The sequence below is a fragment of the Podarcis erhardii genome, assembly GCF_964252035.2.
Source record: "Podarcis erhardii genome assembly, chromosome: 6".
In the NCBI taxonomy this organism is placed as follows: domain Eukaryota; kingdom Metazoa; phylum Chordata; class Lepidosauria; order Squamata; family Lacertidae; genus Podarcis; species Podarcis erhardii.
In genome coordinates this window covers 53,839,244-53,900,191 of record NC_138510.1, presented here as the reverse complement: position 1 = coordinate 53,900,191, position 60,948 = coordinate 53,839,244, and the positions used below count along the sequence as shown (strand labels likewise).

Genomic DNA, 60,948 nt, shown 5'->3' with positions numbered 1-60,948 from the left:
AAGATTCCAATTACATCATGTATATAACCTCTTTCCTGCAGTAGCCATTGGTTCCAAAGGTCTTAAGTGGCGGTTGAGCAGCCTATTAAGTCATTATGGACAGGAAGAAAGTATTTGTATCTTCACCCAAACACAGGGTCTAGATCAAGTAATCAGTTCTCATAAAAGTTTAGCGAACATTTAGAAAATGGACACTCCAACAACATATGTCTAATATGCAAGAGGAACTCTGCAAGGTGCACACTAGTCTTCCTCCTCCTGCGAAGTTTGTGTAAAGTATGCAAACAGAAAAAAGGTTACAATTTTTGCACATTTTTATTCTGTGCTTTTGGGATCATACTCTTCTATCTCTTGAGTGGTTTACATTCCACTTGCAGCATATGGGCTTATGTAAAAAAAATATTCTTATGCAGCCAATAGACATGGCAGAAATCATGGGTGGTATTCAATGATAGTTGCACACATCAAAGGCTTGTACACATGACTTCCACCCATCTGTGGAGGGAAGAGTTTGTTTGGTAGCAACCACAGAGAGTGAGTAATGTGGTCATTTTTTTTAATGGCACACAGGTGTGGGGTCAATTAAGCAAAATGCTGGTTTTTATTGCAAGCTGCATCATGGTCTTTATTCAAAAAGACAGGTGTCCAAGGGAAGTTGGAAATATCCCAGGCCACTTTTTGTGCTGTCCCATGCCCATTCTAATTCAATCTGTGCAATTTGCAAAAATACATGGGTCCAAAGTTAGCTGTGAGATGGGGGAGGATGAGTTCCCCAAGTCTGCAGTCAGGATAGAATGAAAATGTGTTCTGGAACCGCTTTCGAAAACAGCTCAAGTCTTCAACCTGGATGCTAATGTCATGTTGGATTGCTAGTAGCTCCACAGTTCTCTCAACCACATACTCATTCTGGAGCTGAGACAAGGAGCATGTTGAGTACACGACGTCTCCCCCTGGCTTGGCAGCAAGTATCCCAGCCCTGGGAAAGGAACAGAAAGAACTTTTTATTTATTTAAAGATTCACATCTCAAGGCACATCAGCTTCACAAGACAACGTACAGAATAATTACACAACAATGCTTTAAAAAGCTCCAGCTGAAAACAACCATCATACTTTGGGATAGACTTAGGAGAATCTAACTTAGGAGCAGGAGATTACTGGATAATTACATTAAAGTAAGGGTTCCAATTTGGCTAGAACTCCAGGTTTTTAAAGAAATATTTTCCTAGTCACCAAATCACCTCCAGAAGAGTAGGCAAGGAAGCATTACTGAAGTTGGATCCTCTGAATTGTATTTAATTAACCTACTCAGAGCAGACCCACTGAAATTAATGGGCCTAAGACAATAATAGCAATGAATTTCAATGAGTCTACTCCAAGTAAAACTTAGTTAAAAGCAACCCTTTGTCTTTTAAGCCACAAGAGCCTTACACATTTGTATGTGGGCAGGATGGCAGGCAGACGAGCACTTTTGTAGAGTTTTGTGGACTCATTTGCAATGCTGTGAATGATTTAATAAAGCCCACAATGTGAAACCCTGGTGCAGCTCAAAAGTTAACATGTATCACATAAGATCAGGATCACTTACACAAGCAGCTCCACCTGGAGCATTGGCAACATCTGACGCTCCCCCTTTCTCATTTGATTGAACATATTGTTGTCCTCTTCTACGACTGAGTGACGGTCATTTGTGCATGGTACATCCACAAGCACCTGCATGGGATAGAGGGCCAATATTCCAATTAAACTTGGTGGACTTTTACCTGTTTGTGCCCTCCCGCACAGCTTGTCCCACATCACACAGCTTCTCATCAGACTCATTAAGGCACTACTGGATGATATCTTGGAGGCCATCTCCTGCCATTCACAACTGCAACTGTTCTTAAGCCTCTTGCGTGTAATACTCATACAGCCGCTGTGGTGTAGTGGTTAGAGTGCTAGACTAAAACCTAAGGAAACCCAGGTTCAAATCCACACTCAATCATGAAACTGCCTGGGCAAGTTTAGGCTCTGGTCATCATCTTGCTGTCTACCCTCACAGGGTTGTGAGGAGAAACCATATACACCACCTTGAACTCCTTAGAGCAGGCATGGCCCAACTTGGCCCTCCAACTGCTTTGGGACTACAACTCCCATCATCCCTAGCTAACAGGACCAGTGGTCAGGGATGATGGGAATTGTAGTCCCAAAAAACAGCTGGAGGGCCAAGTTTGCCCATGCCTGTCTTAGAGGAAAGATGGGAAGTAAAAATAGGTAGATGACGTTCAAAGTATCCCGGAACTACACATTCTGATAACTAAAATTATTATTTTCCTACATCAAGGAAAAGGCTTGGGAATTATTATTTTTAATAGCTGGGTGCTTACAATAGAAATGGACTTCAGCTGGACTCTCTGAACCAAAGTTACATACATTACCAGTAAAGGAATTATCAGATGTGGCAGAAAGCACAGGTCTTGGCTATAGACACACCAGATAATGTTCAATAAAGTATTAACTCTGAGTCCATTGATTTCAGGGGGTCCACTCTGAATATGACTAAGTTCAGTATCATCCACTGTCACAATTCCCCCCACCCCCGGCTAAAGGTGCAAATATATTCTAAAGGAGCAATCTGTGCTCTGTACAAGAGAGGGGGGAAAGATGATACATTCAATAGCTGCAGACACCTGCTGGGGCTCTTCTAATGGGCTACTCCCAGTAATGTTATCTATAGCAATGCTTACCCTATCGTAAGTATTCGTCTCCAGGTCACCCCACTTCCTTCCATCCCATGATGTAATCCTCACTATCTTGCTGAGCTCTTCCGGAAGGTAGCTATGGAGAATTTGATGCAGCCGACGAGTGCGGGAAACAGAGAGGTCATTGGCGGCCAGCTGTCCTAATGAAAGAACAACAACAGCATACACCAAGGGCAGACAGACTCCCAGAGGCTCCAAATCAACAAGCCAAAATTTGCACATGACTGAGAAACGATGAATATGTTGCCAACCTCCTTAAAAGAAGACCCAATCAGTTTTGGCAGTGTGTGAATGTGTGTATATGTACACACACACACACACACACACACACACACATTCCCCCCCACAAAAGTATTTTTTTTATTGTCAGGATTAACAACTTGCCATACTCCGCCACCACATAAACATCTAGGATGCTGGGAGAATGAGTGTCGCCCCATGTTGACATATAATAGGAAATTATCTTTTATATGTTTAATGCAGACATAGTGCTGGGTGGGCATGTGAACGTGTGTGCCTTGAATATGTGTGTGCTCTCTGTGTGCGTGCACAAGAGTGTGGGTCACACCCACTCTTGGCATGTGGGGCCTGGAGAGTTGGCCAAGGGTGAATGTGGCGCTCTGGCCACCCCTGCTCTACAGAGAGAGAAGGAGTTGTTGGAGCTGGAAGAGGCCAGAGAAAATGTCCTACCTTCCCTGAGATGGCCTTTTGGAGAGTAACCTGTGTAATCAAAATTGCACTGCACCACAAGCAGAAGCAAACATGATGCATCACACCAGACTATCTAATCCTTTCAACTCTTTCCGGATATAGTAAAAACAGTTTTCACTAACTGGTCCTGTCTACACCATTTGAGCACCACCGGCAGCAGAAGAATTCTACTTACGACAACATCCAGTCTGTAGAAGGGCCAGCATCTTTCCCCCTGGTGCTGCGCAAAGGTCAAGGACCAGGTTGCCAGGCTGCACATTGAGAGCCAAGACGGGCAAGACAGATGCAGCATCCAGAAGATAATAGCCCAGAACTCCTAACATGTCTGGTCTATGAAAAAAGGGAACAGATGAAGTTTAGTGTGGCAGGAACAGGAAATCTGAGCCTCAATTAATTCCTACTTAAAATGCACTGGCAGTATGGAAGGGATGCAGCTCAACTGTGGAGCATAAGTTCTGCATGCAAATAGTTCCAGCTTGAATCTCTAGGTAGAGCTGGGAAAGACAAATGATGGAGAGCTGTTGCCAGTCAGTGTAGGCAATACTGAGATACATGGACCAACGTCTAACTCAGTTTAAGGCATATAACATTCATGCTCATGCACCCGTGCATGGTGGGGTTCTGCCAGTAAGAGAAGAAGAAGAGTTTGGATTTGATATCCCGCTTTATCACTACCTGAAGGAGTCTCAAAGCGGCTAACATTCTCCTTTCCCTTCCTCCCCCACAACAAACACTCTGTGAGGTGAGTGGGGCTGAGAGACTTCAGAGAAGTGTGACTAGCCCAAGGTCACCCAGCAGCTGCATGTGGAGGAGCGGAGACGCGAACCCAGTTCCCCAGATTACGAGTCCACCGCTCTTAACCACTACACCACACTGGCACAATATAATACCAGGGGCTTTGACACCATCTAGCTTCCCTTCCATCTATTCCATATTTTCGTGGGAGAGAAGACTGTCCCTACACTCAGCTTTACTAAGTGAAAAAAGTTAAGAAGCAAGAACTAAGCACCTTAACAACTGAGAGGCAAAAGATCCACTTGTTGTCATTGGCAGCAATCAGGTATTTTAGACGTTTGCAAGTAATGGGCAGTATTCAACTACTGCTGCCCATCAGAATAAGGAGTTTCACTTGTGTAACAGGACTCCCCATCCCCACCCCTCTGTATGTGTCCTGTGCTGACGCTTCCCCAAATCTACTCCGGCGGATTGTGAGAACCCCAGAACAGATTTTAGGGGGGTGGGGAGGAGAATATTTCAATGTACAAGAAGAAATCCATGTGCTAAGTTGGATTCTGCCCAATGCAGAATCTTTTTTTATCTTACAAATGCTGAAGAGCACCCCAACACCCACCTCCTCACCCAAAATGTGCTATGTACCTGGCTGGATGAAAAAGGCTGATATCTCCTTTCGGGAATGTGTAACATTTTATGTTGGGACTGATGGATATGAAAGGAGAATGAGGAGGTTGCGCTTGGGGCTCAGAGGATTCAGTCTGAGTTTCTGAGGATGAGTCAGGCTCATTGGCACCTTGCTCAACTGCAGAATCCAGGTCCTGCTCTACTTTTCCAGATTCCCAGATGAAATCCGCTGCCTGCATTTCTTCCAGTTCCTGGGTGACCTTCTGTGCATCACAGTAATTGTTGATAAGAGCTCCATATTTTTGCTCCGAGAGAAGACCGATGCGGATCGAGGGCCAGAGGCTGCCAAACTGCACACCATAGGTCATGTCGAAGACCCGCAGAGCCCGTCTGGTGCAAGGCACACGAGGAGTGGTGGATGCCTTTACATGGATGAAAATGTGCAACAGGTAAAATATTAGTGCTAATAATGTTTGGGCATTATATGCACCACACACCTCTTTACCATAATGTGGCCCTACAGTGCTTGGATGTATGACTGCATAGTGAAATCAAAGACGAGGACCAATGTCGCTGGCATTTCCTACCCATCCTGACATCAGGGACTGACCCATACAACGTCCTCCACCCACATCCCCGTGAGATAGCACCAGCAGGGAACAGCTCCCTTCTTATGGGCACACACACTCTATGTGTGTTCTACCATCAGGAGGTCCATATTCTGCACCTTACTCATACAAACTAAGCTATTTGTTCAGGTGAAATGCCATATTTTGCAACAGCCTCGAAGCTGTTTGTCACAACAGAAGAAGGAAAACTACAACTCAAGGAACAATGCAGGCTGGGGGCCAATGGCAGCTGGAGTGCAACATCCCTATCTAGAGCAGGGTTTCCCAAACTTGGGTTTTGGACTACAATCCCCATCATCCTAGACCACTGGCCCTGCTAGCTAGGGATGATGGGAGTTGTAGTCCAAAACCAGCTGCAGTGCCAAGTTTGGGAAACCCTGCTCTAGAGAATGGGCTCCTACCAAGAAGCCTTCTCTAAAAGGGCCAGGCAAACACGCTAACTTAATTTCACGTAACGGAGGCCACGGCAAGCGAGGCGGGAGAGAGAGGCCGGATTGCAGAGCCGGGACAAAGTGCCGAGGACTGGACGGAGATCGGGGTGGGTAATAAAAACACGGGGGGCGGAGGAGGCAACGCAGCGGGGACCCGCTGAAGGGCACGGGGCGGGGTGTCCTTTGGGGCTTCACTGGGCTGGGCATGGGAGGGCGCCGCAGGAGCTGTGGGTCGGGGTCCGCGTCCCTCGCGCCTCACCCATTTCTTCTTCTGCGCGTGTCGGTGCCGGCGGGGAACGAAGGCGAAGGACGGGACCGTCGGCAAAGCCGCCTCTTTCCGCAGCAGCTGCAGCAGCAGCCCCTTCCCGCTTGCAGTACGTGCAGCCGCCATCGCTCGGCTCCAGCACCAATGAGGACAGCCCGCCGGCCGACGCAGAAGCTCCTCCTCCTCTTCTGCCAAGCGTCGGGGCGGAGCGGGCATCTTTTCCGGTGGACGCCGGGTTGCCGGAGCCTCGTGCATTTTGCGCCAGGCATGTACCGCGAAAGGTATCGGAGAATTCGCTCTTGCCGAGACGCGTGCCGCTGGAGGTTTCATTTCAAGCAGGTCGTTTCGGGCACAGGTTACCACGTCTTGCTACCTCTAGCACAGGCATGGGGAACCTGTGGTCCAGGCCTTCTGGGTGGGACCCCAACACGCACGGCCAGTGGCCTAGGTCTGCAGCAGGGGCAGCCGACGAAGTGCCTTTCACTGCAACTCCCAGCAGCCCAGGCACCATGGCCAAGGGCAGAGAATGATGGGAGTTGTAGTCCAAAACATCTGGTAGGCACCAGCCAGGTGTCCTTGGTCCAGCAAGTTTAGGGTGACAGAGCCTAGAGACGCAAGTTTTCCATTTCTGGCTGCATGGGTCTGCATCTGCTCTTCAATTATGTGAAAACCAAATGAGGAGCTCATTTTTTCTTCCCAATTTCAGCTTGCTAGCACTGTGCGGCTACACCGTGATGATGTGTGTGATGTGCATAGTGCCCATAATAGAGCAGTCGCAAAGATGGAATGTTGGCTCATCAGCAGAATTGATATTTTCAGTGCTGAATTGATATGTAAGGTAACCCAAGTTTGTTTATGACATTTAACAACTCTTCCTTAGTTTAAAGCAAACTCCTACTGTGTGATTTTAAAAGTCCCTGCAAGCCACCCTGGTGAGGTATGTCCTTGAGTAGCCAGGGCTGATGGATGTAGTCCATCTGGAGGGGGCCCAGATGGAAGACAGGTCCTAAAGTACAGACTGTCCTAAAGTACAGTGGTACCTCTGGTTATGAACTTAATTCGTTCCGGAGGTCTGTTCTTAAGCTGAAACCGTTCTTATCCCGAGGCTTGCTTTATTAATGGGGCCTCCCACTGGAGGCACAGGATTTCTGTTCGCATCCTGGGGCAAAGTTCGCAACCAGGAGCAGCTACGTCCGGGTTAGCAGAGCTCGTAACATGAAGCATTTGTAACCAGAGGTACCACTGTATATCTGCCATTAAAAGGTAATTCACTGGTCTCTCACATGAAACGATCACACCTTCAGGAATCTGTGTCCTCAAAGTGGAAATCTACTCTAGAGGTTTTCCGTAGGATATTGTTACCTCAAATTAGGACACCTATCCTTTTTAGCAGTTGTCTGACATTCAAAAATTAGTGGCTGAAGTTTCTCCCAGTTTGTGTCAAGATGTCTGCAGGTCAGGCAGACACTAGGTTGTTAAACTGGCTTCTGATCAGCTTCCCTCCCCTCACACACTCCTGCCATTCCAGAGGTCCGTGTGGCGTTGCCAAGGACTCTTCAGAGGTGCTCTTACTTCAGATACGGCTGAAACCTGACCAGATCGTAAGAAAAGGCCTGACACTGATGAGACTGTAGCTCTGATGTTAAGAAAGGAAAATGGGGGCCCATGTAGCTTGCCTGAACATGTTGCAAACTTGGTACCAGTCATCAGAATTGTTTGAAATAAAAGCAGCTAGTGTAGGAACTCAGCTGATTTGATTCTGCGTCCATCTTCTACAGTGGGGAGTTCTTTCCTTCCTAGGATTCGTTCAATGTAAGTTTGATGTTGGTATAGGAATGTCTCCAGCTGTACAGGCGAACACAGCTGCTAGGCAGCTGCAAATACGCTGGGATAGACACCACATAGGCATCATGTGTAGCATGGGAAAGATTACATACAAGCTTCCAGGTTACATGTGTGACGATGTAGACAGAATGCCATTTAAAAATATATCTCACTAATAAAGGTTCCGCACATATTATTATTATGTAAACATATCTTCACGATGTCTTCTAATCTGTAATCTCTTCTAAATTTTGGATTCTACCTCCCACGCTTACTATAAAATAGGAAGATGCATATTATTGAGAGAAAGCAATGGACATTGTGGAAAGAGGAGGTAGCCAGCAGCACACACAGGACTATATTGTTTAGGACCCTAAAACCACATACTGTCCCCACACACAACCTGCCTAACCACCTACATCCTTTCCAATATTTATTTCACCTATACATATATGTGTTCTGACATCCTCTTTGGTTTCTCCCTCACAGTTACTATTAAGGATATTAGTTGCTGTTTTCTGAAGATCTATATGCAATTAAAAGTTTTCAATGTCATGAAAAAATGGATTCTTTGCATTACTAAATTGCCTAATTTTTTATGTTTAACTTCAGAGCATGCTAAGATGTCTTGGCTGTCATAACAAGCAAACATTTTCACATTTGACAGGAAATATCTTTAATATCAGAAGTCTACAGAAACACTTTGTTAAGCAGCCACAAATCTTCTACATAACAGATGTATCCTGATGGCAACTCTTAAATTCTCCCAGAATTACCACAGAGCTAGTTGCATTCACTTTCATATCACACGTGCAGAGCTGCATGTTTACTCAAACTGAACACTCAGGTTTTCATCAGCTATGCATGAGGACGACACAGGCTTATATTAACATTTATTTCAATTTGCTGAAGAGTTTATGAGCCACCTGAAAAAACCAAAAGATGAACAAATTAAATTAACAGGAGTTTCTTTAGCAACACATACATTAGTCCTAATAGCCTTCTTTAGGCATTATACCCAAGAGAAATATGTGATGGGGGAAGCTGGAATGAGTGTACTAGCTCTGTCCCTTAACTTTTCCCATCTCCCACCAATTTGGGGAGGGTGAACTTTTGAAACAGGGAGCCTCCTGTGCTTGTCGAGACTCCACACACATTTCAGAACGATGGAAAACCAGTGTTCTAAAATGCACAGTGCAGAAGGCTCCACACTTCAGGAATTTATCTTTCAACTCCCACAGGCAATCAAATGAAATGGAGGGCAAAGCTAGCACATGTTTTATTCAGTATACAGTGGTGCCTCGCAAGACGAAAAGAATCCGTTCTGCGATTCTCTTCGTCTAGCGGTTTTTTCGTCTTGCGAAGCAAGCCCATTGACGGCTTAGCGGATTAACACTATTAGCGGCTTTTAGCGGCTTATCGGCTTAGCGGATCGGCTGATAAGCGGCTTAGAAAAAGGGGGGGGGACCCGCAGGAACTCACAAGACATTTTCGTCTTGCGAAGCAAGCCCATAGGGAAATTCATTTTGCGAAGCGCCTCCAAAACGGAAAACCCTTTCGTCTAGCGGGTTTTCCGTCTTGCGAGGTGTTCGTCTTGCGGGGCACCACTGTAACACCTGAGGAGGGCTACTGTTTTGCTCCCTCTGGGAACCAACTGCATTCTTGCACAATATATTCTTGCCTACTTACAATCAAGAAAGCTAGTTACAGAAAAATGTACTTTAGAAGCAACAAGCCAATATTTCACAAACCTCTGCATTGTTATTACGCAACACTCCTTTGTAATGTTTTATTTTGAAATTTTTAAGATACTATTTTAGGATGTTATAAAAATCTTGTAAGTTTATGTTTTCTTTTTTCTAGTTTTTCTTCTTTTGTCTTATAATTCTTTATATTTTAAATAAAGAATATTAAAAATATAATATCTTAGTTTACTCTTAGTAATGTTGCTTTGAATGTATACTTTATATTTGACCTTCTTCAGTAATGTTTTATTCTGGATTGTTTTATTTGATGTTTTAATGCGGTGTAAACCGCTTTTGAGATTTTTCCTTTAAAATATAAAGCTGTGTAGAAATGAAATCATTAATAATAACACTTCTAAAAAACTAATTTATAAAGCTGACAGTGTAATTCCACACCCACAAGATAAATGTCAAAATAGTACTTCAATTCAGTTATTCAATCTATATTGACGTTCAGTAAAGTGTCTGTGGCTCAACACTGGAGAAATAAGGTATTTGGCCACAAAATACTGTTCACACTTAGAAATTACTCTGAGACAAACTTACACAATGGTCTCTAGCATGCAAGAAGTCAAAGAGTTCCTCTGTACACTTCTCCTCTGTATGGGACTTGGATGACACTCGAGCATTACACTCCTCTAAACGTTCCCGAGCTTTCACACATTTCTCAATCTGTTCACAATGCTCCCTTAGAGTAGTTAAAGGATCCTGGACAAAAAGGAAGATATAAAATAGGCACAGTTAATGCAAATGGGTGATTGCTAAGAGAGAGGTTCAACTTTACCACCACAAGCTAGAATATAAAAGCTTGCTATAACTTGTCCTGAATAGATGATAACGACAAGCATACAAATGATGAGATCTAAAATGCCAGGCATTAACAGTCCTGTTGTCAAACTATTCTACCTCTACACTTCCAACTTTAGTGTTAGTCAGGTAAATTACAATCATTTTTCTAAGGTAGAACCAAGAGCCACAACAGGATTATAAACAAGGAGCATGTGAACCACGCCTAACTTAAATGAGGTGCAGAACCTGTATATGGATTCTAATCCAGATGGCTTTCATTCTTGCGCTAGACTGTGGGGGAAATGTTTTGGTTAAGTTACATACAAAACCAAGTTGTGGGTGTTTGAAAAATATCCTCCTAAACTGCAGTTATTTGACAGTAGGGAAAGCCTATGATGCAGTACTACACCACATCTCAATATATAAAAGGTTCAAAATAGATATGGAGAAGAAACAGCACTTGTATCACACTTGACAAACACAATTTGTGTATTGATTTATCATTTTGTGACTTATCAGTCCCTAGGTAAAAGTTATATACTGTTGGGAAAGCAAGCAAGCTACACCCAAGTTTGCCAGAATCAAGATGTACTCCTATGCCAGTAAGTATACATATGAAGAAACTGTTGTGGGACTCCAGAGATATTCAAAACTATTTAAGTTGTCACTATAAGTATCACTTATTAAACATTATGATCCTGAAGACAGACAGGATGTGAATGGCACTTGCTGTATGGCAAAATGTGATGCAAATAACCTTTCTACAACAAAGTAGCTATGTATTAAAACTTAACTAATGCACTTTCAGTTCTGAACCAAAGTACAGGCATACCTTGGAGACAGTGCAGGTTCAGTTCCAGACCACCACAATAAAGCAAATATTGTAATAAAGTGAGTCTCACAAAACCATTTGTTTCCCAAGTGTATATAAAAGTTATGTTTCCACTACACTGTAGCCTATTAAGCCATGCCCCCCCCCCCCTTGCAGGAGCAGGAGGGGGGAAACCTCAGTTCCAGCCCTAGCTAGCTCCACTCCTTTGGCCTGAAGAAGGTCATCAGGGGGCTTCCTTCCCCTGGAAGTGGTCAGGCTGCCTGCAGCTGCACCCAGGTCCTCAATAAGGAACAGTATCTGTGAGACGCAATAAAGCAAATCTCAATAAAACAAGGTATGCCTGTACTTCCCTACCCCCAGCCTTTTGTACCTTTCCCTGGTTTTCTAAATACAAATAGGACATTTTACGGACTAGGGTTTAAGAAGTCTGCTGCTCTCAAAGGATTAATTTCTCCCCATTGTCATTATAATAAAGTTTACCTACCACAAGCTCTTCTTCCTCCTCCTCCTCCTGGACAGAGATGCAAGAAAATAAGAACAGTCTCATAAGTGTCATGATATTTCTATAATAAGAGTATACTTAACCATATCAAAACCAATTCCACTTATTTGCATTTCCGCTATGTTGTACTGTACAACTTCTCTTTCATAACATATATATATGTCTGTTATAACAAAAATGTCTGTTATTCTTGGATATTTATTTAAAAGGGTCCCTTCAAACTGATATTCAAAACCAATGTATATGTACATTTTAACAGGCTGGACTTTAAACCTTTCACTAGGCATCTTTCTAACCTGTTAGGGACTTGGTGGCAAGAGGTATAGTGACCACAGTATTGATGTGGAAATAGGCCCCCAATTATGGCTTAACTAGAACTAGATCAAAACTCATGGGAAATGCTTCTGCTCTTCAGGCACTGGAGAGATCCTGACAAGGGTGGGTGTCAAGGAGCAGAATGGAAATAAGGCTAAGCCACAGAGGGTGTTATTTAAGAAAGCCTCTTAGATAGGGGTAGAACAAACTGAGAAACGGATGTGGTAAAGACTGATGGGAGAGTCAGAGGCAGCAGTATACTGAACATATTGTGAAGCAACATAATATGGGACAGGATAAATAAAGGACAGTCAGCCACAACAAGTATACAAATACAGTTATAGTGGAATTCAAGATATAAACTGTAGCAATGCTGAAAAGAACAGCAGCTGTATAATAGTTAATATTTGCAACCAGAATATTACATCAGGCACTGGGCAGAACACATATATTAAACAGCAAACCTCTGGCAGAGACCACTTATTAAAAAGAAGGGGTAGAAACCGCTGATCTCTTACTTGAAGAGCAGAACACATGTGTGTGCACATATACACACGGAAGTCAGGACTTAATGAAAACCTGTTAAGTTTTAATTTTCACTGTACTCCATTCTGGCCTTCGGAGAACAGATATTTGGCGCTATCTGTTATGATGGTGACAAATAAATATAAATGAGAACAAGCAAGATGGGAGGGGGGAAATGACTCGGAGAAGGGAAGGATCAAGGGGGGGGGAGGAATAATAAAAAGAGGGCCTCTGGCACGAGAGAGAGAGAGATTAAACTGCGAGTATCAGGAAGAAAGCAGGGGAGTGTCGACAGGAGACACAACGAAGACTGAATTCTGCCTCCAGTCATGGGTCAGCTCTGGAAAACCCAGAAAGCCGGTGGCGAGGGAGGCATCTCGCCCACGGCTGTTTCTACCTCACCCGCTACGGCACTCGGACCGTGTAAGGAAGAAGGCCCATTGACAGGGCAGGCCTATAAGCGTCTACTCGGAAGCAAGTCCCATAGCGTTCAGCAGAGCTTGCTCCCGCGTTCAGGGCTGCAGCCTAAGCCCTGAGCAGGTCTCCAACGGTCGCTCTGTGAGGAGAAGAAACGAAAAAGAAAAGAAACCCGGAGGGAAGAGAGGGAGGCCCAGAGGTGGGGAGGCTGGAAGGAGGGGGAGGGAAAGCACACCATCCCGCATCCCGGAGGCCAAAGCAAAGATGCTTCGCCTCGCCGGCTCCCGGGCTGCGCTCACCTCGGGGTCCCCGCTCCGGCCCTCCAGCGCCTTCTCATCCTGCCGCCCCATCGCCGCAAATCTCCCTCAAGCCTGGCTCCGCTTCCCCAGAAGGACGCCGAAGGGTCACCCGCAACCTCGGCGGAAATCCCGCCCACTCACAGCGCGCTTTCCGACGGCGACGACCTTCTTCAGATGGCTCCCTTTCTCGACGTACGCGGGCGGGGTGGTGGCGGCGTCGTCCTCCGGCGTACACATTGCTTTTCGTGACTCTACCAAGATGGCCGCCGCCAGTTCCGCTAAAATGGCGCCGAGGGGAGGAGGGAGGAGGAGGGGCGGCGGAAACAGTCGACCCGCTCAGTATGGCAGCATCATACGTCCGCATAACAATGAGTGACCTTCCCAAGATGGCGTAGCCCATCCCTGTTCTCGCTGAGTAGACCAGGAGCCTGAACAGTATGGAGGCCAAGTCTGCGGAAGAGATCTCTGATCGGAGCCCCCTCAGCCTGTTTGAGCTCAGCGCGGCGGCAGTCAGCTCCGCCATGGGACGCGTGGAGAGAGAGGTTTGGGGTAAGAAGGGGAAAGGGAGCCAGCTGGGACCGGCTCTGATCTCTCCCGGATTAGGATTTACGGGCAGTTACTGTGCTTGCGCTCTTAAATGTGAGGGTCTATCCTAAAGGACGCCAGGAATCGGGGCACCCTAAATAGGCCGCGGCACCTGAAACCCGTCCTTTCTCTAACTGAAATTCAGATTTCTCTTGATTTCTCCCCGCAAAAGCACTTCCAGGTCCGATACTTCAAGGAATCTTGCCTCTGCTTAACATCTACTACCTGGAGCGAATTGAGGAGACCGCTGTGAAAAAAGGTGAGCTACTTTGCTGGTCTGGAGGACAGGCGGGGATACAAGAGTGCTAGCAAACTGTTGTCTGCTATCCTAGTTTCTCTCTAGTGCATTTAAAAAGTTTATTTTGTTCACACTTCACCAAGTGTGCTTAATTCATTTTGTGGTTGAGACAAATCCTTGCTCTCCATATTCCCAAATGTCTGTTGCCCTGGTGTCATTAAACTGGGTCGAGTGGTTTTTTCCCATTCTTGACAAGGGTAAAATGTGTTGAACTGTATATCTTGTGAATACAAAAAATTCCTTCCAGTAGCACCTTAAAGACCAACTAAGTTAGTTCTAGGTATGAGCTTTCGTGTGCATGCACACTTCTTCAGGTATCTGAAGAAGTGTGCATGCACACGAAAGCTCATACCTAGAACTAACTTTTAGTTGGTCTTTAAGGTGCTACTGGAAGGAATTTTTTGTTTTGACTATGGCAGACCAACACGGCTACCTATCTGTATCTTGTGAATGTTTACTCTAAAGTCTGCTCTACTGATTTCGGGGAGGCTTGCTCCCAAGTAACATCAGAATCTTAGGTCTACTCAAAAGTAAACTTATTGAATTCACTGGAGCATACTTTCAGGTAAGTGAGGATTAGGATCACAGCATAAGGGCATAGGATTGCAGCTTCAGGCAATATACTTACTGAATTCAACAGCACAAATAAGCTACACCGATCAAAAGCAGATGGGTTTCAGAACATAGTTTTTAGCTATTATTTTTTATGGTATTTAAGAGCTTTATCAGAACCTTTTGAGCACCAGACAACATACAGTACTTTAGTTTAAGAACTCAAGAAGTACAGTAATGAAGGGATTAACTTTCCTACTATCCCAGGGTTGAGCATATACAGAGGGTCCCAGATTCAGATCTGGCAACTGGACATAGGGTTAGAAAATGCTGCTCTCTGAAACCAGAGCTATTTTTCTAGCTCAGTATAGCCTATAAAATGATTGGCACCAGCTTTCTGAAACCAGAGTTTCAGAGAGTTGGTGTCAGTCATTTTATAGGCTATACTGAGGTAGAAAAATGAAAGGCCTAAATCTATATATGGCAGCTTCCTATCCTATATTCCAACTAAAACCATGTCCAAATCCATGGTCACAGGTTGGCAGTGGGCTAGTCATTCTCTCAGCCTCACCATCTTCTCAGGCTAAAAATTTAGTCTGAGCTCCATAAGAAAAGAACAGATATCAAGTAATATAGTTTCATGCTGCTGCCAAATTTATTTCAGTTGGATTTGGGAAATTGTTGCAACAGGAGATGTTAGCAGATTGGGCTAGATCATGAGCTCCCTTACAATTTTGTAACCTTTGCTGAAGAAATCAAATATTCCTATTATAATTTAATAAATCCCACTTTTAAAGATACACCCTTTAAAGTATCCGAATAATGATTCTTAAGAAGTGCATAATGCACTTTAACATGAAGCCTGTCTTGATTCAAATCTCAATTTGACTGACGGCTTGCTGGATTGAGTAAATGTCATTTCAGCATAGGGTTCCTGTGTGCAAAATGGAATAACCTAACAGATAACTTCTATAATAAACGAAAAACCCTATGCAATAATTTCAAGTCTCGGTGTTTACATTTGAAGTCTAGTTTTGACACTGAATTTGCAGCTTCAGCTATTCTGAAGTCTGGTGCTTTCATCAGAGATGGAATACTTGCTTTAATAATGTTTCAAGTTATGTGTAATTAGTTATGAATTTTACCTGTATGCATATAATTCACAGTATAGATTTATATTTTAATAGTCGATTTTTAAAACTATGTGTTATGTTTCCTCAGGTCTCTCAACCCAACCTATATGGTGCAAGCTCTGGTTTGACATAATGAAAACAAGACCTTCTAGATTAGAGGTAGTTTATGGAGGCAAACTACAAAGCTGACATACCTGAGACGACCAGGTTTCCCACCTTCAAGGCTAAATGGGTTTTATATCTGCCAACTGTGATTATGCTTTAGATCAATCTTAACTGGTTTCAATTAGACGTACTCCAAAATATGTGTAAATGGGAATGCAATCTAAACCAGGGGTGGGGAACCTTTTCAGTCCAAGGACCGCATTCTGTTGTGGACAATCTTCCAGGGGCCACTTGCCACTGGCAATATTTTCACCAGAGCAAGAGAGTCAGAAAGAGGAGGGTTGGTACCTGGAGCACCTGCCAGCGGCAGCACCCAACTGGCAGCTATTCTTGGTGGTCATTCCCCAGGGGAAAGGCCAGCATGGCAGGGTGTGTTGGATGTGGTTGCTGGAAGGTATGGGGACGGGGAGGAGCTCCCTGGAAATGTCTGCTGGCTGCATGAAATTGAGTGGGATGGGGAGGTGCATCTGGGCCCAGGTCAGAAGATCCCAGCCCCTACTATAGATAGTTCCAGTTTGTGGAAAGCAGAGTAAACGAGAAGTTAGCCTCTCAAGTTGGGTTCACACTAAGGAATTAAAGAGAATGATTTGATGAACATATGCAATTTGTTTACTAAGATTATTAGGAGCCCAGGACCTCTGTTGCCTTCTAATTACTACAAAATTAATGTATGGTTTGGACTGTCAGACGCTCACACAATTTTGCAACCTAACTGCAGTGAGAATGTGATTTACAGGCACTCCTGTAAATCTAGCTTTTAGATTCCATTTTGTTTTTACTTTAAAATACTTAATAAGATTTCCTTTTTCCTGTAAATAATATGAGGTTCTCACTGAAGTAGTAAACCTGTACCTAGGCTACACTACTTCAGACTAGAATGAATGCCCCTCCATACAAAAACATCCTCACCCACAGATAATTAGATGTCAGGGAGAAGAATTTGCACATAGCTTTTTCTCAGACTTGAGTGTTTTCCATTTTCAGGGATTTCCCCCCTATGTATACCATCACATGACCCCCCCCCTTACCTTTAGTATGCACTTCAGCAGGAACTGTGATGTAAGACACTGTGGTGCAAGGAATTTATCACAGTTTGGTTCAATTTGATTGCAGAGCATCAAGTGTTGGAGGAAGAAGTTCATTGAAACTTTCTTCTCAAATGTGCTGCGTGGCATCCTGGATGTGTCTTTACACCAGCGCCTAAGTGACCCTTCCTTTTTGCCCCTGCTGCACACTTCGCGGCATGTTACCCAGCTTACCATCTACAACATGCTTGAGGGAGTGTCAGAACTGATGGCCAAACACAATCAGAGCGTCCTAGAAAACTTGGCTGTCTCCCTCACATCCCTGACATTCCGTCACCTCCTCTCCTCCAGTCTGTCTACTAGGCAACAGTTGAGTGTGTTCCTTCATCGCCTAATTCATCATGGGGCTGTGAACCACCTCTCTATGTATTCTTGGCCTGACCCTGACCCAGCACTTTTAGCCCTCATTCTGAAAATGAGTGCTGGGGTTTGGCACCCTGGAAAAACACTGCTGGACCAAGAAAACCTTTGCCATCTGTGCAGAGAGAAATGTGTTGACCAGAGCCAAAAGCTAGATGAAGAGCCTTGGGGTTCAACGCAGCTATTTCAGAGATCAGTCAGTGGCCAACATAATAATAGTGATCTGAGGAATGAGAAACTGTTATCTAGTGTGCCTCAAGAATCTCTTCCGGGCTTTCAAAATGCAGTAGAATTGGCCAGAGCTAGCAGCGAAACTCTAAAAGCCCCGGTGGGATGCAGATTGGGTTGCAATTCTAGGCAAAGCAAAATGCAGCAGAGCTCATGTTTAGAAAGTTATAGTGCTGAAGAGGGATCTATCACTTTTATCCCAGCAAAGACATTTCAAGATGTCCCTACTTTGAAAAAATATCAAAAGAGGCGTAAAGTTGTAACAGCAAAAAAGCGCAGCTGCCATCAGAGGAGCAGCAAAGTCCCTGCAGAGTCAGAAGACCTTTACGACTTTGTCTTTGCGATTGCGAGGGAAGAGGAGGAGAATACACCGTGTAGCGAAAGAAGGAATGCCAAGGAGGAAGAAAGCCTTGCTAGCTGTTCCCGTCTCTCAGAAGAGGCTGCCAGTAGTTCTGGTACGGTTTGCACAGAGGGAACCCGATCTGCTGGGATGCCTTGTCTGAAAACAACGGGTCATTTCCGAAGTGTGTCCACACTGGAAGTGTTCTCCATCTCTCTGACCAGGAATACGTGCCAGATGCTGGGGAACCTGCTGAGCTCTTGGGTGTCTTTAGAAAAGCTTGTTCTGTCTTTGAATGGTGAGTGAGAAACCAAACATTTGTCTTCCAGTGTTTTTAGCAAAGCAGAGGCAGCTTTCTTTCTTTCTTTTGAGAGCCACATCGACCCATATTTCAGGGTGTATCAAAATGAATTGTAAGCAAAGTGTAAAGGGGGGCATGGCGACTTCATTTCTCAAGGCTCCTTTCCTAAAGATTTCCCCATCATTTTTTCTATCCTGTTTTAAATAGTTTTGTATCATTCATTATTAAATTCAGATAATAATAAATAAATAAATAATCCATTTTATTTATTCGTTTCTTTAAAATCATGCACCACTTGGGTTGTAGAAAGAAAACCTCAAAGCAGTTTACAAAATTTAATGGACAGATATGGGTGAGGCCTTGTAGGGGTGTGAAAAACCTTTTGGAATCAAATATCATAGTGGGGTACCTACAGGAGTAATCAATAAAAAGCTTTCATTTTTTAAAAAAAACAAAACCCTATTATTTTAAAAAAACTTTCTAAAAATAGAAAATGGGAAGCTTGAGAAACACAAAAACCCTTTTTACTTCATGGCATCATATCAGGGGACTCACTAGAGTAGTCAATAATCCATTCTTTTTAATGACAACTTTGGGAGTGGGGGGCTTAAGGACCGCAAAAACCTTCAGGGGGTGATATATGATGTAATAATCTTGCTGTGTGTTTTCACTGCCTATTCCTGCCTCTTAAAATGTGTTTTCCAGGCCTGGGCCCCGGCATCTTCAGTATCCTCTCTGGGCTCCGGGCCCTGTCTCGCCACAGCGATTACCGCCTCCGTGTGGTGCGCATCAGTGACATGTTCTCGCATGTCCCCTGCATGAATCTTGTTCATGCTTTCCTGAGTGCTGTGCCATTACTTCAGACCCTCTTGGTCAGCTTTGATCTCAAAACCGCAACAGAGCGGGGCAGGCCGGAAGAGAGCTGGGACTCGTCACCCTTTGAAGAAGATATTCCAGGTAATGCACTGACCAGTTCCGGACAAACATTTTATCATTCGCTTTCCTTTCCTGCATATGTGAGATCATTTAATTTTTCATTTATGCACTGCAGTGGCCGCCTAGTCACTTCAAATTTGCTGCTTATCTTGCAGCCTCTTTTTAAGGAGGCTCCTGCCCTCTCAAAGAGCAGCAAAAGCATTTCATTTTTGTACTGTCTGCACAGTCAATGCAGTGGATGCAAACAGCTCCTGATTGTTTTGGTACAACTGCTGAGATAGAACACCTTGGCCTGCTAGAGGAAGTGAATGATGTTAGTGATGCAGCCTGATTTGGAATCTGATTCTAAGTCTTCTTACCTAGGTTCATTTCAAATCCCATCAGTCCCAGCCAGCATGGCCAATGGTCAGATATAATGTTGTAGTCCAACAACATGTGGACAGGTTCCTCACCACTGCTTCCAACCATGGTGTGGTGGCTCAGGAAAAAGCCAGCTTGCGTTCTTCCTCTTCCCCCCACTTTATGTACCTTAATTCATTACTTCCTACTTTAATCAAACAATATTATTGTTGTTGTTGTCTGTCCCCCCGATCTAGAGAGCCATTTGGAACACCTTGAAATCAGATTCCCTAGAGAGCCTCTTCAGACAAGTCTCCTGGTGCCTGTGTTGAAGGCCTCAAGGTCTCTCCAGAGCCTCTCTCTAGACAGCGTTGCAATTTCCTGTCCTCAAGAAGTTGGGCTTCTCCTACAGGCACTCAAAGGTATGATGGAAGCAATTTTGCCCTTTCCACAGCTGCTCAGCAATGGTAGCAATTTGCCAAGAGATAATAACATCTTTGGTCCTCAGTCAGCGAGGCATACAAGATTATTGTGTGAACTGCAGGCAGAGCTAAACTAGTCTAAAATATTCTTTTCAAGATTTTCAGCATACATGCTACTGAACAGAAAAACTGTAAGTAGCAGGGGGCTCCATGTTTTTTCTCTTAAGATCCTGTTTTTCTTGCAGAGTACAGCCCAAGCCTGAAGAAGCTAAGCTTTCATGATGTCAACCTTTCTGGCCACTCAAAAGAAGTCCTCCTCCTGCTACAGGATCCCATTCTTCAAGGTACATTAAATGCACTTGCCTTCTCCAAACTGGTATTGGCTCTTATCAGCGACCACCGTTGCAGGCAGTCAAGGAGGAGATTTCTGCAGAGGCCTGTAAGTTTTGTGGTCATCCTGTTTCAAAAACTGTGTCGTTTCAATTTAATAGTTTTGTGAAGAGCTGGATTTTGCCTCATACAGTGGTACCTCGGGTTAAGAACTTAATTCGTTCTGGAGGTCCGTTCTTAACCTGAAACTGTTCTTAACCTGAAGCACCACTTTAGCTAATGGGGCTTCCTGCTGCTGCCACGCCGCTACTGCACAATTTCTGTTCTCATCCTGAAGCAAAGTTCTTAACCAGAGGGACTATTTCTGGGTTAGCGGAGTCTGTAACCTGAAGCGTCTGTAACCCAAGGTACCACTGTACTCCATATAGCTCTGAGGTTCTACCTGATGGAGGTTGAGTGGTGTCAGAAAAAGAAAGCTAGCACATTGTGACGGAAAAGTTACTTCACACCTAAGGAGGTGTATTCAAAAGGGGTGTAAAGCTTAGAGAGAAAAGAAAAGAGTGCTTATACAGTGGTGCCTCGCAAGACGAAAAGAATCCGTTTCCCGATTCTCTTCGTCTAGCGGTTTTTTCGCCTTGCGAAGCAAGCCCATTGACAGCTTAGCGGATTAGCGCTATTAGCGGTCTAGCGGCTTTTAGCGATCAGCTGTTAAGCGGCTTATCAGCGGAACAGCTGATAAGTGGCTTAGCGGCTTAGGAAAGGGGGGGGGGAGCAAAAAAACCCCGTGGGAACTCGCAAGATTTTTTCGTCTTGCGAAGCAACCCCATAGAGAAATTCGTTTAGCGAAGCGTCTCCAAAACGGAAAGCCCTTTCATCTAGCGGGTTTTCTGTCTTGCGAGGCGTTCGTCTCGCGGGGCACCACTGTATACACTGTCCATTAGTATATCTTTAAGTCTCCTTACTGGATTATCACTGTGCTTTCACTCTGTAGTGCTGCCTTCATTGGGCTATGCATGCAGTGAATCCAATTGCAAACCATAGATAGGAGGAACATCTTCATTTTCTCTTGCAATAGAAATCACCTTTTCATTCTGTCGGCTGTTTGAAAACTGCACTGCTGAGCTCCTGTCCGAAATAATAAACGTTGTGAAGAAGAACTCAACACTGAAGAGCCTCAGACTCCCTGGAAATAGGCTGGGTATGTACAGCAACTATCCTAGAATACTTCCTCCACCTTTCTGGGGAGGGGTGCTATGCTATCAAGAATGTTGGTACTTTCGTCCCCTGCCCTTCAAGCCCAACTGGCATAGGCTGAGGACTTCAGGCACAACTATTTTTTGACACATGTAGCCTCTTGCTTACTAAAATTCAGGCCACACTAAGTCGGTAAAGGTTGCCCAGGGCAATTTTTGTCCTTTTCCAATTCACCCGTCCAACTAGCCACCCTTTCTAATTTGGTTCCTGAATGCTAAATCCTTCAATATTGGGGGGTTTTTATGTTGCGTGCTTAAATCATTGTCTAGTTTCAGTATGATCTGAAACAGAATTGGTGCTGAATTATGTCTGCTGTAAAGTTAGTCTACACATGCAGCAGAAATAAGTGGAAGAACTCAGTGGTGTAAACAGCTGCTTCACTGGTCACAGGAGGAGTCATGCTTCATGAGAGGTATTAGACTCACTACTGCACCCTTTCAGGGCGTTACAGAAGGCTAATGGAAAGCCACGCTTTACTGTCCTTGATCATTTGAAAGAGAGGATTAAGAATAAGTTACGTAACTTGCACTGAGACTTTGCAAATGACTGCCAAAGGTAAGTATGTGTTCTCACGTTGCATGAGATCAAGCATTCAGTGCTTAGGTAGCTGTGTAAGGAATATAAACCACTGCCAGAATATCGAATCCAACTTCATTCTTCAATGAGTGGTAGAATGGGTTTCACCACTTCAGATTGCACATAGGAGCCTCATTTTAAAACCCTGCATGGCAAGGAACAAGCTGGGTCAGAACTTTAATCACCAACGTTATGGCGGTTTATTACCATGTTTCCATGGCAGAATATTAAGAATTGTAAGTTCCTAATCTCCTGCCTGAAGGGATGCAGTCTACTATGGCACCTCATTATGCTGCATGAGTAGACCAGGCCTGAGTGCTGCTGCTTTTCTATGGCTTCACCATTTACCACTTGCAATTATGTGCTTTATGTATCCCCTAACATTCATAGTGGGTTTTCTTCCACCCCTCATTATTAGGAAATCACAGGCTTGTTGCATTGGCTGATATTTTTTCTGAAGATTCATCATCTTCCATCTGTCATCTGGATTTAAGGTAGGTTCTTCCTCTGAACACAGAGCCCAATTGGGAAGGGGGCATGGGGGAAAGAGTGCTATGTCTGTACTAGGATCCAATGCGCAATCATATTTTCATTCATTCACCAATTACTTTTAAAGAAAGGTGTCAATTTCCAAGGAAAATGACTCTTCCTAGTATACTTTTCTGAAGCTGATGTTGGGAAGCATTTATACTTGAGTACTTGAACAATTTAATTGTTCAATGTGTAATTCATAGTAATATGAAACCAAGTGTTTTCTTAGTGTAGTTACTGTGATTGGGGGGGGGGGAGACCATTATTCTGTTCAAATGTCATCTGCAAACAGCAATGAACTAGTCTAACCCTATTTTCCTACAGCTCTAACTGTATCAAGCCTGCTGGACTCCTGGAGTTTGCCAAGAAGCTGGAGAATTACATAGCCCAACGTGGAGAACAAATCAAATTCACCAAGCTGTGCCTCTATCAGAACTGGCTAGACCAAGATACCGTAACTGCTCAAGAGGCTCTTTGGCGGCTAAAAGCTATGTGCAGCATAGTCAGTGACATGTGGGATTCATCTCAGGCCTTGGCTGACTATATCAGTGTGATGTGAACTTATCTACTAATAAAGCTGCCTAATCAATTTACCAGGATTCAGTTTTCCTATTTTTTCTAGGCAGGTGCAACTGTAACCGGGCTTACTTGATTACGAACACAGATTTTTATAGTCAGTGTCAGCTAGGGAAAATAATAACAGAATGCTTAAATGGCTTAAGTGAATTATGGGAAATGGGTTGCAATAAAATATCATTATTATAAAAAGAGTGGTACTGTTTGCCAGAGTGTATTCAGTTGCCATCTTCTGATTACTTACACCTATATAAGTCCCATGGGGATGTGGGTGCCGCTGTGGTCTAAACCACAGAGCCTAGGGCTTGCTGATCAGAAGGTCGGTGGTTCAAATCCCTGTGATGGGGTGAGCTCCCGTTGTTCGGTCCCAGCTCCTGCCCACCTAGCAGTTCAAAAGCACATCAAGTGCAAGTAGCTAAGTAGGTACCGCTCCGGTGGGAAGGTAAACGGCATTTCCATGCGCTGCTCTGGTTTAGAATCATAGAATTGGAAGAGACCACAAGGGCCATCGAGTCCAACCCCCTGCCGAGCAGGAAACACCATCAGAGCACTCCTGACATATGGTTGTCAAGCCTCTGCTTAAAGACCTCCAAAGAAGGAGACTCCACCACACTCCTTGGCAGCAAATTTGCCAGAAGCGGCTTAGTCATGCTGGCCACATGACCCAGAAGCTGTCTGCGGACAAATGCCAGCTCCCTTGGCCTATAGAGCAAGATGAGCACCGCAACTGGACCTAATGGTCAGGGGTACTTTTACCTTTTTATATAAGTCCCAGTGAACTCAGCACTTCTGAGGAGACATGAACAGGATTGCAGTGTTATGACTTTCCCTGAACCTCAAAGGTCAAGGTTTCAGCCATGACTAGGTATGCAAAGGAAGACTGAACACTTCCATTTATAACAATCACCCCTAAAATTACTGTTACATAAGCTTCATAGGATGAGATGCTGACTGGTTTAAGAGGTTGAGAGGTGAAGTCCCAACAGCTCACTCATGAATGTTAGAAGTCTTCGCACCAAGTTAAGCCCCACACTGCTGTACGAAGTATTGCAGTCTACATTTTATTTTACTCTATAAAAACAGGACAGTGATAACTGGCACATATGTTATCACTATCTTTTAAAGTCAATGCTGTGGAGAGTCAATAAATAAGCTTAAGGAGTTAAGATACAGAAATATTTTGTCCCGGTACTCGTGAACTCAATTTTCTTTAAGTGAATCTTCTGCCTGGAGAACTAAGGTATCAACCATCTGAGGTTCAAGTGGAAAAACAGACTTCTTTTACCCATCTGCTTTGATTTTGAGGTTTCCAGATTCTATTTACACTAGGCCTTACCTCATTAGCAGAATTAAAATAGATCTTTTCATTACTATTTAACAGCAAGCAATTCAGTTTCAATAAATGGTATGTATATCCATTGTTCACTGTTATTCTTGAAAAATTAACTTTGTAGGCATGTCTTTAAATTTTTCAGAACAAGTAACACAGTCCAAAGAGTGATAAAGTAGCATGGGATCAATTCCATGATCAGAAGTGAACACTTTTCTGTCGTGGTCTTCCCATACATGCCACGCTTCATAAACATAATTATACTAATGCTCTGTGACCAACTGATTTGGCCTACCACTTTTATAAAGAAGACATAGTTCTTCCACGGCATTAATGGGAGAAAAAGTGTAATCTTAAACTTGGTGGATCAGGATAACAAATAGCTTGAGTTTCAGAAAGTCAGCCCAAACCAATCGTCATGGTATCCCCCGTTGTTCTTCATGGGAATGATGATGGAAGGTAAAGGTGACAGCAGCATCCCAGGCAGCCTTGAGGACTGTGTCCTGGAGTCCACGTTTTTCAGCACAGTGATTCCACTGGGATAAGTCAGAAGTGCAGTCAGACCCATCTGGAGGTGGCCTGACTTGATGGCCATTCACACAGCGACGACACTTGATCCTGCAACGAAGAGCGCATTGTGCTAACAAGGGCCAGAGCCTCTACGTAACTTTCTGCAGGCTTTCATTGTCTTAGCTTAAAGGGCTTGCAATCTTGAAGACACTACTGTTTGCAAAGACTGTATCGTTTAGAAGCATGCTCTATTTTACTTACTGATGAAAAAAGTTTAGGCAGAAATCAGTGCGTGTACCAGAAATTGGGATTAAAACATTTGCTTCGCACCTCTTCCCAAAGTAAAGTTATGATATTCAAACCTTCAGTCAAGCACACAAACTAATAATCTCTTAAGAGGGTTTAGAGCCCTAGGATAATTTATTTATTTTAAGATTGCTTTTACCTGTCTTTCATCTCAACGTCCCAGGATGGGTTACAACCATATAGCCACACACTAATGTCCTATGAAGCAATTTAACCCAAACCCAAAAATGAACACTTCCAATCAGCATGAGTAGCAGGCAAACTGGGGTCACACCAGTATATGTTTCTATAGGGGCCTACTCATAGAGTCCAACAGACAGGCACATTTGTGTACTGCAAGGCTTGAGGCATACAGCTCACAATACCATTAACCTACACAAATGTTAAGGCCAATACGTGATCACGTAGGACATGGTGGGCTGATGTGGTCCTAATCTATTGTTGCATATACAGACTGAACATGGGGATAATTTTTCTTACTTGTTCTGGATAAACATACCACACAAAAGCATTCATTTGTGTCCCCCAACACATTACCCACAGCTCTTCGAATACTAACTTGTCATGGGTATCACTTGTGGTGGTCTCGTTGAGTGTGAATAGCTCCTTCAGTTCGCCGAGAGAGAAATGTCTTTCCACATCCTGCTCCTCATCTACGACACAGCTGCTGAGAGCCTTCTTGTGGGTCTGCCGCTGAAAGATCTTTTCCTCAATTGTCCCTGTCTAAAAGGATACAAAATTAAGGCTGGCGCTGGGTTTTTGGAAAGGCCAGAGAATCCTTATAAGCGTTACATGTTCTTTAGCCAGAACCTGATTTCCACATTCCAATTGCCATGCTCTCCCAATCAAGGGTGAAGAATGGTGCCATCCATTCCTCATATTGTTCCCTTCTCAAAATATTGCCCTCTGGGCACCAATCCTGTAGAGCAGGCTTCCTCAACCTTGGCCCTCCAGATGCTTTTGGCCTACAACTCCCATGATCCCTAGCTAGCAGGACCAGTAGTCAGGGATGATGGGAATTGTAGTCTCAGAACATCTGGAGGGCAGAGGTTGAGGAAGCCTGCTGTATAGCTTGTTCAGCATGTAAATAAGGAATAAGGCTCTGAAATTTGGCCAAAGACTTCACATCTGTAGGGTGCTTAACTGTTAAATGGGGTGTTATATGTTAGCCAGTTACATTATTTTTATTCTGTTTCAACTTGTAACTTTAACTACTTTAAGGTCTTGCCATAGGACACTGTATACTCATTATTATTAAAAAAAAAAGATTACAATATAAACTCTGGGTTGAAAGACCAGGATAGATAATCCAAAAGCAGCTGTGGCTTCAGTTTTCAGGCAGTGGAAAACCATTGGCCTTAACCTTTAAGCCTGATGGGGATATGCCTCTAAACAAAGAGATTTACGTCTGGGACATCTTCCTTTTCCTATGTCCTGATGAAGCTTTAGTTCACCTTACATCACTGCGCATGCCCAGTATCATAAGAGATTGGTAAAAAAACAGGCTCCACTGTAGTCCATTCAAAACATTTATGCTTCTGCATGCCATGACACCAGCTACCCTTGTGCAACTGGAAATCAGACACCTGTTACAAACTCGTTTCTTTCTGCAACAGACTCAAGCTTTGCCATCTGTACTCTGCGATGAGGACAAGCAGAGTTGGAATCCAAGCCTTACCGAAAGCAATCGATAGATATAGCAAGTCTTCTTCTGGCCATCTCTCCAGACACGGGCCATGGCTTGTTCGTCATTGGCTGGGTTCCAGTCTGGGTCAAACATTACAAGTCTGTTTGCTCCAATCAAATTTAAGCCACAACCACCTGCTTTGCTGCTCAGCATGAAAATGAATTCAGGGTTCTAGGGGACCAGAGAAACTCAAGTTAGGTGCCCAGCACAAGTGACACTGCTGACTCAGTAGGTTATTTCTGAAAAACACACTTCAAATTATCCTTTTATCTTGTATGCAAAATGAATGAACACGAACGTTGGTTAATAGACTACTCTTTCTTCCTTTCAGTCTAAAGATACTGGGCTCTTCCAAATTTGTAGTGAAGAACATCACAAGCCATTGCCCTACAAATATATATACAGCCAAAGATTATGGGTACTACTTGTTTGTGTATTCTCCAATAGGTACATGAAAGCTTATAATTAGAAGACTTAGTAACACTGATGGAAAACTAGAGGCACAAATCTAGACAGGGCAATAATGCAGAATCCATCCTATCTCCACTCTTCCTGTTCTAACCATGCTGGGTTTTCTTGACCCCTGGACACCGGATAAAAAAGATTCTCAACTTTGTTTTGGGATGAGGGAAGAGTGCATCACTAACTGGAGAAGTGATCATGCACCAAAGTACATGTCTGTATCACATCACTGCATTTGTGTAACAACCATGAACGCTCATTGGAAAGTCATGCTGAAAATATTTTCCTATTGCAAGTATACCTCTATTTCAAGCAGGGGTACATATTTTGGCTGTAACTGGCATTAAAATGCAGGAGGCCAATGAGGCTTTTTTACTGGAAGACTATATTGTAACCACTTCTGCCCTGTTTTGTAGGAAGGGTGGAACTAGAAAGGGTGGAACTTGAGCCTGGAAGTTTCACTTACAGAAATGCTGTTGAAACGCTCCACTATCTTTGCTCTCTTTTTAATGGACATGGTGCCATCCAGACGGACATACAAGTACCTGACAGACACAAAAAGAGGGCAAATTAAGATCCTTATACCAATATGTCCTTGAAATAGCTGCAATTTCACCCCTTACACATGGGATAGTTCTACAAGTGAATTTAATATCAGGAAAAAATTAAGGCAATACTGGGGGAGGAGAGTTTTAGAATAGTTTTATGGAGACAGCAGGCCAAGCCTGACCCATCATTTCTGCACCCATCATTCCCAAGGAAGAGTTCCTCTTAGGTTCTCTCACACACACTCACAACCTCTCAGTCTTTATACCTTCTAGCTCTGCAGAGTTTCTCAAAGAGATCCAGTGTCTGAGTATAATTGGAAACTAGGACTACTTTGTCATTACTGGTGCTCCTCGTAACTGCCAAAATGTAGTCCAAAACCAGCATCTTCCCTGAAGGGAAAAAAAAAATCAATGAATACAAACGCTATAAAACCAGAAACCGCCAACCCAATGCCCACAGATGAAACAGGCCTTCCTTGGCAACCAAGGACAACACAGTGCCGGTGGGTTCTAGGCTGGTGAGCCTTGTGAATTTTTAAATAAATGGCAGGCACTTCCTTTGCCCTTAGAGGGGCTTTTTTGACTGTGGGTGGGTGGGCTGCTCAAGTGTGTTGTGATTGAGAGATGCACCAGGGCAAAAAGAGTGGATACTGGGGGATGCTCTCTGCTATTAGACAACAACATCATTGATGGGGCAAGGGGAGGAATAAATACTGTGTGAATTCCAGGGGACAGCAGGACACAGGTGACTTACCTGAGAGCTGAGGTTCTAGGGACTTGGTGCTATAGCCAGAAGGAAATAACTGCAGAGCACCCACAAACCCCTCCTCTTCCTCCACACACTTCTCATAGATCAGGGCAGGATCTAGAGAAAAGTTATTAAGAATCACTGCACAGAACTGGAGTCGACACACTTTCTGTTTAGCAAGGTAGAAGGATTGGTCTTAATGTGACGGAAACAGCTTCCTTACACAGTCCTATTATCTCTGGACAGAAATAACTGCAGCGCCTAATCATCATCATCATCATCATCATCTAAACAGTTTTATAATCTCCCCCTGTATTTAACATGCAATGGTCTAGTATAGCCTCTCTCAACCTTGGGTCCCCAGATGTTCTTGAACTACAACTCCCATCATCCCTGGCCACTGGCCATGCTGGCTAGGAATGATGGGAGTTGTAGTCCAACAACATCTAGGTTGAGAAAGGTTGTTCTAGTACCTGAAAACTATAACTTTACATGTGATCATTTTAAATCACTAACTTTTACGTAGTGTAAGTGTGGAGGAACTTGTGGCCTTCCAGATGTTGCTTAGCTACAACTCCCATCAACCGTGATCATTGACTGTGTTGCCCAGGGGTTAATGGGAGGAGACAAACAACATCTGGAGGTCCATAGGTTTCCCACCCTTGATTGAGGGGGCTTCTCTGACAATAAATTACCATACACTGTATATATTCCTTTTCACACATCAAGTGTTCCTCGGCCCACAAGTAACCTTCTGAATGTAGCTCATAATTGCTTGCTTGTTCCATAACTAAGCAGTGTTTTGAAGCTGTATCTCTGCATTCATCCAGACCCAACAGCATACTCTGTCCAACACTGGCCCATATACACTGCTAGCTTATCTAGTTCTCTTTCCATTTAAGGGTGCCTTGATTTCCCATAAGAAGCCCAAACTATCTGCTCCCAATTTCAAAAATAGCACAACCAAGCATTTAAACCATGAACATGCATAGTAGGGATTTTAAACCCATAGTCACATTATGCAATAGATTAAAAATTTGTAAATTAATTATGAGAGTGCTAAGATTCAAAATTAAATATTACATTTTTTAAAACCAGCTAAAACCCAAGAGGGTGTGGAGAGGCACGGCACATGCTTGCATAGCTGCAAAGTCCTGTAAGTAAGATGCCTGTATCCCCATGCATTATTCAGGCACTAGAAGGCCAGCCACCAGCCCAAGCAAACTCGAGTCCAGAAGAGGGCAGCAGAGTCTCAAACTTTAAACATGGAAAATCTTTACATGGGACAAACATCTGCCTATCCCCACTTAGAGCATAAAGCAAAATACAGGGGCTTGTGAAAAACCAGTAAAAACAAAAGAAGACACGTGCTCCAGTTTAGACAACTGTGCTTTTCCTCAGGGCGGAAAAAGCAGTTTAGTTTATAAATTGTGGAGTTCCAAGAGAGGAGGTTCAGGGGTGGCTTAGATGACTGAGAGGGACAACATACAAAAATACTTCCAGTCCTTTCGAAGAGCATGCTTCGAAGAGCATGCTTCTATTACGCTTGCACAGAAGTTGAAGCATAATAGTGCAGCAACTTCACTTTCTCCAACAAGGAAATCAGAGACTGTGAACTGAGTTTTTTCTATGCCTCAGACCCAAAATGCCCATGCCCTTAACACAGTGAGCCAAGATTATGAACCCTATTTTGTTTCAATACCTACAAAACAAAATTTATTCTTTTTAACTGCCATGCAGCATCACTGCTTTGGAATTTAGCTTCAGCAGCAGTGTTTGAAACTCCCATTGTGCTAGGCGCATTTTGTGACAGGGAATTTCATTAGTGTGAGCAGTTTCTGAGTTCTGGGCGCAGTACTGCGCCTAAGATTTCAGAGTAAAACTGCAGAGTGGAAGGAAAGGAGGACCTTTTCCTACCTCTCGACTTCCAGGTACTCTCTGAAGATTGGAGAAGAGACCCTCTTAAGAGGTCAGGGGAAGGACTAGACCGTGTGAAGAACGAACGTAATATTTTAGCTGCAGTTCATTCATTTTCAGCTTTGTATTCTTGTTATAAAAAAGTACGCCTAAACATTCTGTTGTTGCGCCCATAACCTAGGTTTAAGGCGCTATTTAGCTCCTTGCTTTCATATCTCAGTTTCTAACACTGCTTAGCAGAAGTGTTTTAAAAACACCTTCTTAATGACCAGGGCTCTAGCATACAAGAACACTTCAACTTCAGGTTGAAAACCATTCAACAGAGATTTATCTTGTTTCTAACTTTCTGTCCATGTTCTGAGTCCTTGGCACAGGGCATTGTATACATAAACTGACAGGATGACTTACGATTACAGAGTTTCTTCAGCGATGTGATGGAGGAAAGGGATGAAACACTCATGTTCCCTTCCTTCAGTTCCTCAGCAGGCTTTGCTTGCTTGAGGAAGCGTTTGTACAGGTCTGCCTGAAGGGGAGTCAGCCTGAGGTGAAACAAGACATCAGTCATGTTCCAATCACTGAACAGATGACCATTACAAAAATCCCATCTCATCCAATCCATGTTGGAATTGCTTAGGTTAGCTCCCAAATGAACATTTAATGCAAAATAACTCAGAATTTTCCAAAGGGAAATTCCCCTCGTTGCAAACTCAGAAGGAAACTTGGTGTACAAGAGGAGCTAAACTGTCACTGACTTTGGTGGACCTGGGCAATACCCTAGTCTTAAAAGAAAGCCATTCTCCAGAGTCTGGTTTTTCTGCTTCTTTTAATTCATTCGCTTAATTCACAAACTGGTCTTTAAATTGGACTCTTACTAATAATAAAAGCTCCATTTTCCAGTCTCAAAGCTGCCGAGCTAAGATCACTGTTAAAAGTACAGTGGTACCTCGGGTTAAGTACTTAATTTGATGTGGAGGTCCGTTCTTAACCTGAAACTGTTCTTAACCTGAAGCACCACTTTAGCTAATGGGGCCTCCTCCTGCTGCTGCTGTGCCGCCGGAGCACAATTTCTGTTCTCATCCTGAAGCAAAGTTCTTACCCCAAGGTAATATTTCTGGGTTAGCGGATATCTAGAGATGGCAGCATTAACTTTCACTTTTATGCTATTAACTCTGCCAGCATGCTCAAACCAGAACAAAAGACTGCAAGTCAGAATACTGCATTCTCAGTGATCTAACACCCTAACATTGAAAAATTATTTCCCCCAGAATCTCTCAGAACATCAGTGACATTCCAAAGAGTAAACTATCAAGCAGGAAGGCACTGGTGGGTGGCTGTTTCATCACATCTTTCATACAGCTATTCCTACTATTAGCATACATGATTGTCTTAGCACATGGTGTCCCTTACAGAGTCAGTGTTTTTCAACCTTGCTGCTAAGGAAAGACCTCCTGTCTATACATCTTGCTGCTCACCAAGCTGCTGCTTGAAACCCGGTGTCTTAAAAGCATTATTTTTATTTGTTTTTAAATACATTTTATTAAGGTTCATAGAGGGGGGGGAAGCATTCTTTTTAAAGGTCCAACATCATCTAGCAGTTTATAGCTATTTGATGTGCAACAAATGAGTTGCACATTCTTTAAAACACACACAAAAATACTGAATAGCATCTAAAAACGTGATTGATTTTCCTGACTTCATTAATGCAGAACATTTTATAAAGGGTACGGTTAGATTTGGATGAAAAGCAAAAAACAACAACACAAACCATTGTTGTAGCTAAGCAGAATAAGAAAGGCACTATTCTCTGACATCTAGATGAATGTGGTTCTTTCAGAATAGATTTGAGGCAAGCTCCATCACCGAATTAATTATGCTGACTTTTTTTTTTACTTTGCGGGGGGGGGGCGGAATATTATATATGTCAATAACTCAGTTTCTTCCTTTTCATTGAGAGGCAAGTTACCTAGGATCAGTGCACTTACATAGTAAAATATAGTGACTCCAATAAAGGACTTCATTGTGCTGATAAATACCGTATTTTTCGCCCTATAGGACGCACTTTTTCCCCTCCAAAAATGAAGGGGAAATGTGTGTGCGTCCTATGGGGCGAATGCAGGCTTCAGGAAGCTATCCGCTAGCCATGGGAGACGCAGCCCTCCCACGGCTAGCGGAGAGCTTGCCGGCACCCAGAAGCTCGGGGCACGCTGAGCTCAGCACGCCCCAAGCTTAGGGCTTCATACAGCGCTCCGCTAGCCATGGGAAGTTGCGCGGCTCTCCCACGGCTAGCGGATAGCAGCCTGTTCTCGGGGCTAGGGTTGGGGGAAGCTCGGGCTTCCCCCGCCCCAGCCCCGCACCTGGGGGGGGGGAATAAGTTTTTTTCTTTATTTCCCCCCCCCCCCAATAAAACCTAGGTGCATCCTATGGGCCGGTGCGTCCTATGGGGCGAAAACTACGGTAATTCAGCAGAATTTAAGATGGAAGGTTAATTGGCTGTTACCAAAGGGGCAAAGGGAATATTCGGCCGCAACACCCAGAGTAACACAGATCAGAATGTTTCTATTGACTCTTGCTTAGCAAGGCAAGAGTGAATCCACCTCATTTCTTGATTAAGTTTGAAAAGTCTGTGCTTTGTTTTAAAAGCTGCACTTGCATATTGTACCTGCAGCACACCACCTGCTCTATTTTCACTGGAAGGTATTTGGAGAGAATATCTGAAGTCCTCCTTATAAGACACCTAGAAAGGAACAAAATAAATTTTAATGCTGTTAACAAGAATACCTAAGCTCATGACCATCTTCCAGCAGAACACCTTCCTGGTGTTAACAGAGATCTTTCAGGTAAGAGCTCTGCAGACTTTGATCAGCATGCATGAGCTCTGACAACAAGTAAACGTCCATTTTAGCAAAAAAAACCAAAACCCACTTTCTTTCTCAGCCGATCAAAGCACTCAAGAGAGACAGTAGCACCACAATGAGAAGAAAAAATCAATTTGGAGAGACTGACTGTACATGACCCATAGCAATTGTTGGGTGATGACTTAAAGATGAATGGATTTGCACTTTCTGAGCTCTATCAGAACTACTGGATGAATTATAAGGAATAATGAACTGAGCCGTTTCCAGGGTCAAAGTAACTTTAACTCCCAAAGCACAATCTGGGGAGTTAGAACTAGGGAAATAAAGTGCTCCTAGGATAAAAAAGGGAAACTTGTGAACTTCACCTGTTGACGATGCTGATCAGCTCTTTAAGCCTCTCCTCTCCCTTGTGTCTTCCTGCTTCACTTGCATCGGCATCCCTGCCTTTCAGGATGGGAATTTCAAAGTGCTTTTTAAACTCCTGAGCTGTCCCTGTCCAAAAAAGCAAAACGTGATGATGAGGAATAGCCCTACCTTTCATTTTCTATATTCTTTTGCAAGTTTTAAATGCTATTAACTATTTCAAACACGTCTTCCATTGCATTTCAAACTTTCTGATGCACGTAAATGTCTCTGTAGCCTAGTAGGTTTAGACAACAGCTTTTTTCTGGATCAGGCAGAACCTCATAATTCAGAAAGGCATGTGAAACTTTAGAAATAACCATTCCTTTGCCTTGGAAACATCATCACTTATGCCTTCAAGTCCCACCTGCTCACTTAATGAGAGATCCAATTATACAACACTTTCAAACATTGACAGAACCTTGGTCATTTAATAAGATGCTGAGGAAAGCAGACACAGCAGACATCTGGGCCAAAATTGAAAGGTAAGCATATGACATAGCTGGAAATACAGTCACTCTGTTCCCAAAAGGTTCCCTAGCAGACTCCCACAAGGTTGTTCACACTTTTTTGGAACTCCAAAGCTAGCAACACTTTGATTAGTCCACATCTTCCAATAAAATGGTTCACCACTGTTCTGTGGAACAGAGCTACACTACACAGTGGTACCTCGGGTTACATACACTTCAGGTTACAGACTCCGCTAACCCAAAAATAGTGCTTCAGGTTAAGAACTTTGCTTCAGGATGAGAACAGAAATTGTGCTCTGGCGGCGCAGCAGCAGCAGGAGGCCCCGTTAGTCAGGTTAAGAACAGACCTCCAGAATGAATTAAGTACTTAACCCGAGGTACCACTGTAATAATGTGTGAAACACAGTGTGATTGGCAATTTGATATACACTTGCAGTGCACAACCGCACTTCCCCACGCCCAGTCATTATGGTGGGGAACTTAGAAACTTGGGCTGCTAACTTCAGACTTATTATACTGCTGTTGCTGTTGTTTTAAAAAAGAAGTCCCTACCGAGGATGCCCGAGTTGACAAAATGTACTAGACTGAAGTATTCCAGGAGGTCATTCTGAATGGGAGTTCCTGAGATGAGCACTCGCCTTGCAGTTTTCAGGCTGTTCAGAGCTTGGTACGTTTGGTTATCTGAGTTCTTCAGCCTGTGACCCTGAAAGAGTAACAGGATGCATGCATATTTACTTTTGCAGAATCAATATACCTATCTTATAAACCTGCAGACAAGATTAAATCTAAGCACTGCAAAATAAGAAATATACTAATAGGTGCATGTTCCTATTGCAACCCTCCCCCCCTCCCATGGCCAGTGGGTTTACTTAACTGCTAGTTATAAGACACCTGAAGAGCACTATGATGTCCTAGCAGCTAACCACTGGAAGCAATGACAAGTGCTAATAATTAATAAAAGGAGAAGGGATACGTTGCAAAGGCTTCCGATGAACCAAAGTAGTTATACAAGATTATGGAATGGGACTAAATCTAATATAGGTCCTCTGGGAAAACACAAGGGGGGCAGTGGGGATGAGCTCTTTTGCTTTGCATGCAAAAAGTCTCAGGTTCAGATCCCTGGCATCTCCCTCTTAAAGGATCCCTAGTACCTGAGAGAACTGCATGACATGGGGAGCCAGGAGGGGAGAACAGGTGCTGTAAGCATCAAGCTGCTTCTTTGGCGCAGGGATAGCAACGCCACTTAAAAAATAATAATAATACTCTTCCACCAAGGGGAGATTTGCCTTCTACTGCTAGTTACTGGAGAAGGGGTTCTATTTGCATCAGGATAACAGGTGGGGAAGGAAAGGTTGAAATTCGCTGCTCTCTGCCTTATGGTTTTGATGCAACAATATCATCCCCCATCCATTTTAAATGTTAAGAACCGCTGGTGTGGTTGCTAACCATGCAGTCACAGAAACTTTGGGTTTAGCCCTCAGCTGCACTTAGCGTAGGGGCAAACCTTCCTGCATGTTGCCAATTAAGTGGCTAGAAATTCCTGCCCAGGCTCACCACTGAAGCTGAGTGACATCAGCCAAATTTTGACTCCATGGGCGATCGATCACTCGCTAACAAGAATACCAGCTGCTTTCCACCTACCTCATCACATATGACCAACCCAACACTCCCTTTCTGGAGGACTTCAGCATGAAGTCGGAATGTTTCGTAGGAAATTATCAGGATCGGGGATGGGACTCTTAGGCCTCGTTGGTTCATAAACCCAGCTATTAGGAAAAATAAAAACAGCAAAAGAAAAATAAGTGAGGTGTATTTGGAAGCCAAGGGGAGACAGCGTAAGCTTTAGGAATAAGCAGTTTTGCAAAACTGTGCATCCCACATTTACCTCTACACTTACTTTTTGTGTTCTGGTATATTGCAACAAAGTGTTTTTTACATCCAAAGAATCACAATGCATTATTTCCTTCATCTCCAGTACTCAAAGTGGTTCAAGAGATCCATGGCAGAGCTGGAAGAGTCTAGGTCATCCAGGTCCTACAAGCTACCAACCCAAGTTCTCTTACTAGGTCCTCTATGTACCTGTCTCTAGGCCTTTGCTAGCTCTGCTGTTTTTACCCTCTGTTCACAACTGTAGAAACCATTTATCAAATTCCTCAGCATGAATCTTTGAATTAAAGCCTGCCAAGAATGTGATGATTGTCGCAACTGAGTATGAGGGAATAGAGCTTATGTAGTAGTGTTCTTGCTTTACAGCAAATCATTTTCTTTCTTTTTTAAAAGCACATATTGTTTAAAAGCACATACCTAGCTTCCTGTCTATATCCTCCTTGGAGCCTCCATCGATAGCCAGTGGCTGAATCCTTCCTCCAAGCCATTTACCCACTTCATTGTACCAGTTCTTCACCAGGCTGGAAGGTGAGACCACAACGGCCTTGTCGATCTCAGGCTTGCAATCTGGACTTTGGCGCAAGAGCGTCCACATCAGAGTGATGCACTGCAAGGTCTTGCCCAGACCCATCTCATCTGCCATAATGCAGCCATGACTTCCAGGGATGCGGCGGCCTGTCACACACTCCCACAGGAACTTCACCCCCTGCACGGAAAGCGTTTCCCTTGTATTAGAATAGACTTGCAGGACGAAAAGTGATATTGCGCACGAAGCAGCACCTGCGCAAATTGCGACTGGATGCACAGGAAGCTATTGGTATTCAATTCCAATTACAACATTGTTCTCGAAACAGAAGAGCTTGGGAAACTGGAGAGACACAAAGATTTGCTCAGAAATGCACAGGTTCCAACGACAGCCAATAGTGTCACAGCTCATAGTGCAGGGAATTGCCATTTTAGCCTGGCCTTTGAAGCACAGGGAAAGATGGTTGCAGCCACTCAGCTAGAAGCAGCAGACACAGAAGCCTGCAGGAAAGGGGTGTGTGAAGTGTGCTAGCTGCAGGAAAAGTAAGCAGGTGAGCGTGGGGTCCTTGGCCATTGCTGCACAGTGGCTCCCAGCATCTCCCAACAGCAGCAGCAAAGGAAGTCTCCCCTCCCCTGCTTCAGAGCAGAGCAGGGACTTGCAGGCTCGACCCTACATAGAGGTGGTGCTTCAGGGCCCTTGGCCACATAGTTATCAAGCAATCCCCTAGCTTTCCTCCCAATATTGAAGCTGGAAGGCGTCATTAGGCACCTGCTCAACAACCCTACCCCCACACACCTTCAAGCTTAGGAATGCTCTTCACACTTGCCAGAGGACCACTCTCTAGGGTGAAAGAAAATGCAGTGAAAAGTTCACAGCAGCATTACTGCTGCATTTGGTAACTCGCAGAACTCACCTCTCTCTGATGGGGTCGTAAGACACGGCTGAGAACAGGATCCACCACAACATGAACAGGCACTTTGTCCCTTCAGGTAAGAAACAAGAGAGAGATCAGAGCAGGCATAAAGGTCAAAGCACTATTCTGAAGGATATTCCCAAAGGGCACAAGGCCTGTTAATGCACCACTCTGCTTCACAAGACAGGGACTCCTACCACGTGGCTACTTTCACAGTCAAAACCAACTAGGCCCAGTTGAAAGTCATAGCAACATTCAGATATGCTTTGCATACCTCCAGAGAAAGCAATGCACAGCTATCTTATTACTGGGGGACACAGAATTCAGTAATATGAGCAAGCAGCGATGAACACTCTGTGGTTTGTGTTTGATAAAGATATATTCGTAAGGAATTTACTGAACAGGGAACGATGCTTCATGTCCTTCTGAATCAATCATCCTCAACAATCTGGATAGTTTTCTTGTGTGAAACACGAACACTTGTAACTGATCCACCACTGCGTCTCCATTATGGGAGATGAATCAGCCTAATGACTGCAAAATGGCAATTGAATACTAAGTTTGCATGCCGATTCTAAGATCCGTCAAAATATCAACAGATACACAAACCAAGCTGAAATGGTGGCAGAGAACCTACTGGGTGTGGGGAGAAGGGAGGTCGAAAGGAAGCAACTCACTTGTCGATTTTCAGCTGGTCATGAGCAGTCAGAGGTGGAGGTTCGTAGAGCACTAGAGCTCCTTCTTCAAAAGGGTCATGGAGAGCATGCCTGAGTCCTGCACGCTTGATACCCAGAGCTCTAAAGCCTGGGGAACCTGAAAGATGACAAAGAAAAAGCAGCAAGCTGACTGTTTTCAGTAAACGCAGGACTGTCAAATATCCTATTACAGTGACAACACACTGACTTTTAGGGAAAGTTAGCCCCAAGTATAAAGTGCTATGTGTGAGATGTAAGCTATAGAATAAACATGGCAGAGATATCTCATTAAGTCTGGGGTGCCACTGCTATCAGACTGAGACTATGCATGAAGGCAAGTAGCATGAAACAAAAAAAAATGGTGTTCTACTCCCATTACAGAGCTTCTGAACTACAGCACCAGATCTCTATCGCCAAACCTGGCCTGAACAAAATGTAAAAATCCACACCTCATCAGAAAACACACACACACACAAACACACACAGAGTGCCCTTAGTTAATAAAGGATAGTTAGACCAATACTTGAAGGTGTAACTACAGTAATTATTCACAAGTTTTAGGTTAATGAATCAAGGAATGATTCATGAACCCATATATTTGGCACATAGCTTATGCTTGTATCATCAACTCAGTCTATGAATTTCCAGATACAACTAACCAGCAAAGGAAGCATTTTTGTCTATCTCCTCCCATTAACTGCAGGTGCATTTTGAAACTTGGTGGCAATTCATAAAATTCAAGAAGTTTGAGACCCAAAATTATAACTAAAATCTAAGGTTCTGTAAGCCTACATGACATATAGACCTGTGTTATGCATATTTACTTGGAAATAAGCCTCACTACATTCAAAGAAGCTTACTTTCAGGTAAACATGCATAGGAGGGCAGCCTAAATAAGCATTACAGCCCACCACTTAATAATTCAACATTTTTCATTTTTTTTCTTTTTTACACACAAAACCTCATTATTCTACACATTCAGAGTTAACAGATGGCGAAGTAAGACAATGTTAGGAGGAAAGCCTCATGGATTTACCTGTGTAGTTTGGAATAGGAACTTTGAAAGGTTTTGACAAAATGCTGCGAATAAAGGCCTCCTAGGATTTAAAGTATAAAATATTCATTAATTTAACATTAAAAATACCTTTCAAGCTAATCGGTAAGCAATAATGAACTTTATACTGAGATTGGCAAATTTTGCTTCCAACTAAATGTATTTAGCACTGAATGACAACAAGTATTTTCCACTATTGTTCCTGCACTCTGTAAAGCCCTGCCATTTAGGAAATATCATCTATCAGTTGCTTCAGAAGTCTTATAAAGATATCATTTTTTGCCCAGGCTATCCATGACCATCAGATTGGACCTGGTTATTACTAGAACTCTGTTTTTATGAAGGTTTTCTGTTTGTACGTTTGTATTTTTGTAAATGGTTTAAGAGAGTTTAAGTATCAATTGGTTTAGAAAATGTTTTAAATAATAATAAATATATTTAGAAACTTAATTGCATTTCATCTATTATTTTATTTATAAAACATTTGGGGAGCTCTTTGAACAAGTCATTTTTATTAGGCTCCTAAATAAAGAACAGTTCATAAACAGCTTATTCTTTACAGGTCTCTCATATTATATTTCAAAGAGAACGTATATAAAAATCACTTTCTATACTATCTAACTGGGAAGAAGTTGATCCCAAAGAAGTATCATTTCTCTCTGTGAACCCAGTCCAAAACCACCAGGTTCTTATAGCCGGCTACAGACAGATAACACAGCATCTTTTTTCACAGCAGATTGCAAGGAAATCTGTGTGCTTATGATCTTCTGGCTCATAGCCTTTGTGCCTTTGCAAATCACAGCTTCTCGTTCAGGTGGTGTGAGTTCATCCACAACCCAACCAATAAAAGAGCCATACTAGAAACTGCATTGTCTCCCACCCTCAGGAATAAGTTAACTGTGCAAAATTGCATGAGAAAACATAAATAAATCACTTGCATGTTTACTGCCATCAAGGCAATGAGGCTGATTGGTTAACTGTGCCAAGGGCTTCCGGAAAGGTGACATATAACACTCCCTGTTATCGACTTTGCTGCCATGTTTCTGTCTCTTCCGAGTCTAGAAAAGATTAGAAATATTGCATTAGGATTGGAGAACCCAGGTGTACATACAACAGTCATACTGCCTAAAACCATCCAGTTAGATTATTTGTGCATCTGAGCACTTCGTTTTTTAAAAATTGTTTTTCAATGAAGTGATGTTCACCATCAGTGCCGCAAACCTTGTTAAAAGCAAAAACAAAATGCAAACATTTTTGGAAGGCTAATATGATTTAAAATTGGGTTTGAAACATTGCCGAGGTTGGGACACACTGGATATAAAGAAGCATAAAGCAAAAAGAGGGCTATTGCAAGTACAGAACTTGTAATGATAGTGTCTACTATATACGTCTCAAGGAAGGGAAGGATACAAATGTGAAATAATTTGTTTCCAATACTTGCTAAAATAATTACTTTTTATTTATTTAGAAGAGAAAAAGACTACAGCTACAATCATATGCACACTTTCTTGGATGCAAGGTTCATTGAACTCAATGAGACTTACTTTCAAATAAACATATGTAAGATTTGGCTGCGTTGAGTTGCGTGTTTAAAATTGTTTAAATATGAATTTCATTAGATAATCCTTAGGTTAACAAACATTTTCCACATGTAGATCAGCTAGAGGAACACACTCCAAGGTGCAAATATTTTATTTTATTTTAAATAATATTTATTAAGGTTTTAAAGGTTACAAAAAGAAAAAGAAAACACACCAAGTTAAACACAAACTTATAACAAACAGAAAAATGGAAAAATAGATACAATTAAACCAAAAAGAAAAAGAAAAAAAAGGGAAAAAAAAGAAAAAAACACAACGAACCTTCCCATAGCTTATCTTTCATTTGCTTGTTTCCTTGACCTCCTCGCACCTCCCTTTTTTGTATTCTAGTTCGGTTAGCTATTTCAACAAATCCTTTCCATCCTCCTTATTTATCCTAATACAATGTAACTTTACCTTCCCTCCTTTCATCTTTTAACAATCTATTTTTACTTAATCCTTTATAATACTTCTGCTGAAGCCACATAACCTCATTCCAGCCTCCTTCTAACATTCCTTAATTTTACAATGTTTCTGTAAATAGACTTTAAATTTCTTCCAATCTTCTTCCACCAACTCTTCTCCGTGGTGTCGGATTCTACGAGTCATTTCCGCCAATTCCATGTAGTCCATCACCTTCATCTGCCATTCTTCCCGGGTGGGTAGATCTTGTGTCTTCCAGTACTTTGCAATAAGTATTCTTGCTGCTGTTGTAGCATACATAAAGAAAGTTCTCCTTCTTTGGCACCAATTGGCCGACCATGCCCAGGAGAAAGGCCTCTGGTTTCTTCAGGAAGGTATATTTAAATACCTTTTTCATTTCATTATAGATCATTTCCCAGAAAGTCTTAATCCTTGGGCATGTCCACCAAAGGTGAAAGAATGTACCTTCAGTCTCTTTACATTTCCAACATTTATTATCGGGCAAATGATAAATTTTTGCAAGCTTGACTGGTGTCATGTACCACCTGTATATCATTTTCATTATATTCTCTCTTAAGGCATTGCATGCCGTGAACTTCATACCTGTGGTCCATAACTGTTCCCAGTCAGCCATCATAATATTATGTCCAACATCTTGTGCCCATTTAATCATAGCTGATTTCACCGTTTCATCCTGAGTGTTCCATTTCAACAGCAAGTTGTACATTCTTGACAAGTTCTTACTACTCCAAGGTGCAAATATACCAGCCACCACATAAAATGTAGCATCTGTATTGACTGGAGCTTGCTTCATCTAAGAGAACAACCAGCTTGAGGATGTCCCAGTGACTCCAACTCCTTGCAGTACACATCCATCATCATATAAGCAATACGCTTACCCACAAACAATCACAATAGCCAAATTGATGCATTATTACTATTATTTTACTTGACCCACAATACAGTGCATATACTGAGGCCAACAGATAAGTCCCCCTAGTGAGTTTATGGCCAAAGGTCAGCCACTACACAAGTGATACATCCATAGTGAGAAATGAAAATATATGTGTGTAGTAAAGGAATGGAAAAGCTGAACAATGCAGTCTCCTTGCTGAAGCTCAGCAGCTCTGGGTCTGGTCAGCATGTTCCATCATGGAAGGAAAGCAGGACACAAGTGTACAACAGAATGATTGACAGGATGCTCACAGTTTCAGGATGCCAGGTGTCATCTTCGTCAGAGCCATTCCCTTCTGGCTTCCTCTTGACCAGCTGACTAGGAGCCAGGCTTCTCCTCTGCAAAAAGAGAAAGGAAAAAGGAGTGATAGATCAAGGCAACCTATTAAGAATCTGCATACTGTGGAAGTTGGCATTTTCAACAAACTACGGCTTTATCTGATACACCTTTTGCCCGTTTGAATGATATAAACTTAGCCCAACAATGCCTATGGGAATTCCTCTGGTTCCCCACTCAGGGCCGGATTTAGGTTTGATGAGGCCTTAAGCTACTGAAGGTAATGGGGCCCTTTGTATGTCCAGCTGTCCTTTGTCAACAACAAATTGTCACTGTTTTTTTGTGTTGATTATATGGTAATTTATGGACCTAATAGGTGTCTAAAGTCATTTGCCACTGTTGCTGTATGTAGGTTTTAGTTTATTTGTTTTTTTAGATTTTTTTTGGAAATGTACATCCATGTTTTTTTCCCTTTAATTTTTTTTTGGGGGGGGGGGGGGCAAGAGAGTGGGGCCCTAAGCTATAGCTTGTTTAGCTTATACGTAAATCCGGCCCTGCCTATGGGAATTCCATTGGGGGCCCCCCTCCCCGCTAGGCTTACCATTTCCTCTCAGGACGAGTTAATTTCCATCTGTGGGGAGCAACGGAAGAAAGAACAGGGACCGAGGAGAAAGCAGGAAGGAAAGAAGGGTGGGGAGGGGGCGACCCTGAAGGCAACAGGAGGCAGCAGTGGCGGCTGCCTGAACTGGGGACGGGGCGAGAGGAGGCACAGTGGAGACGCCTTCCCTATGGGGAGGGGGCAGCGGCGAAGTCGGAGCCCTCGGGCAGTTGGGAAAGGGGAAGCGGGCGGGGGGTGGACCTGGTGGAGAAGGCGGCACGAGCCCCCTCCGCCGGTCGCACGTGGACGGGGGGCGTCAAGGGGCTGCGCCACTGGCCGGGACGCGGGGCGAGGAGCAGCCGCTTCCTCGCGTCTCTCTTTTCTGTTTCCCGCGCGGAGGTTTCCCAGGGTTTCGCCCCGCCCCTCAGCCGAGGCGAGGCCAATCGCGAGCCGACCGGGGAAGCTGCCATCGATCAGCTCCGGGTGCCTGTCGGGAGGAAAGGGACTCGGCAGCCAACAGGAGGGGAGGGAGGGAGGGAGGAGGAGGAGCCTTGCTAAGAGGGGGCGGGGCACTCTGGTGACGGGGGCTGATGGGAGTTGTAGTCCAAAAACTGGAGGACACACCAGCTTGGCCGGCAAAGGCTGTTCTGGCTCGGGGTTGGGGGTTGGAGGAGACCCAGGTTCGGATCCCGACACAGCCAGCGGGGTGTTAGCAGTTACACGACACAGACGGAATCCACAGTGAAGAGAAATCCTGGCAACACTATACTAAGGGAAATTAAACAAAAACTGCATAAGTTCAGGAGAGAAGAGGAGGCGGATTTTGGCAAACTCGCCTACGGACTAGCCCCGCCCCCCGTCCCAACTTTTTGATCAGACGCTTTAACCAATTTAAGAATGGGTGGATTTGTTCCTTTAAACGGCATTCCCAAGAGTTTGGTATTTTGGCTGGTGAAGTGTAGGCAAAAGTGTGTATTTTGGGCTTAAGTGTGTGTTGTGTCTTTATTATTCCATTCTTCATATTTATTAATTGAATTAGGGTTTTCCTTAGCTATTGAATTGGATTGAAACTCTTATATGTTTGGCACTTTTATTCTTTAGTCGTCTTTTGACATTATTGTAACTTTTCTTTGATGTTTGGATTTCCTGTAAGAGGGGAAACTGGACCACAAGTAGAGAAAGACTGAAATGAACCACTACACCAAAAAAGGAACAAATTTGCTGAAGAAGAATGAGCAAGGCTTCTGCAAGAGTAAACCCACGTACTCTTTTAAAAAAATAAATATTTTAATTAATGTTCAATTTTCACTTCACACATAAAACTACATAGCACTCAACACACCAGCTGCATTGCTTAGAAGTTTCAGATCAAATTCTTATAATTCGGTCCCAATTTTTTTTCTACATTGCTGTAGGATTCCAGAGGGTTAAAGACACGATCCTCTTGACCACAGTGCAGTTTACAACAACATAAATTTTATAACATCTATACAACATAAAAGGGATGCGGGTGGCGCTGTGGTGTAAACCACTGAGCCTAGGGCTTGAATCCCAGTGACAGGGTGAGCTCCTGCTGCTCAGTCCCTGCTCCTGCCAACCTATCAGTTCGAAAATACATCAAAGTGCAAGTAGATAAATAGGTACCGCTGCGACGGGAAGGTAAACGGTGTTTCCGTGCGCTGCTCTGGTTCGTCAGAAGCGGCTTAGTCATGCTGGCCACATGACCAGCTGTCTGCGGACAAACACCGGTTCCCTCGGCCTATAGAGCAAGATAAGCGCAGCAACCCCAGAGTTGTTCACGACTGGACTTAACTGGCAGGGGTCCTTTACCTTTACCTTTATACAAGTTAAAAAATAAAACAGTTATATAAATACTACATAATAAAATACAGATTCTCCTAACAGCAACAGCAAAATAAAAAAAAGAGAAAATCAGTAGCAGGGTATCTAAAATACAAAAACAGCACACAAATGCAGATTTTTTCACTCGCTGTGGGTTAAACCACAAATCCTAGGACTTGCCGATCAGAAGGTAGCAGTTCGAATCCCCGCAACGGGGTGAACCACATGACCCGGAAGCTGTAAGCCGGCTCCCTCGGCCAATAAAGCAAGATGAGCGCCACAACCCCAGAGTCGGTCACGACTGGACCTAATGGTCAGGAGTCCCTTTACCTTTACCTAGTCAACACTCAACACGTCTTCCGTTCCTCTCAAAATTCCCAAATGCTATGACCCAACTTCTCTGCAAATATGTTCATTCCCTGCAATACTCTGGCCCTTGTCCCCAATATTAAGTTATTTCAGCCTCAGATGTTGAAATCGGAATAAGGTATACCATAACATAGATCCTTTTGTATATTGAGATTTATTATGGCATTTAGAGTTTTTGCTTCCGGATTTAATTTTCTTTCAGCACTGGATTCTAAATGTCAAGCATCCTGCTTGTATTTGACAAAATTGTTTGGTTACTCCTTCAAAGTCAAAAGAACATTTTACTATACTTTCAAAATACCTGGTTGCAAGTTACAGTGCAAGGAAAGTGTAACCAATTAAATTCTCTGGCATCCAGACAAAAGCAGTTTTAAGGAGTTTGCCTGAGCTTTGGCTGTAGCACACACCTGATTCGTAATATTGACAGCAGCTCATTGATGCTTCATTACTTCTATGTAATTATAGCTGACAATGTCTGCTGGAGCCCCTGTTCAGACAGTCAAGAACTCACAGGTGTCATTTCTGAGGATGTATGCTTTTGTTTTGGCTGCTGCTCTTGTGTGTCTGATCAGCTCTCTACAGCAGGGGTCCCATGAGCTTCATTCAGGTGGTGGTAGTAGTAGTAATAATAATAATAATAATATTTATACCCTGTCCATCTTGCTGGATTTCCCCTGCCACTCTGGGCGGCTTACAGCGTAATTAAAAACCTAATAAAACATCAAGCCTTAAAAATCTGTCAATACAGGGCTGCCTTCAGATGTTTTCCAAAAGTTGTGTAATTCTTTATCTCCTTGACATCTGAAAGGAGGGTGTTCCACAGGGAGGGCACCACTACTGAGAAGGTCTCTGCCTGGATCCCTATAACTTTGCTTCTCGCATTGTGGGAAGCATCAGAAGACCCTTGGAGGAGGACTTTGGTGTCCAGGCTGAGCGATGGGGGTGGAGACACTGCTTCAGGTATACTGGGCTGAGGCCATTTAGGGCTTTAAAGGTCAGCACCAACACTTTGAATTGTGCTCAGAAACGAACTGGGAGCCAATGTAGGTCTTTCAAGACCGGTGTTATATGGTCTCGGCGGCTACTCCCAGTCACCAGTCTAGCTGGATTAGTTGCAGTTCCCGGGTCTCCTTCAAAGGTAGCCCCACGTAGAGCGTATTGCAATAGTCCAAGTGGAAGATGACCAGGGCATTCACCACTCTGGCAAGACATGTTGGTCTGTGGCATTTTGGCATTAAATATTCACACTCTATTTTTATTGCTTCTTTTATTTCTTATATTGTCTTTTATAGTATTGCAATCTGAATTCTATGCAATGCAAATTGTATTACAATAAAATGCAATCTTAGAAATAAAAGTAGCAATTAAAAACCACACAGCAACTAGCACAGTGCATTACAATTGCTGTAACAAGCAGAAAAATCAGTGGTCTCCCAAGACTATCAGAAATTTTCAAGTGGTCCAAGAAATTTTCAAGAGGTGTTTGGGAACCTGTGCTCTACAGTGTCCGGGAAAAGCAAGTGGCGTTTTCACCCATTCGGCAAAATACTGGCTGAACTGGAGCCAATTTTCCTAACAAAAATAAAATAAAAATCCCCTTTTAATAGTTCTGGTGGCACTTCTTTTTCAATGAAGGTCATATGTGTGCTCAAGAGAGCAATTATTCTCCCCTTCCATCATTAATGAGTGCTATTCAAGCACCATAATATATAGCATGGCATCAGTACCTTAAATGGTAGTGGAGAAGAGGGAATTTCAGCAGGTGTAGCTTGGGAATGTCGCCATAAGTTTATCCCACCAACTTTGCCAATGCTCAGAGGTGATGAACCTGTGGCCCTTCCGTTGTTTCTGAATTACAACCCCCATGATTCTTGACCATTGGCCATACTGGTTGGGAATCATGGGATTTGGAGCAGAACAATATCTGGAAGGCCACAGTTTTCTCCACCCCTGCTATAGGACCATAAGCTGTTGGGTCCTCAGCTAGGATCTTTGCAAGTGCTCCGGTGGCAAAACCATGGCAAAGATGCAGATTCTCAGCCTTGATGGAGATATTTCTGCCTCCTATTTTTTTTTATCTCCTTTGTTTATTTATTTAAATTTATATACTGCTTGATTGTAGGGAATAAAAAACTCAACATGGTTTACAAAAAAAGAGAAAAATAAAATTACCACTAAAAAGTTTACAGCCATAAATTAAAACATACAGAAACTTAAAACCACAGCAGAATAGACTAAATAAAATTAAAACTCATACAAGCATTCTAAACATCTAAGTAGGCTTGTCAAAATAAGAATGTCTTCTGGAAAGAATGCAGTGTAGGTGCCTGGCTAATATCAGTTCTAAGGACAGTGAAGGTGTTAAATGACCAGCTTCAGTTGTGGGGAGAGTTCTGACATAGCTCTGCTCTTGCAGCCCCCTCTCCCTCCTTTGAAAAGGGGATATGTTGAAGTCAAAGGGTGCTGAATAACAGAATTCAGTGGAGCTAAGATTTGACCTCCATCTTTTATTTAATTTTGAATTATGGTTTCCACCACTCCACTTTAGAACTCCTTTTTAGATTTAATGACTTTTAGCCATTTCTATTGCAGGCTCAGTGGGCAGAAAGTGGTTATTTATTATGATAATTGGGTATTCCCCCCCCCCCATGGCGTGAATAATTATTGCATGAATCGTTCATCTCCCCATACGTGGTCTGGAAGTAATTTCTCTCAATACTGTTCAGCCTGAATACAGGTCAGCGAAATGTGTGGAGGAGGAATTGGATTAGTTCCCTGCTACACACTAGCATGATATCATCAGGATTAAAATAGGTGCTCAGTGATGGGGCAGGGAATGTCTCAGTCCCCAGATGTAGCTAGAACCATAGAGCGGGGGGGGGGGGGGTCCCTGCAGGCCATGTAGTTCAGCCCACTGTTCAGTTCAAGAAATCCCTTGCTGTATAAACTCAAATGAAAGATCTTCAGTGAGGGACAGCCCATCATCCCTCTAAGCCAGGCATGTCCAACTTGAAGTTGACTGTGGTCCACAATCCAATATAAAAACTGGCAATGATCTACCACCCAGGGATGGGTGCAGGGTGGGTGGGTGCATGGCGGGTGGGCAGGTGCCGACGGGGCAGGGGTGGGCATGCCCGCAGTGTCAACACAGCCCCTCCCAACATCTCCCAGCAGAGGGCGGGTGAGATCAACCAGAATTCATCACAGGATCTACCCACTGATCGTGAAGGACGTGTTGGACATGTCTGCTCTAGGCAAACAGCTCTACTGTAATTGAACTTCTCCTAATGGTCAGTCCAAATCTACCCTCCTCTAATTTAAGAGCCGATTAAGTTCTAGTCCTGCAGAAAATTGCCTTATCCTTTTTTGTAGACACAGCACACTGCCAAGCCATGCTCAGCTTACGATCAGTTACCTTAAGATCAGGATATCCCTTATCCGTGCATTTGATTTTGTTTTTTCCTAAATGCAGAACTTGGCACTTGTCCCCTTTCCCATATGTCCACTTAGGGATACCTTGTGCTTGCAGTTAGGTTCTGTAATGTGTGATAAGATCTGCAAAAGATATGTAGATTACATGGATATGAGGAGCCTGATCTTAAGATGCACCTGCTCTGTGCAGTGGACTACACTGAGGGATAAACACAAGGTGGAACAATTCCCACCTAAATTCTTTGCAGGGAATTTTCTCCTATGACGCAACAAGGTTAGGTAAATCTAGGAAAACCTACAGTGAACTGGAGCCCACGAAAACAGTCAGATCTCCCCCAAAGTCCTTCCTTCAGAAGAGGAAAGCTGACTTAGTGCAGCTGTGGCACAACAGCCTTTGTCATCTGTGTACTGAAAGCCAGTGGTTTCCATTCAGTCCAGGATAGCACAAATGTGCCATGTTAGCACTTTAGCATTGCTCTGATAGTGTCTGTGGGGAATGGAAATGGCCCTTGCATTGCATTGCATCCTGTGCCCTTTTAAAATGTTTGGGGGGGGGCACGCTACTGGGTTGTTGTTTTTATTTTTATTATGTATTTTGTGGTTTTATATCTTGCTTTTATTAAGTGAACTGCTCTGAGACCCCCAGGTATAGGGCGGTATATCAATTCAATGAAGAAGAAGAAGAAGAAGAAGAAGAAGAAGAAGAAGAAGAAGAAGAAGAAGAAGAAGAAGAAGAAGCAAACTGATAGACAGCATTGCCTCAGTACAGCTGGGCATCGCTTTAAACTGCAGAATCTGAGAATGCAACAATTTGCTGCTGGCGTCCTAATACTGATACTTCCTTGGTAGCAGGCAGGACTGTTCACCATTAGAAACAACCAGCTGGGTTTTTTATGGACCAGGGTTCTGATCAGAAAAGCTATGGAAACCCTTAAAAAACAGACAGCTTTTATTGAAGATTTTTCTTTCTTATACAAGTTGCATACAAGCGACACCACCTCCCCCATTTCCTTAGCATTCACTAAAGATGCACTTGTTCAACTTGTGTTATTTGATCCAAGTCTTCTGCCTAGATTCCTTTTCCCAGATCAAGGCTCGCTGTGTCATGGGTACATAAGACTTGGATCTATTCAGGTACCAAAGTAATTACTTCTATATACTTACCAGTTAATCCCCTCGCAAGCAGCAGGTGGGAATGTGAGTGCATTCCCACTACACCAGGGTCAGTTATAGGCTTTCATCACTGTCAGAGACACCTGAAATGCCCTTCCACTTAAAGCCAATTGCAGGCAGAGACAAGTCATTAGCCACTGCTAAAAATATATCCAATTCCTACATCTTGCTCCTTGCTTAACAAACCAGAGCTTTTTGCATCTTAACTGAGGTCTGCAACTTTCTGATCCGCCTGGTCACAGCAATATATTTAATAGTCAATATTTAAATGACACCACTCTTTTATTGGGGACGGGGGTGGCGCTGTGGGTAAAACCTCAGTGCCTAGGACTTGCCGATCGTATGGTCAGCAGTTCAAATCCCCGCGGCGGGGTGAGCTCCTGTCTTTCGGTCCCAGCTCCTGCCCACCTAGCAGTTCGAAAGTACCCCTAAGTGCAAGTAGATAAATAGGTACCGCTTTACAGCAGGAAGGTAAACGGTGTTTCCGTGTGCTGCTCTGGTGCTGGCTTGCCAGAGCAGCTTCGTCACGCTGGCCACATGACCCGGAAGTGTCTCCGGACAGCGCTGGCTCCCGGCCTCTTAAGTGAGATGAGCGCACAACCCTAGAGTCGGACACGACTGGCCCGTACAGGCAGGGGTACGTTTATGTTACTCTTTTATTTCCCTCTGGCATGATGGTGATATTTCTTAAGCTCCCACAAGAAGCTATTTTCTATGCTAAAACCTAGGATTACTTAATAAAATACACCTCCCACACACATCTTCCTGTCTAGAGAGCATAATGTGGTTACCTCTTTCAATTGTGCCTGACTCTGTGATCCTAATCATGTTCACTCAGAAGTTATTGAAATCAATCAATTTACTCATAAGTAAGTGGGCATCAAGGGATGTGGGTGGCACTGTGGGTTAAACCACAGAGCCTAGGACTTGCCGATTAGAAGGTCGGCGGTTCGAATCCCTGTGATGGGGTGAGCTCCCGTTGCTTGGTCCCTGCTCCTGCCAACCTAGCAGTTCGAAAGCACGTCAAAGTGCAAGTAGCTAAATAGGTACCGCTCCGGCGGGAAGGTAAACAGCATTTCCGTGTGCTGCTGTGGTTCGCCAGAAGCGGCTTAGTCATGCTGGCCACATGATCCGGAAGCTGTACGCCGGCTCCCTCGGCCAATAAAGCGAGATGAGTGCCGCAACCCCAGAGTCAGCCACGACTGGACCTAATGGTCAGGGGTCCCTTTACCTTTACCTTAAGTAGGCATCAGATTGCAGGCATAATTCCGATGTGGCCTCTTTCACACTTATGAAATGTTTGTTTTTTTGTTTGCTATCTCTCTTTCACACTTTTCCAGGAAGCAGCTCTATGGGTGAGATACATAGTTCTATATCCATTTTCTTATCTTCACAACACCCCTATGAGGTAGGCTAGGCTGTGACCGATAGTGACTGCCACAAGGTCACAAGGCTTAGTTTCATGGCTGACTGAGGATTTCAACCCAGGTCTTCCCTGTCCTAGACTAGCACTGTAACCCAGCGGTCACCAGTCTTTTTGGACCAATAGGTATATTTTGGATTTTGAGAAAGTGCCATGGGAAACAGGGACAAAACGGTGGTATAAAACAGAATAACTGCTGTATCTGAAAGAGCAGAAATGGCAACACAAAATGGTATGGGCATGCTCGCTGTCTCCATCCGTGGAAAAAGGCACAGACACTAGTCACCACTGGCCTCATTCACAGAGCACAGCTCTTTACTCCTCTGTCCAGAATATATGGGTATGTGGCATCCAACAAAATGTTGGCATGTTCAGGATCTGTGTTCAGTGCAAGAGAGACTGAGCTACAGCAAACAGAAACTGATCAGGAAAAGCGAACCGTCATGAATTTGAGGTGAAGTTTACTAATAGGAAATACTAGTGGGTACACTGATGCCCATGGGCACTAGGTTGGTGGTCCATGCTTTAACCATTACATCCTTTCCACTGTTGAGATTCTCAGCTCCACCCACCCTCCATATCTGCTAGAAGCTGGTGGATGATTTTTGCAGTGCGTTTTTTCTGGGGAGGGGGGATGCAGGGGGTACGCATTCCCCTAAACATTTTGTGAATCTTTGTACTTTTGTCTGTTTAGTGTATTTATTTTTCCTGATTTGAACTATAAAATGGTGATTTTCTTGAGTCAAAATGACAGTACCCCTAAACATTTTTTTAAGAAAAAAAGCACTGAGGGAGGGAATGATACTGTCTCTGTAAAGCACACAGCATTTACTTTGTCACAAGAGCATATATCACAAATGACACCTCTCTCAAAGAGGTAGGTATAGGGAAAGTCTCCCCCAGCACTTCACAAATGGTAGCATCTACATTTCCCCCAGCTTAAGATTCTCTCTATGTAGAGAAAAAAAAGATGTTTTGAAACAACTCAAAAGCTAGGAAGATTTGCAGGCACAACCACTGTCAAGAGATATTAAATAAAGTTCACTGGACTATAAAATATTCTAGTTCCCCTTGCCCTCCCTGCTTTTTCTTTGCTTTCCATTTTTTTGAGAAGCAAGCTGGACCAATGGAAAATGAAAAATGCATATACCAAAAAAAGAAAAAGAAAAGAGGAAACCTAGGCAAGCAGCGTTTTCTCCACCTGAAGGGCTACAGTCAACTGCTACTAATGTCAAAAGAAAATGCCGGAATCACAGCGAGTGAATGATTAGAAGATGCCTGATTGACTGCTTCCTTTACCTCTTTTGCTTCCAACCAGAAGCCAAGCTGTCACTCAATGCCAAACTAGAGAGACCTTAAATGTCTCCTCTCAGCTCATCCCTGGAACAAACAGCATCCTGATATTTCATGTCTCTGGAAGCAGTCTTTATTGCAAACAAGATCATCATTTGACCTGCCTTCTTTAATGAGACTGGATTGAAGGCTTCCTGCTCAGGCTGGAATTTTTGCCAGAGCAGTGATAAGCCTTTCCTGGGTATAGCCTTGGTGAGACTCTTGGCTTGACACCACCCCCACCCTTGGCTCTGACCCCTGGAGTGATTCCTATTTCCTTGTTCCAAGTTTGCTGCTTCCTCTCAATGAGTACCTAAGGCACAGCTCCAACAAACTGCCCTGCTACACCCAGAATCCCTCACTTGTGCAGGTTTACTGTCCATTTTATCTCTGAGTTTTAGCTGGACCAGAGAACCTTCCTCCCAGTTCTTCTCCTTTTCTCCTAAAATCTATAAACATTGTCAGAGGATGGGGTGGTTGCTCGAGAGTAACCAGGCAAGACTCCGACCTGTCTTTTACAGGCTTTATTCTTGGTGCAAACTATTTACAGTGAAGAGTGTCATAAGTTCATGTCTGGCTCAATCGCTAGCAGAATCCAGGAGTGGTTGGTCTTTGTACCTCCCCCAGCATAAAAGTTGTGTCACTCCAGCCTTTTCTGCCCCTCCCTGCACCGAAGACTACTGCACAGAATGGGCGCTGGCAAGGGCGCACTTCCCGCCTCTCCCGCTTGCTCAGGCTCAGTGTTAAGGCTCTCCCTAGCATCCTCTGGCCCCTGCACTTCTTCTCCACTGGAGATGGGGCTTCCCTCCTCGCCAGAAGAGGAACTGCTTCGCAAGATTTTCGGAGGCTCCCTATAACACAACTGCCCTTCCATCTCTCGCCTCTGAGCGGATGGCAGTTCCCTGACAAACATCATAAACACACCATCCAAGTGTCCCGATTTTCCAGGGACAGTCCTGGAATTACAGAAGCCATCCTGGTTTCTGATTTCATACCAGAATGTCCTGTTTTTTCTTTTTTCCTCCCTTCCACATCTTGGAGGCCAAGATTCCAAGATCTGCATCTCTCCCTCTGTGGGAGGTGGGGAGGGCACGTGTTATTATTGTGCAGCAAGCGTTTAACAGCACAGGAACCTTCAGCTTGTGTTCAGCTAAGCACTTTCCATGTGCAAGAAGTCGCAACTAATTGGAGCCCAGGTTTTTGTGCCTGCTGCATACTTTGCTTTATTGCTGGGCACTTGACACACAAGCTCAAGGGACAGCAGAAATGTTACTCACTAAAAGCGTAAGGCTAATGCTTCAGACCCTAACAGATCCTTTAATCTGTCTGATGATTTACTGTAATTTTCCTTTAGATTCCAAAATGATGGGAAATTATGACATTCGTTTTTTATATCACTGTGGTGATTTAATTAGCCGGTGTACACACTATAACTTTGAATCCCATTCTTTTCCTCAAAGAATTCTAGGTAATGGAGTTTGTTAAGGGTTGCTGGGGACTGTAACACTGTGGCAGGCTTCCTGTACCCATAATTCTTTGAGGGAAAGAATGTGCTTCAAATGTGCTTTAAAGGTGAGAGAGAGCGAGAGAGAGAGAGAGAGAGAGAGAGAGAGAGAGAGAGAGAGAGAGACTGACTATCTTTTGTCTCTCTCACACACAGCTAGCTCTCTCAGGTGCCAAAGTAAGTTTGAAGCTTGTCAAATAGTGGTATAAATTCTCAGCACCTGGAGAGAGAAAGACAATATTCCCTTCTTGTGGGGGGAAAAATCAATTCTTTATATTTTTAAAAAATAACTACTTGAAGGTAAATTAGAGAGGCAGCTAAGTAGTTCCTGTGGAGAAGCAGGTGCTCAGCTTTCTTTTATCAAAGGGCTAATCTGTAGATCACCATGATGCAGACTTTGGAGAGAGACTGGGTTTAGTAGTGCTATTACCTTGCATTATGGGCTCCTGATGGGAAGAGAGAAAGCAAGATTGCCAACAGACATCAGCAGGCCTCAGAAGAAGATAGAAAGTGTCACCGTTACACTAAGACATTTCTCTCCAGCAACTAGACAAGTTAATTGTTAACTACATCAGGCCAACTAAGACTTGGATCCAAATTAAGGCTACACAATATATGCACACTTACCTGGAAGTCACGTTGCATTCTTATACCCTCCAACACACCTCAGATGAAAATTGGGACATTTCTCTTAGCCTCTCTGACTCCGAGCCAGATTGGAGCGGTGCACTTTTTGCACACACAAACTCAGGCTGCACCCTTGTCAGGGGCCAACCTGAGCAACCCCTAGATATGCCCCTGCTTTCACCACACTAGCAGTCACAGTAAGCCTGATGAAGCATGAACAAAACTAAAGACTATGGTCCTGTAGCTTCAGCAAGAAGGCACGGGGAAACATTATTGCACTGCAAAAATTAGCACAGTTTAATTAAACTCTTGCTTTTGGATGAGGCTGTGCTGATGCACTAAGCTTGGATATACTTTGCTGATATTGCAGTACAGAAATGAACCTGTTAATTACATGACAAATCAATAAGGGATTTAATACGGGGCAAACAGTTAGATCTCTCCATTACTCTGTCAACAAAATACATGAATTACACAGTGTCCAGTACATCCCACATGCCCAATGCACACTCACCCAGCCATTCATGACCCCTTTATCTGGTTGCTTGGTTCAGACAGTGGCTGGCCAGGTGATGTCTGCTCCTCTTGCCATACTGCCTCCATGCCTCTTCTCTGCCAGCACAGCAAGAGCAACAGGTGCTTTGTGTTGCACCACAACGTGAAGCATCTTATGATGTGGCTGCTGCACCAATTGGCTCATTGGTCAGCCATTTGGCTGGCTGGTCAGTAAGCAGGCAAGCAAATAAGCTGCCCACTCTTTGGCTGGCTCTTAGATGAGGCTTTCTGGGAAGTGAGCTGTGATTTAAGGGAATTTGTGGGGTGGCTGAGCTAGCTGGGCCCCAAAAGGTGTGCATAGCTTTGCACTGTTCAAAGAGGTTTCTGTGGGCAGCAGAAGCAGGATCACCACAATCTGCAACTGATGACTGTGAGCCACCAGGTCATTCTGACCTAAGGGGACACAGGAAGTAAACAGGTATGGGATGTGAGCCACAGCAGCAGGACTCTCTTGTTCCCCTACCACCCAAATCCATCCAGGGTCTTCTTTGCCCTAATAACAGGGCCAGGCCTGGGCCTGCTGCAGTACAGCTTCCACTCATTATCAGGACAGCACAGCTTAGATGAGGCCCGCGGTTTCCTCCACCAGTGGATGGCCATGGGGCACAGAAAGGAAGGATTTCCACAAGCCTACTGTGCTTGGCCAAACATGTGGGCTTCAAACAGCCAAGACAGAACACCTAAGCTGGGGGTCACCATGCAGAACACCTGAGCTGTAGTATGAAGCAATAGCAATACAGCACGTTGATCTTCCACTGCAGCCACAGTCACAGCCCACATTCAGCAGCCACATAAGTTGAATGAAAAGAGAGGGCTAGCAAGCAATTATGAAGAACAGGGTGTCCTTGCACAGGATTAGTCCTCATTTGTTCTTTTCAATAAATCATTCAAGTCCATGTGAGAAACTTACTGTACGAACATCATATAAGAGGTTTCTGGACTCTATCTGCTGGCAAACAAAGCTGGGGCTACACCTCTTATCTGTTCTGCTCCCCACCATCCTACAATATTTCAGGGTTGTGTTTTTTTAAAGAAACTGGATATCTGGTTCATTTGGAAAGATGACTTTACATTACTTTTTTTTAAAAAAAAAAAAACACCCTATAAAACACAGAATCACAATGCCCTTGTTTGATGCGTAAGGTCACGAAATCATTTGAAGCTTCTGGTGACATTTGCATGGCCATTAGAACTGTTTTGCATGAGCAAGTAGCATCAGACGTGTTGTCAGCAGTCCTTTGAAATCTTCCGCTTCTGAAACAAGAATGAAACCTGTGGGCATTCTTCTGCCACCAAGTATCCCAGTGTTGCTGAAGGCTATTTTTGAAAAGTCTCTAGATGCATTCAGACTAAGAAGACTCATGCAACATTTTATTGCAGGTAGGAGTTTAGGTTTTGCATAACATGCAAGTCTACAGCTAAATGATTCTATGAATGTTGGCATTCTTAGTATAGCAGAATTGTACCTTGGGAAGTTTTGGGGGGTGCTTTAGTAGCTGTTGCAAAACACACTCATGAAATGCATACCTATCAGGCAGAAGTGCAAAAGATGTAGTTTGGGGTTACCAATGTGGTGCTCATGGGCACCAGGATGCCCCAAGGCAATGTGAGTTATCTGGTAGGCAATCAGCTCCTCTAGGTGCTCACTTGCTGACCCAAATGAGACTCCGAGCTGCTCTGATGCCTGCTTAGGCCTAGTATACCTTCTGCTTTGCCTTTCTGCCTGCACTCAACCCAGGTAGTGACAGCACAAGAAGGAGAGGAGGTGAGGACCAACAGAGTGTTGTGAGCCTCAGCAAACCACTCAATGATGTCTCCCTCTGATGTTGGCCTTGCTACCAGAAGATCATAGAATCATAGAATCATAGAGTTGGAAGAGACCACAAGGGCCATCGAGTCCAACCCCCTGCCAAGCAGGAAACACCATCAGAGCACTCCTGACATATGGTTGTCAAGCCTCTGCTTAAAGACCTCCAAAGAAGGAGACTCCACCACACTCCTTGGCAGCAAATTCCACTGTCGAACAGCTCTTACTGTCAGGAAGTTCTTCCTAATGTTTAGGTGGAATCTTTTTTCTTGTAGTTTGGAACCATTGCTCCGTGTCTGCTTCTCTGGAGCAGCAGAAAACAACCTTTCTCCCTCCTCTATGTGACATCCTTTTATATATTTGAACATGGCTATCATATCACCCCTTAACCTCCTCTTCTCCAGGCTAAACATGCCCAGCTCCCTTAGCCGTTCTTCATAAGGCATCGCTTCCAGGCCTTTGACCATTTTGGTTGCCCTCCTCTGGACATGTTCTAGTTTGTCAGTGTCCTTCTTGAACTGTGGTGCCCAGAACTGGACACAGTACTCCAGGTGAGGTCTGACCAGAGCAGAATACAGTGGCACTATTACTTCCCTTGATCTAGATGCAATACTCCTATTGATGCAGCCCAGAATTGCATTGGCTTTTTTAGCTGCCGCGTCACACTGTTGGCTCAATGATGATAGAAAATATTTCCACCTTGGGTTTTATCTATTCCCCCCCCCCTCAGTCGATGTCTTATTTCACAATTAGGATTTAGCTAAGAATTTAAAGGCCTGATCTGAGTGAAAGGAAGACCTTTCTATATTCTCCAAGAAAGTTGATATTCAGCTTACCTTTACTGTAGCTGGCTTATTTTGCAGTAATGAAGTGGGTGGCACCATAGGAAAGGAGTTCAATGAGATCAGCAGGGAGTTAATCACAAAGCAGAGCTTGCTCCCAGGAGGAGACAGCAGAGCAATCCTGGCACTTCAGAACAAAGACTGTCCAATTAGCCATTATAGTTTTTCAGCCAAAAACAATAAATGGTCACCTTGGAGACTAGCAAATTTATTATGACATAACTGTTTGTGGACCACAGTCCGCTTCAACAGATCTATAAAATATATTCCTAAATTAGCAAGTATATATATGGAAGGGGAATGTGGAGGAGCAAGCAGTTCCCAGTCATACCAACCTTTTATTGAAACAGCATGGGAGCACTTCAAATGTCACTGCACTCCCACATGAATGTGCCTCTCCCAATTTCCCCCAAAGTGGTAGCACTCTGTCAGTCTTCAACCTGGTGCCCTCCATTTGCTTTGAACTATAACTCCCATCAACCTCAGCCAGATGGGATTGTGGTCCAAAATGGGACTGTAGTCTACCATGTGGAAGCGGTACATCTGAAAACTTCCTACAGCATGCGTGCAGCCAAACATATGCAAGGTTCAACATATTCCATCAATCTTTTTAATTAACTTGGAGTACTCCATTTGTCTGGGGCATTTTAAGGGATGAGTTGTGATGCATCTAATCCATGTAAGCCAGAGAGCACACACCATCTGCCTCCATGACAGATGTGTGTGTTGTCATGAGACCAGCAGTAGCAGAAGGGTTGGCAGGACTGTTTTTGGCATAGGATCTTCTGTCACATTATTCCATAGGTGGTTGTTTTTGTTTTCTAAGGAGTCCCTCAACTACCCCACCCACACTAAATCCATGGAAATTTGCAGACTGGAACAGTAGGAACCCCAAAGCTTTTACAACTAAAAAGGCTGCTCTACACACACAGCAGAATGAGAGGGTCGAATGGGCTGCACTAGTTAAGGCAGAGGCAGGAAACTGTGGTTTGAATCCTAAGTTTTCACTCTGCATAGGGAAGGAGTTTGAAGAAGCAGAGTTGTATTCACGGAAGGATCTCTTCTGTGAATAGAACTATCATTCCATGAAAGGAAGCTCCTCTTCACAAAGCAAAACATAGGAACCAAGCAACCTTCTGAAATGTCTCTCTATAGTAACAAATCCTTGTAAGCAGAATTTGCACATATGGGGAAAGGGGTCAAGCCCATCTCTGATGGTGATCTTGCAAAGAGACAGCAGTTCATGTAGTCTGGAAAGTGCAATGTAGGTTAGCTTGCAATGTAGGCAAAGCAATGGGATTTCATTACCTGACACTGACACTGACCCTTGCCCTAAGCCACTTTAGTTTTATACTGCTGAAACTTAGGGTTGTATCACCTGCTAGGCCTACTCTGAGTATATCCATTGAAATTAATGACAATGACGAATTTGGTCCATTAATTTTATTAATTAAGCCCTACTTAGCCGCAACCCTTGGTTTCCAAGGTTAAAACATTACTAAATGTAAGAATGAAAAATGTATTCCTATGAAAATCCATCTGTCAGTGGAGTAACTAGGTTTCTCTTTAGCTCTTTCTATTAGAGATATCAGGAGCATAAGCTTGGAAGGGGATAACTCTTCAAGTGGAAACCTGGCATTTATCATAGGTGCACTGATATGTGAATTAGGCTTCATTTTATTCTTTAGTATTATTTCCAACCTTTTTGGAAAATGTCAGGGCAGAAGGGAACCCAGCTGAGAGTCATTTCTTTCCCTCCTCTTAAAATGCTTTGGAGTGCACCATTATTCCCAGAATTCTTCACCTCTGGACAAATAACCTATGTTTAATGACCTCATTTGTGGAAAGGACAGTTTGCTCCTTCCTAGTGTAATTTGTAATTCATTCATCCATCATGACTGTGAACAGAAGGCTGTGGTTTCACTGGTCCTATGTGCCATACTATTTCCTTTGTAAGCGGAGTGGAAAGTGATTCAGTAGAGGGAAACAATATCATCTTTCCTCTTTCAAGCCATTCATCCAATTACAGTTGCTATTTGCTGCCAGATTAGCCCATTTTCTTACTCTTTTTCTCCTCTCTGTACTTCCCACAATGAGACAGAAAGTGCTGCAGCCAATGAGTATCATTATGAGGTCCTCACAGTAATAATCTTGCATGATGAAAATTCATCTGAGCACTTTGTTCATAATTGTACCTTAAGTGTTGGGCATGTTTATTGGTAAGTTGCACTTTCAGAGCTGCTAAATTGAGAACTCCAGGAATCTGACCCAGCTACCAGAGTATGCACAACAAAGCCCAGATCTGAAGTTACTAGCATGATTGTGACTATGCAGAGCCTGGGATTTGGATAATAAGATGCTTGCAGGATATTTGGATTTCATCCACTGCTGCGGCAGTGCTGGGGCTGGGGGCCATACATGCAGTACAATCCTGTGGATGCTTACTGAAAAAGAAATCCCATTGAGTTTCCTGGGGCTTTCATACAGGTAAGTGTCAGCACGGAGCT

The 60,948-nt window shown here is 43.6% G+C and overlaps 4 protein-coding genes across 5 annotated transcripts; 1 reads left to right on the top strand and 3 right to left on the bottom strand.

Annotated features, from left to right (window-relative positions):
• Window positions 1-296: 296 nt before the first annotated feature.
• On the bottom strand, window positions 297-6,309 carry NSUN4 (NOP2/Sun RNA methyltransferase 4). Its single transcript, XM_081867073.1, has 6 exons — window positions 6,129-6,309; window positions 4,828-5,231; window positions 3,626-3,780; window positions 2,725-2,879; window positions 1,587-1,711; window positions 297-976 (listed from the first exon to the last, which is right to left on the bottom strand). Exons 1-6 carry the CDS (start codon window positions 6,258-6,260, stop codon window positions 700-702), a joined length of 1,248 nt encoding a protein of 415 aa, XP_081723199.1. The 5' UTR covers window positions 6,261-6,309; the 3' UTR covers window positions 297-699.
• A 2,300-nt stretch (window positions 6,310-8,609) lies between these two features.
• On the bottom strand, window positions 8,610-13,579 carry UQCRH (ubiquinol-cytochrome c reductase hinge protein). The gene is made up of 4 exons (XM_081867074.1): window positions 13,383-13,579; window positions 11,809-11,835; window positions 10,250-10,411; window positions 8,610-8,884 (listed from the first exon to the last, which is right to left on the bottom strand). The coding sequence occupies exons 1-4, from the start codon at window positions 13,431-13,433 to the stop codon at window positions 8,852-8,854; spliced, it is 273 nt and encodes a 90-aa protein (XP_081723200.1). The 5' UTR covers window positions 13,434-13,579; the 3' UTR covers window positions 8,610-8,851.
• A 95-nt stretch (window positions 13,580-13,674) lies between these two features.
• LRRC41 (leucine rich repeat containing 41) lies at window positions 13,675-23,410 on the top strand. Of its 2 annotated transcripts, XM_081867071.1 has the most exons (10): window positions 13,675-13,931; window positions 14,140-14,226; window positions 16,039-16,109; window positions 17,229-18,426; window positions 19,135-19,386; window positions 19,962-20,126; window positions 20,372-20,470; window positions 21,532-21,654; window positions 22,705-22,780; window positions 23,142-23,410. In XM_081867071.1, exons 1-10 carry the CDS (start codon window positions 13,820-13,822, stop codon window positions 23,374-23,376), a joined length of 2,418 nt encoding a protein of 805 aa, XP_081723197.1. In that variant the 5' UTR covers window positions 13,675-13,819; the 3' UTR covers window positions 23,377-23,410. The 2 variants fall into 2 exon arrangements, with proteins under 2 accessions (XP_081723197.1, XP_081723198.1); XM_081867072.1 differs by lacking the exons at window positions 13,675-13,931; window positions 14,140-14,226 and adding an exon at window positions 14,706-14,830.
• A 1,021-nt stretch (window positions 23,411-24,431) lies between these two features.
• On the bottom strand, window positions 24,432-44,014 carry RAD54L (RAD54 like). Its single transcript, XM_081866724.1, has 18 exons — window positions 43,539-44,014; window positions 42,913-42,999; window positions 40,642-40,761; window positions 39,686-39,746; window positions 38,632-38,767; window positions 37,955-38,024; window positions 36,933-37,221; window positions 36,270-36,394; window positions 35,181-35,331; window positions 34,122-34,248; window positions 33,561-33,635; window positions 31,310-31,440; window positions 28,991-29,101; window positions 28,503-28,626; window positions 28,155-28,233; window positions 27,218-27,397; window positions 26,099-26,262; window positions 24,432-25,341 (listed from the first exon to the last, which is right to left on the bottom strand). The coding sequence occupies exons 1-18, from the start codon at window positions 43,539-43,541 to the stop codon at window positions 25,140-25,142; spliced, it is 2,235 nt and encodes a 744-aa protein (XP_081722850.1). The 5' UTR covers window positions 43,542-44,014; the 3' UTR covers window positions 24,432-25,139.
• Between the last annotated feature and the right edge of the window lie 16,934 nt (window positions 44,015-60,948).

Bases quoted from the DNA above. Each gene is read 5' to 3' on its own strand.
- NSUN4 (XM_081867073.1), bottom strand. From the start codon at position 6,260: ATGGCGGCTGCACGTACTGCAAGCGGGAAGGGGCTGCTGCTGCAGCTG. The intron at 3,781-4,827 runs GTACATAGCACA...CTTTTTTCATAG, and splicing joins AGCCTTTTTCATCCAGCCAG to ACCAGACATGTTAGGAGTTC. The intron at 2,880-3,625 runs GTAAGTAGAATT...TTCTTTCATTAG, and splicing joins TCTACAGACTGGATGTTGTC to GACAGCTGGCCGCCAATGAC.
- UQCRH (XM_081867074.1), bottom strand. From the start codon at position 13,433: ATGGGGCGGCAGGATGAGAAGGCGCTGGAGGGCCGGAGCGGGGACCCC. The intron at 11,836-13,382 runs GTGAGCGCAGCC...ATCTCTGTCCAG, and splicing joins GCCGGAGCGGGGACCCCGAG to GAGGAGGAGGAGGAAGAAGA. The intron at 8,885-10,249 runs GTAAGTTTGTCT...TGGTTTTTTCAG, and splicing joins TGCATGCTAGAGACCATTGT to GTGGCTCATAAACTCTTCAG.
- LRRC41 (XM_081867071.1), top strand. From the start codon at position 13,820: ATGGAGGCCAAGTCTGCGGAAGAGATCTCTGATCGGAGCCCCCTCAGC. The intron at 16,110-17,228 runs GTAGTTTATGGA...ATTTGATTGCAG, and splicing joins CAAGACCTTCTAGATTAGAG to AGCATCAAGTGTTGGAGGAA. The intron at 22,781-23,141 runs GTAGGTTCTTCC...ATTTTCCTACAG, and splicing joins ATCTGTCATCTGGATTTAAG to CTCTAACTGTATCAAGCCTG.
- RAD54L (XM_081866724.1), bottom strand. The intron at 35,332-36,269 runs GTAGGTGGAAAG...TTACTCTTTCAG, and splicing joins GGTTGGTCATATGTGATGAG to GGTCACAGGCTGAAGAACTC. The intron at 29,102-31,309 runs GTAAGTCATCCT...ACTTTTCTCTAG, and splicing joins GCTGAAGAAACTCTGTAATC to ATCCTGCCCTGATCTATGAG.